The sequence below is a fragment of the Aquarana catesbeiana genome, linkage group LG03 (genome assembly GCF_042186555.1).
Source record: "Aquarana catesbeiana isolate 2022-GZ linkage group LG03, ASM4218655v1, whole genome shotgun sequence".
Lineage (NCBI taxonomy): Eukaryota > Metazoa > Chordata > Amphibia > Anura > Ranidae > Aquarana > Aquarana catesbeiana.
Window position 1 is genome coordinate 400,323,331 of NC_133326.1, and position 72,089 is coordinate 400,395,419.

Genomic DNA, 72,089 nt, shown 5'->3' on the forward strand with positions numbered 1-72,089 from the left:
AAATGGTTAGAGAGACTGTGTTTGAGAAAACCATTTTCAATATTTGTGAGGTGTTCGTTGATACGGGTGCAGAGGTTTCTTTTAGTACGTCCGATATACTGTAACCCGCACGGGCAAGTAATAAGGTATGTGACATAAATAGATTTACAGGTGATGAATTTGTCTATTTTGTAGTCTTTGCCCGTACTAAAGGATGTGAAGTGTTCTACTTTTCTCATATTATTCTTAGTTAATTTGCAGGCTTTACACTTCCTACAATAAAAGAACCCTTTGAGATCCAAAAAAGTGGGAACTCTCTAGTTTATTTCGTAAACATGGTGCACGCCGATATATGAACCTAGGGCGTTCTGGTAGTAAGCTAGACAAAGTCCTATCTCTTAGCAAAACTGGCCAGAGTTTTGAAAAAATTCTTTCAACACTTTTATAGTCCCTATTGAAACTAGTCAGAAAAGGAACATAATCCAGTTCACATTTCTCTTTAATATTATCTTTCAAGAGTTGATCCCTATCCATCCGCAAAATAAGTAATTGGGTGGCCCTGAAGTGGGGACAAAATACCCGTCAAAGCAGGTATCTGCTACCCCCAAAAAGGTGACAAATGTGGCACCGGAGGGGAGGAAGAGACAAATGAGTGTCAGTTCCACTTTTGGGTGAAACTCCACTTTTAGTCCCCAAAACAGCTGACTACTGTAGGTGTAGAAAGCTATATTAATGTGCTAGCAGAAATAGTTAGAAAAACTATAATGGTTTTTGACCACTTTTATTTTTCTTTCATAATGCTGTAGTAAGGAAAAACTAAACAGCATGTGAATAGCAGCCAAGATGCACCTCCTAGTTGAATTAAAGTTTACATAATATTTATTTGCATTATTTAATATTTATCTGACTAAACAATAATTTTTATTTTTTATTTTTTAATCCTTACTGGTTAGTCAGGTTGAAAAAAGACACAAATCCATCTAGTTTAACAAATATGAAAAAAGAAAAAAAAATATATATATACAATCCCATATACACAATCTTTCACCCACAGTTGATCCAGAGGAAGGTGAAAAACCCCAGCAAAGCATGATCCAATTTGCTACAGCAGAGGAAAAAATTCCTTCCTGCTCCCCCGAGAGGCAATCCCATTTTCCCTGGATCAACTTTACCTATAAATGATCCCCCCTTAATCTCAACAGAGAATAAATTCAGTTACTCTAATATTTCCTCCATGCCTCTTATCAGTTTGGTTGCCCTTCTCTGCACGTTCTCCAGTTCCCTGATATTATTTTTGAGAGCTGGTGTCCAAAACTGGACTGCATATTCCAGATGAGGTCTTACTGATGATTTGTATAGGGGCAAAATTATATCTCTCTCTCTGGAGTCCATACCTATCTTAATACAAGAAAGGACTTTGCTCGCTATTGAAACCACAGCTTTGCATTGCATGCTATTATTGAGCTTATGATCTACCAAAACCCCCAGATCCTTCTCCACTATGGATTCCCCCAGTTGTACTCCCCCTAGTATGTATAATGCATGCATATTCCTAGCCCCAAGTGCATACATTTACATTTATCAACATTAAACTTCATTTGCCACACAGTTGCACAATTAAACAATGCATTGAGTTTGGCTTGTATGTTGGAGATATCCTGTAAGGACCTTATTCCTCTCCATAGCTTGGTGTCATCTGCAAACAATGAAATGGTACTTTTAATCCCAGACCCAATATCATTTATAAAAGTATTTAAAAGTATTTAAAAGTAAGGGTTCCCCTCCAGTACTGCATACATGGACATCCCATTCAAGCACTTGGCCAGCTCACACATCTGTCAATCTCTGTTCACTCCCACCTGTCAAACTCAAAAACTTTTTTTCTCTCCTTCAGCCATGCCAGAAACCTAGTCCTGATTAGGATCAAAACTCGGTTGACCGTGAACACCTGCAGTATGGGTGACATAAGTGCAACAAGTATTCTTACTTTTTTTGTGTCCCCCTTGTATGCGACTGGCCCTGGGGAAGATGCAAACATAGCGTTTTTTTTTCTTTCTGGGAAATAACGTCCATACTGATACAGGATGGAACCTGAACTCAACTCACCTGAAGTAGAAAAGACAGAGGGAAAATAATGAGTGCTCATATGAACAGAGGCGTATCTAGTGAAAATGGCACCTATGGCAAGCACTGAAACTGTGCCCCTGTCAAAACAGAAAAGAAAACAGCTAACAAAACTACAAGTTAAGCACTTTAATCTTTCAATTAACTCAATTATGGATTGGACTAATTATGGACTACATAAAGTGCCCAAGTGCCGATGGGTCAGTCCGCCCCTGCTCATTAAACAGTGTACATTCAGTAAACGTTCATGTACTGCAAAGTTTGCAGTACATGAATTTTCATTGAATATGGACTGGCTTGTTGCACAAATCACTTTATTACACTTTATTTATGATATCTATTTATTTAATCCATATTGAGTGCTATAGTTTATTGGCTGCTTCTGCTTGGCACACATGCACAATCGCACATGCTGATGACTTTTTAAGTCATCAGCATGTGCGATTGTGTACATGTGCCAGGCCCAAGCATAGCAAGCAGCAATCAATTATAGTGCTCAATATGGATTCAATAAATATACATAGCCATAGATATCATAAATAAAATGTAATAAAGTGATTTGTGCAGTGCAACAGCAGGTACTACTTTTAAGTAGACTGCGGATGCCATTACAGGAAAAAAAACAGAGAGTGCAAATGCCACTACAGGAGATGACCAAACTATGAATGCGACTACAGAAGATGACCAGAGACTGGGGATGCGACTACAGGAGATGACCAGAGACTGCGGATGCGACTACAGGAGATGACCAGAGACTGGGGATGAGACTACAGGAGATGACCAGACTGCGAATGCGACTAGAGAAGATGACTAGAGACTGGGGATGCGACTACAGGAGATGACCAGAGACTGGAGATGCCAATACATGAGATGACCAGAGACTGCGGATGCGACTACAGGAGATGACCAGAGACTGGGGATGCGACTACAGGAGATAACCAGAGACTGTGAATGCGACTACAGAAGATGACCAGAGACTGTGGATGTGACTACAGGAGATAACCAGAGACTGCAGATGCGACTACAGGAGATGACCAGAGACTGCGGATGCGACTACAGGAGATGACCAGAGACTGGGGATGCTACTACAGGAAATAACCAGAGACTGCGGATGCGACTACATGAGATGACCATAGACTGTGGATGTGACTACAGGAGATGACCAGAGACTGCGGATGTAGGGCTGCCACCTTTTCTTCAAGCCAAATCCGAACACTTTTGCGTGACACAGGGCAATTTTTTATTTTCTTTTGCAGTAAACACTATAGGATTATAAAATACTTGGGACATCTTTGGGTGCCCCAAGGGGAGTAGTAATGTAGCTCACAGAGTGTGCCAGGGGGTGTGGCCAAATTGCTCTTGCTGACATCATCACCCCACCCTTCAGTGATGCCAAACCTGCTCCCAAACAGCCGCCAACAGCGGCAACAGATTTGTTTATGACTACCTTGGTTACTTGAGGAGCCACAGCCTGGTCTGAATAATGTGTCCGGGTTTCAGGTGGACTGAAACCTGGTCACATGATTCAAAACCCGAACTGTCCTGGTGAATCCTGGACAGGTGACAACCCTATGCAGATGCGACTACAGGAGATGACCAGAGACTGTGGATGCGACTACAGGAGATGACCAGAGACTGCGGATGCGACTACAGGAGATGACCAGAGACTGCAGATGGGACTACAGGTAATGACCAGAGACTGCGGATGCAACTACAGGAAATGACCAGAAAATGCAAATGTGACTACAGGAGATGACCAGAGACTGCGGATGCGACTACAGGAAATAACCAGAGACTGCAGATGCAACTGCATGAGATGATCAGAGACTGCAGATGCGACTACAGGAGATGACCAAAGACTGCAGATGCGACTACAGGAAATAACCAGAGACTGCAGATGCGATTACAGGAGATGACCAGAGATTGTGGATGTGACTACATGAGATGACCACAGACTGCAGATGCGACTACAGGTAATAACCAGAGACTGCGGATGCAACTACATGAGATGACCAGAGACTGCGGATGCGACTACAGGAAATAACCAGAGACTGCGGATGTGACTACAGTAGATGACCAGAGACTGCGGATGCGACTACAGGAGATGACCAGAGACTGCAGATGGGACTACAGGTAATGACCAGAGACTGCGGATGCAACTACAGGAAATTACCAGAAAATGCAAATGCGACTACAGGAGATGACCAGAGACTGCGGATGCGACTACAGGAAATAACCAGAGACTGCAGATGCAACAACATGAGATGACCAGAGACTGCAGATGCGACTACAGGAGATGATTAAAGACTGCAGATGCGACTACAGGAAATAACCAGAGACTGCAGATGCGATTACAGGAGATGACCAGAGATTGCGGATGTGACTACATGAGATGACCAGAGATTGCAGATGCGACTACAGGTAATAACCAGAGACTGCGGATGCAACTACATGAGATGACCAGAGACTGCGGCTGCGACTACAGGAAATAACCAGAGACTGCAGATGTGACTACAAGAGATGACCAGAGACTGCAGATGCCACTACAGGAAACAACCAGAGACTGCGGATGCGACTACAGTAGATGACCAGAGACTGCGGATGCGACTACAGGAGATGACCAGAGACTGCAGATGGGACTACAGGTAATGACCAGAGACTGTGGATGCAACTACAGGAAATTACCAGAAAATGCAAATGCGACTACAGGAGATGACCAGAGACTGCGGATGCGACTACAGGAAATAACCAGAGACTGCAGATGCAACAACATGAGATGACCAGAGACTGCAGATGAGACTACAGGAGATGACAAAAGACTGCAGATGCGACTACAGGAAATAACCAGAGACTGCAGATGTGACTACAGGTAATAACCAGAGACTGCGGATGCAACTACATGAGATGATCAGAGACTGCGGATGCGACTACAGGAAATAACCAGAGACTGCGGATGTGACTACAGTAGATGACCAGAGACTGCAGATGCGACTACAGGAGATGACAAAAGACTGCAGATGCGACTACAGGAAATAACCAGAGACTGCAGATGTGACTACAGGTAATAACCAGAGACTGCGGATGCAACTACATGAGATGATCAGAGACTGCGGATGCGACTACAGGAAATAACCAGAGACTGCGGATGTGACTACAGTAGATGACCAGAGACTGCGGATGTGGCTACAGGAAATGACCAGAGACTGCGGATGCGACTATATGAGATGACCAGAGACTGCGGATGCGACTACAGGAGATGACCAGAGACTGCAGATGCGACTACAGGAAAATACCAGAGACTGCAGATGCAACTACAGGAGATGACCAGAGACTGCGGATACTGTGGATACGACTACAGGAGATGACCAGAGACTGTGGATGTGACTGCAGAAGATGACCAGACTGCAGATGCAACTACAGGAGATGACCAGAGACTGCGGATGCGACTATAGGAGATGACCAGAGACTGCGGATGCTACTACAGGAAATAACCAGAGACTGCGGATGCGACTACAGGAGATGACCAGAGACCATGGATGCAACTACAGGAGATGACCAGAGACTGCGGATGCGACTACAGGAGATGACCAGAGACTGCAGATGTGACTACAGGAAATGAGCAGAGACTGCAGATGCGACTACAGAAATAACTGCGTAGTGGAAACCTACGAACGATTTCTTAAGCTCTGTAGCGGGAAACCAAACAAACGGGATGAGGAACATAACTAGAACAAAAGCTGGTTGGATGTGATATGATGACAAGGGGGTTGCAAATCCTACCTGTGACAGTGAGCGAGACTTGATCGGTAAACCACAAATAAGCATCCATAACTTAACTGTATCTTGAAACAACAGACTCACAAACACACAGTGAGCTGAAGAGTCGGTCTGGTGACGCAACAAATTGTGCACTGGAACCGACAAAGAGCAAGGGCGAGTGGTCAGCTTAAATACCCTCCAGGCCCCTCCCATAAATTCAGGCCACCATACTGGCATTCTAATATATATATTCTTCTAATATCATATATTGTATACATACATATGTTTATATCTTTTGTACAGCCCAGAAGAAGGGGGAATCCTTGGTCGCCAAAAATGTGTTGGGTTTGTTCTTATCCCCTGTACCCTTAACCACTTGCCGACTGCCTCACGCCGATGTACGTCGGCAGAATGGCACGGGCAGGCGGAATCACGTATCTGCCTCCCGCGGGTGGGGGTCCAATCGGAACCCCCCCCGGTGCCCGAGGCGGTCGGCTTTGGTCTGGGAGCGATGAGAGGTGAGGGGGAGACCATCCATTTGTGCCCCCCCTCTCGCGATCGCTCCCAGCCAATCAGAATCATTCCTCTGCTGCTCTATGCTAAACAGCAGCAAAGGAAATTATGTCATCTCTCCTGGGCTCTCCTCGGCTATTTTCCGTTCCTGCGCCGAGGAGAGAAGACTGCAATGTGAGTGCACCAACACTCACACAGACAGTAGAACATGCCAGGCACACATTACACCCCCAATCCCCCCCGATCCACCCAGATCACCCCCCAATCACCCCTCCCCCCCTGTCACACTGACACCAAGCAGTTTTTTTTCTGATTACTGCATGGTGTCAGTTTGTGACAGTTAGTGTGGTAGGGCAGTTAGTGTTAGCCCCCTTTAGGTCTAGGGTACCTCCCTCCCCCCCCCTAATAAAGTTTTAACCCCTTGATCACCCCCCGTTGCCAGTGTCGCTAAGCGAACATTTTTCTGATCGCTGTATTAGTGTCACTGGTGACGCTAGTTAGGGAGGTAAATATTTAGGGTCGCTATCAGAGTTTTATAGCGACAGGGACCCCCATATACTATCTAATAAATGTTTTAACCCCTTGATTGCCCCCTAGTTAACCCTTTCACCACTGATCACTGTATAACTGTTACGGGTGATGCTGGTTAGTTCGTTTATTTTTTATAGTGTCAGGGCACCCGCCATTTATTACCGAATAAAGGTTTAGCCCCCTGATCGCCCGGCAGTGATATGCGTCACCCCAGGCAGCGTCAGATTAGCGCCAGTACCACTAACACCCACGCACGCAGCATACACCTCCCTTAGTGGTATAGTATCTGAACGGATCAATATCTGATCCGATTAGATCTATACTAGCGTCCCCAGTAGTTTAGGGTTCCCAAAAACGCAGTGTTAGCGGAATCAGCCCAGATACCTGCTAGCACCTGCGTTTTGCCCTTCCGCCCGGCCCAGCCCAGCCCACTCAAGTGCAGTATCGATCGATCACTGTCACTTACAAAACACTAAACGTATAACTGCAGCGTTCGCAGAGTCATGCCTGATCCCTGTGATCGCTAACAGTTTTTTTGGTAGCGTTTTGGTGAACTGGCAAGCACCAGCCCCAAGCAGTGTCAGGTTAGCGCCAGTACCGCTAACACCCACGCACACACCGTACACCTCCCTTAGTGGTATAGTATCTGAACGGATCAATATCTGATCCGATCAGATCTATACTAGCGTCCCCAGCAGTTTAGGGTTCCCAAAAATGCAGTGTTAGCAGGATCAGCCCAGATACCTGCTAGCACCTGCGTTTTACCCCTCTGCCCAGCCCACCCAAGTGCAGTATCAATCGATCACTGTCACTTACAAAACACTAAACGCATAACTGCAGCGTTCGCAGAGTCAGGCCTGATCCCTGCGATCGCTAACAGTTTTTTTGGTAGCGTTTTGGTGAACTGGCAAGCACCAGCGGCCTAGTACACCCATAGTCATAGTCAAACCAGCACTGCAGTAACACTTGGTGACGTGGCGAGTCCCATAAGTGCAGTTCAATCTGGTGAGGTGGCAAGCACAAGTAGTGTCCCGCTGCCACCAAGAAGAAGACAAACAGGCCCATTGTGCCCATAATGCCCTTCCTGCTGCATTCGCCAATCCTAATATTTGGGAACCCACCGCTTCTGCAGCGCCCGTACTTCCCCCATTCACATCCCCAACCAAATGCAGTCGGCTGCATGAGAGGCATTTTTATGTCCTCCCGAGTACCCCTACCCGACGAACCCCCCCAAAAAAGATATTGTGTCTGCAGCAAGCGCGGATATAGGCGTGACACCTGCTATTATTGTCCCTCCTGTCCTGACAATCCTGGTATTTGCATTGGTGAATGTTTTGAATGCTACCATACACTAGTTGAGTATCAGCATTTTGGGAGACCGGAACCTGGAACCGGTTACAGTTATAAAAGTTACAGTTACACAAAAAAGTGTAAAAAAATATGTATATATATAAAATAAAAAAATTAGTTGTTGTTTCATTGTTCTCTCTCTCTCTATTCTCTCTCTATTGTTCTGCTCTTTTTTACTGTATTCTATTCTGCAATGTTTTATTGTTATTATGTTTTATCATGTTTGCTTTTCAGGTATGCAATTTTTTATACTTTACCGTTTACTGTGTTTTATTGTTAACCATTTTTTTGTCTTCAGGTACGCAATTCACGACTTTGAGTGGTTATACCAGAATGATGCCTGCAGGTTTAGGTATCATCTTGGTATCATTCTTTTCAGCCAGCGGTCGGCTTTCATGTAAAAGCAATCCTAGCAGCTAATTAGCCTCTAGACTGCTTTTACAAGCAGTGGGAGGGAATGCCCCCCCACCGTCTTCCGTGTTTTTCTCTGGCTCTCCTGTCTCAACAGGGAACCTGAGAATGCAGCCAGTGATTCAGCCAGCTGACCATAGAGCTGATCAGAGACCAGAGTGGCTCCAAACATCTCTATGGCCTAAGAAACCAGAAGCTACAAGCATTTTATGACTTAGATTTCGCCAAATGTAAACAGCGCCATTGGGAAATTGGGAAAGCATTTTATCACACCGATCTTGGTGTGGTCAGATGCTTTGAGGGCAGGGGAGAGATCTAGGGTCTAATAGACCCCAATTTTTTCAAAAAAGAGTACCTGTCACTACCTATTGCTATCATAGGGCATTTTTACATTCCCTGGGATAACAATAAAAATGATTAAAAAAAATGAAAGGAACAGTTTAAAAATAAGATAAAAAATAAAAAAAAAATAAAGGAAAAAAAAAAGCACCCCTGTCCCCCCCTGGTCTCGCGTCAAATGTAAACAGCAATTGCACCATGCATGTACCGTGAAGGTCAGATCGAAGGTAGTAATTTTAGCAGTAGACCTCCTCTGTAAATCTAAAGTGGTAACCTGTAAAGGCTTTTAAAGGCTTTTAAAAATGTATTTATTTTGTTGCCACTGCACGTTTGTGCGCAATTTTAAAGCATGTCATGTTTGGTATCCATGTACTCAGCCTAAGATCATCTTTTTTATTTCATCAAACATTTGGGCAATATAGTGTGTTTTAGTGCATTGAAATTTTAAAAAGTGTGTTTTTTCCCCAAAAAATGCATTTGAAAAATCGCTGCGCAAATACTGTGTGAAAAAAAATGAAACACCTACCATTTAATCTGTAGGGCATTTGCTTTAAAAAAAATATATAATGTTTGGGGGTTCAAAGTAATTTTCCTGCAGAAAAAAATAATTTTTTCATGTAAACAAAAAGTGTCAGAAAGGGCTTTGTCTTCAAGTGGTTAGAAGAGTGGGTGATGTGTGACATTGTTGTGCATAAAATGCCAGGGCAGTTCAAAACCCCCCAAATGACCCCATTTTGGAAAGTAGACACCCCAAGCTATTTGCTGAGAGGCATGTCAAGTCCATGGAATATTTTATGAAAAAGGTGATGTGTTGTGAAAAAATATATCCTCCACTACAGAAAAATGTTGCCGCTTACCAGAAATCGATAACAGCCACTCGCCCAGTGTGGTCCCCTGTTATAAGGGACCACCGATTTCTGGTAAGTGGCAGCATTTTTCTGTGGTGGAGGATATATTTTTCACTTTTCACTTTAGTGTGGAACACATCATCTTTGGACTTACATCAATATTGGATTTTTTATGGTTTATTTAATTTTTGCAATATGGATTCATTTTTTCCATATATGGATTGATTTTTGTGTTTTCTTCACTTCACTTAGCTAATGGACATTTTTTAATTGGATTCTTACAATATAATTTATTTACATTTCTTTATCCATTTTTATTCATAGCATCACTTATTTGCATTTGTAGTTTTGATGCACTATATTTGGTTTTACATATAGTTTGATGCACTCAATTTTGCACTTTGGTTTGTATCTGTTTAACCTTTTTTTTCGTGTCACTTATTGTGATTTTTGGCACCTAACATTGGAATTATATGTCATTTATCATTCCATCAATTAGCGCGACTTTTTGCTTTGTTTATTCCCCAAATATGTTTGTGTTTAGTAGAGATGAGTTGGGTTTGGATCCAAACTCAGTCTGAACTAGGGATGGGCTTTATGTTCGGGTCGAACATGAGTTCGACTTGAACATTGGCTCTTCGCCCGTTCGCCGAATAGCGAACAAATTGGGGTGTTTGCGGAAAATTTCGAAAAGCTGCGGAACACCCTTTTTAAAGTCTATGGGAGAATTCAAAAGTGCTAATTTTAAAGGTTAATATAAGTCATAAAAAGTGTTTGGGGACCACAGGGACATCCCTATGGCTTTACCGTAGCTTCAGAGGGGGCGGACCGAGTGGCCCCGCACCCTCTGACATTACGGGGAAGCCATAGGGATGTCCCTGTGCATCGGGGGGGTCACCCGGCAACGACACTGTGTGGCCCCGCCCACAGTTTTAAAAGAGCTGTCACCTGCGAAGACGCGTCATATGGTGTGTGCCTCCCATAGAGGCAGATCTTTTTTATTTATTTTTTTCGGTCCATTGGCGGAGGTGAATGGGTGAATGGACTATGTGGGACAGTTTTATTTATATTTTTTAATAAAGGACTTCTCCCACGGTGTGTGTTGTTTTTTTTTACCATCTTCACACTTTTTTTGTGAAATGGTACGGGTACAATGCACCCGTTACCATTTGAAACAGGGGGCCGGTATCTGGGGGTCACCTTGTTAAAGGGGGCTTCCAGATTTCGATAAGCCCCCCGCCCACAGACCCCCACAACCACCGGGCAAGGGTTGTGGGGATGAGGCTCTTCTCCCCATCAACATGGGGACGAGGTGCTTTGGGGGGCTACCCCAAAGCACCCTCCCAATGTTGAGGGCATGTGGCTTGGTACGGTTCAGGAGGGGGGGCTCTCTCATCCCCCCTCTTTTCCTGCGGCCTGCCAGGTTGTATGCTTGGATAAGGATCTGGTATGGAATTTTGGGGGGACCCCATGCCATTTTTTTTTTAATTTTGGCATGGGGTTCCCCTTAAAATCCATACCAGACCTGAAGGTTCTGGTATGGATTTTAAGGGGGACCCCCACACCATTTTTTTTTTATTTTGGCGTGGGGTTCCCCTTAATATCCATACCAAACCTGAAGGGCCTGGTATGGAATTTAGGGGGACCTCCACGCATTTTTTTTTTTTAATTTTGGTTCAGGGTTCCCCTGTGGGAGAATCCCATGCCATTTTTATCAATGAACTTTTATGGGTATTGCCAGACTGACAATTCATTATAGCCGTGAGTAGTTTTAAATGACTTTTTTTCCTTTAGAAATGTCATTTTGCTGTCAGACTGTTCTAAACACGGGAAACATGCGCCACTTTACAGGCATACTATAGACACCCCCCAGGTATGAAATTTAAATGAATATTACACTTTTATTGTTTCACTTTAAGCATTATTAAAATCACTGCTCCCAAAAAACAGCCGTTTTTAAAAAAATTTTTGCATTGATACATGTCCCCTGGGGCAGGACCCATGTCCCCAAACACTTTTTATGACAATAACTTGCATATAAGCCTTTAAAATGAGCACTTTTGATTATTCATGTTCGTGTCCCATAGACTTTAACGGTGTTTTCGAACCAATTTTTTGCCTGTTTACATGTGCTGGTGCGAACCGAACGGGGGGTGTTCGGCCCATCCCTAGTCTGAACCAAGTTCACCCAAAGCCACAGGAAGAGGTCACATGATTTCATCCTTGCCAATCCAGCTGAGCTGACCATATTAGGTCAACTATGTCACGAGTAGTGTTGGGTGAGCGGTTCGGCTCGAGCATGAGTTTGGGCTGAACATTGGCTGTTCGCCCCGTTCGGGGAGAACACTCAAGTTTTCAGGGTTTTCGGCAGGTGTTTGCCCTGCTGAAAGCCCTGCAATGCACTGCGTGCTGCACAGTGCTTTCTGCGCCTTGAAACTTTGCCCAATCAGGGTGCAGTAAAAGCTGGTTATTAAGAAGTGGGGCCGGCAAGCTGGCTCTGTCATCCTTAACAACCGATGAATTTAGGGTGTCTACTTTTTTCTGCTAGAAATTTATTTTTAATCAGCTGTCCACGGGGAAGCCCTTTGACAGCTGAATAAAAAAAAAACATTTGCCAGGAGAAAAATAGTAAAAAAAAACGACGTGGGGTTCCCCAGTCTATGAGAATCGAATGTTTGAAATCAAAAGTGCTAATTTTAAAGGCTAATATGCAAGTTAATGTCCTAAAAAGGGTTTGGGGACCCGGGTCCTGCCCCAGGGGATATGTATCAATGCAAAAAAAAGTTTTAAAAACGGACGTTTTATCAGGAGCAGTGATTTTATTGATGCTTAAAGTGAAAAAAAAAAGTGAAATATTCCTTTAAATATTGTACCTGGGGGTTGTCTATGGTATGCCTGTAAAGTGGCGCATCTTACCCGTGCTTAGAACAGTCCCTGCACAAAATTACATTTGTAAAGGAATAAAAGTCATTTAAAACTACTTGCGGCTTTAATGTAATGTCGGGTCCTGGCAATATGGATGAAAATCAGTGAGACAAACGGCATGGGTACCCCCCCAGTCCATTACCAGGCCTTTGGGTCTTGTATAGATATTAAGGGAAACCCCGCACCCAAATTAAAAAAAGGAAAGGTGTGGGGCCCCCAGCAATATACAGGCGGTGCAAGACAGGGACAGTAGGTTTGTTCTTAAGTAGAATCTGTTTGTAATTTTGAACTGGTACATTTTTAAAGTGTAGCTCCAGCCAAAAAATCTATTTTTAAGCTTTTTGGAAAACATAGGGAAGGGTTATCACCCCTGTAACATTTGTTTTGCTGTCTGTGCACCTCTTCAGAAGATTTCACCTCACTTTCTGTCCCAATGACAAATGTTTTTTGAAAATGTGGGGTTTTTAATGAAACAAGGATTGGTGATAAAGCATCAGTGGAGAGGAGACACGTTTTTCCCATATTAACTCTTACAGGAGAGAATTTCCCTTCCTAGGGGTAGATTTCATCTCACTTCCTGTTGTCTCCTTCCGTTTGCAAGTAGGAGTCATTTGTAAGTTGGATGTTTGAAAGTAGGGGCCTGCCCTATATACTCTGCAGAAATTGGGGCCTTAGGGGTTGGTGTTGCCACAACACTGTAAGCCCTCACAGTTACTCTTGGTGGGCGCAGGAACGGGCCCTGCTGTGAAATATTAGATCAAGAATTGTAATTACATGCCATTGTTGAACAGTGGTAGAAAAATTGGGCCTTTGGTGGTGGTGCTGGTGCCACAACACTGTAAGTCCTCACAGTTACTCTTGGTGGGCGCAGGAATGGGCCCTGCTGTGAAATATTTAATCAAGAATTGTAATTACATGTCCCTGTTGAACAGGGACAGAAAAATTGGGCCTTAGGCACTGGTGCCACCCCCTGCAACCCCTCACAGATGCTATAGTTGGCACGCAGGAATGAAACATGCTGCAAAGTTTTGCAGCAAAAATTGTAATTATACGCCACGTTAAACAGTGGCTGAAAAATTGGGCCTTGGGCCAGATACTCTAGTTAGAGCGCAGGAATGAGCCCTGCTGCAAAGTATTGCATCAAAAATTGTAATTACACGCCCCTGTTAAACAGGGGCAGAAAAATTGGGCCTTAGCCACTGCTGCCACAACACTGCAACTCCTCACAGATACTAAAGTTGGAGCGCAGGAATGAGCCCTGCTGCAAAGTATTGCATCAAAAATTGTAATTATACACCCTGTTAAACAGGGGCTGAAAAATTGGGCCTTAGGCACTGGTGCTGGTGCCACAACACTGCAACCCCTCACAGATATTCTAGTTGGAGCGCAGGAATGAGCCCTGCTGCAAAGTATTGCATCAAAAATTGTAATTACACGCCCCTGTTAAACAGGGGCAGAAAAATTGGGCCTTAGCCACTGCTGCCACAACACTGCAACCCCTCACAGATACTATAGTTGGAGCGCAGGAATGAGCCCTGCTGCAAAGTATTGCATCAAAAATTGTAATTATACACCCTGTTAAACAGGGGCTGAAAAATTGGGCCTTAGGCACTGGTGCTGGTGCCACAACACTGCAACCCCTTACAGATATTCTAGTTGGAGCGCAGGAATGAGCCCTGCTGCAAAGTATTGCATCAAAAATTGTAATTACACACCCCTGTTAAACAGGGGCAGAAAAATTGGGCCTTAGGCACTGGTGCTGGTGCCACAACACTGCAACCCCTCACAGATACTCTAGTTGGAGCGCAGGAATGAGCCCTGCTGCAAAGTATTGCATCAAAAATTGTAATTACACACCCCTGTCAAACAGGGGCAGAAAAATTGGGCCCTAGCCACTGCTGTCACAACACTGCAACCCCTCACAGATACCATAGTTGGAGCGCAGGAATGAGCCCTGCTGCAAAGTATTGCATCCATAATTGTAATTATACACCCCTGTTAAACAGGGGCTGAAAAATTGGGCCTTGGGCACTGGTGCTGGTGCTACAACACAGCAACCCCCCGCAGATACTATAGTTGGAGAGCAGGAATGAGCCCTGCTGCAAAGTATTGCATAAAAAATTGTAATTACACGCCCCTGTTAAACAGGGGCAGAAAAATTGGGCCTTAGCCACTGGTGGCGGTGCCCAGAACCAAGAAATATTCTTAACAGCTATCAGCATGAAAATTGAGGAGGAAGAGGATTGTCACTCAGCATAACAGGATAGTCACTCAGCATCAGCATAGGCAGTCTTGAAGGGATCTCACATTAAAAAAAAATGTATTTGGTTACATCAGCATCAGGTGCTTGGTAGCTGGTGATCCAAGATTCATTTTTATGAAGGTCAGCCAATCGACCGATTCGGTGGACAGGCACACCCTGTGATCGGTTACAAAGCCTCCAGCAGCACTGAATGTGCGTTCCGAAAGAACTTTGGATGCAGGACAGGCCAGTAGCTCAATTGCATACTGTGCAAACTCTGGCCAGTGATCCATCTTCAAGACCCAGTAACCCAGAAGATTTTTGGTGGTGAAGGTGTCCAAGTCCGATCTTGCCCCTAGGTATTCCTGCACCATGTAAAACAGACGCTGGCGATGGTTGCTGGAACCGATCATACCTTGGGGCTGCAGACTAAAAAATTGTCTGAACGCATTGGTCAGACGACCACCTTCTCCACTGCTCCTTCTGTGACTGACCGAAGCCTCAGCAACACGTTGTCCAGGAGGACCAGGAAATTGTAACCTCCCAAGCTCTGGAAACGCATTGCTCAAACCTTTCTGCAAGGCCTCCCGAAGATGTTTCATCCTCTGCTCCCTCTGCGACGGCAAGATAAGGTCCGCAACCTTACCCTTGTAACGTGGATCAAGGAGGGTTGCCAGCCAGTTATGATCCCTCCCCTTGATACCACGAATACGAGGATCCTTCCGCAGGCTTTGCAGGATCAGGGAGGCCATGCAGCGTAGGTTTGCTGAGGCATTCGGTCCAGAGTCCTCTGGGTCACTAAGGATGACATGATCCGCAGCCACCTCCTCCCAGCCACGTACAAGTCCATGGGTTTCTTCGGACTGTAAATGATCCCTTGAAGACTACTGCTGATGCTGAGTGCCAGGCTCCATCTCCATGCTGACACAATCTTCCTCCTCCTCCTCCTCTACCTGTGTGATCGGCGGGCATGCAGGACAATGTCTGGATAAAGGGGGCTTTGAGAGGTAAGGAAGGCCTCCTCTTCCTCCCTCTGTTCTGCCTCAAGTGCCCTTTCCATTATTCCACGCAGCGTGTGCTCCAACAGGTGGACAAGAGGGACAGTGTCACTGATGCATGCACTGTCACTGTTCACCAACCTCATGGCCTCCTCAAATGGTGACAGGACAGTGCATGCATCCCTGATCATAGCCGACTGGTGTAGGGAAAAAAACAAGCTCCCCTGACCCTGTCTTGGTGCCATAGTCGCACAGGTACTCATTGATGGCCCTCTGCTGCGTGTGCAGCCGCTGCAGCATGGCTAACGTTGAGTTCCACCTGCTGGGCATGTCACAGATTAGGCGGTTCTTAGGCAGGTTAAATTCCTTTTGGAGGTCAGCCAGCTGAGCACTGGCATTATATGACCCATAGAAATGCACACAGACTTTCTTGGCCTGCCTCAGGACATCCTGTAAGCTCGGGTACCTGCCCAAGAACCACTGCACCACCAAGTTAAGGACGTGAGCCAAACAGGGCACATGAGTTGTCCCTGTTGGAGGGCGGAGAGGAGGTTGGTGCCATTGTCGCAAATCTCCATTCCTGGCTTAAGCTGGCGTGGCATCAATGACCTCTGAATCTGCCCTGCAGAGCTGACAGAATCTCTGCCCCAGTGTGGCTCCTGTCCCCCAAGCACACCAGCTCAAGCACCGCATGGCATCTTTTTGCCTGCGTGCTTGCGTAGCCCCTTGAATGCCTACAGAGCACCGCTGGTTCTGAGGACAAATCAGCACAGGAAGAGGCCATGGAGAGAAGAGGAGGGGGTGGAGGAGAGAGGTGTGGCAGAATCAACACTAGTAGAATTTTAGAGGCGTGGTGGTGGAACAACCTCCAACACTACTGCACCCTGTCCTGCATCCTTCCCAGCTGCCAGAAGAGTCACCCAGTGCATGGTGAAAAATAGCTAACATCCCTGTCCATGTCTGCTGGACCATGAGTCAGTGGTAATATGCACCTTACGGCTGACCGCCCTGTCCAGCGAGGCCAAGACATTGCCTTCCACATGCCGGTAGAGAGCCGGAATCGCCTTCCGTGAGAAAAAGTGGCATTTGGGAACCTGCCACTGTGGAACCGCACATTGCACAAATTCACAGAAGGGGGCAGAGTCTACCAACTGAAAAGGTAGCAGTTGAAGTGCTAGCAATTTAGCCAAGCTAGCATTCAACCGCTGGGCATGTGATTGGCTGGGAGCGAACTTCTTTCGGCGGTGCAGCACCTGGGGCAAGGGAATTTGCATGGTACAATCTGATGTTGGTGTACCGATAGCAGATTGCCCGCAAGTACTTGGCTGTGACACACCTAATTCTACACCTTCATTCCTCTCAGTGCAGGTTTCAGAGAGGACTGAAGGTATAGTGGGGTTGAAGATTCCAGCTGATGAGGAGCAAGGAGAAGTCCGCTTTGTTCTTTGGTGTGGGCCTTTTAGGTACGCTTTCCAACTAACTGCATGGCAGGTCGACATATGTCCGGTCAAGCATATGGTGCCCAAGCGGGTGATGTTTTGGCCATGCAAGATATGTTTGAGACATATGTTGCAAATAGCAGTGGTGGGATCTAATGCACTTGTCTCAAAAAGGGACCACACCAAAGAACTTTTGGAATAATGCGCAGAGACAGCAGCGCCCTGCACATGCGGAGCTCTGCGGTGTGATGCAGTCAGTGTGCTGCACTTTAGCTAGCCCCTGGAGGGCATCCTGCCTTGTTGAAGATGTGCCCCCTCCTCCTCCTCCCCCTCCTCCCTCCCCCTCCTCCTCCTCCTCTCTCCTATCAGGCACCCACGTGGAGTCAGTGAATTCCTCATCATCCATGTCCTCCTCATCACTGGAGCAAAGCTGGCAGTATGCTGCAGCTGGGGGAACATGACTGCCAGATTGATGTCCTTCTTGGGCACCCCCTCTCTCACGTTACTGCCTTCCTCTAGCTGGGTACCATCATCGGAGCCTTCAAAACGCTGGGCATCCTCCTGGAGCATGTATCCAACACTGTGGTCAAACAGTTTGGGGGACTCCTCAGGAGGACATGGTGGGGCTAGGGAAGGAGTTGAGCCAAGGGAGCACACGTTGGCATCTGATTTGCCAGACAAAGTACCCTGAGCCTGGGTGAGAGAGGATGAGGAAGATAAGGACGGCTTGGTCATCCATTCTACCAAGTCTTCGGCATGTTGTGGCTCAACACTGCCAGCTGCCAAAAAAGAAAAGCGTGTCCCACGGCCACATGCTGATGAGGATGCACCATTTCCACGACCAGCACCTTTGCCTCTAGACACAGAGCCTGCTTGCCCTCTTTTATTGGCTTGTGACTGTCTGCCTCTTCTTGTTGGCCTTCCAGACTTACTAATGGCCAGCAGTGAGATGTAGCTGCACAAAGCTGGGATGTATATATATATACTGATTACACTGCAGCTAACAGAATCAAATGCCTGCCTGTAGTATTATTAGTATGAGAACACCAGCAATTGTCTTCAGGTAGCTTTAGATGCACACTGTGCAGATGACACAGTTCACTAACTGTAAATACTGCAGCTGCCTGCCTATGGTATTAATAGGATCAGAAGAACACGAGCAATTGTCTTCGGGTAGCTTTAGGTGCACACTGTACAGAGGACACAGTACACTAACTGTAAATACTTCAGCTGCCTGCCTGTTGTATAAATAGGATCAGAAGAACATCAGCAATTGTCTTCAGGTAACTTTTGTGCAGAGGACACAGTACACTAACTGTAAATACTGCAGCTGCCGGCCTGTTGTATTAATAGGATCAGAACAACAGCAATTGTCTTCAGGTAGCTTTAAATGCACACTGTGCAGAGGACACAGTACACTAACTGTATATACTGCAGCCGCCTGCCTGTGGTATTAATAGGATCAAAACACAAGCAATTGTCTTCAGGTAGCTTTAGGTGCACACTGTGCAGAGGACACAATACTCTAACTATAGATACAGCAGCTGCCTTCCTGTGGTATTAATAGGATCAGAACACCAACGATTGTCTTCAGGTAGCTTTAGGTGCACACTGTGCAGAGGACACAGTACACCTACTGTAAATACTGAAGCTGTCTGCCTGTGGTATTAATAGGATCAGAAAAACACCAGCAATTGTCTTCAATTAGCATTAGGTGCAAATTGTGAAGAGGACACAGTACACTAACTGTAAATACTGCAGCTGCCTGCCTGTGGTATTAATAGGATCAGAAGAACACCAGCAATTGTCTTCAGGTAGCTTTAGGTGCACACTGTGCAGGGGACACAGTCCACTAACTGTAAATACTGCAGCTGCCTGCCTGCTTTATTAATAGGATCAGAAGAACACCAGCATATGTCTTCAGGTAGCTTTTGTGCAGAGGACACAGTACACTAACTGTAAATACTGCAGCTGCCTGCCTGTGGTATTAATAGGATCAGAACACCAGCAATTGTCTTCAGGTTGCATTAGGTGCACACTGTGAAGAGCACACAGTACACTAACTGTAAATACTGCAGCTGCCTGCCTGTGGTATTAATAGGATCAGAAGAACACCAGCAATTGTCTTCAGGTAGCTTTAGGTGCACACTGTGCAGAGGACACAGTACACTAACTGCAAATACTGCAGCTTCCTGCCTGTTGTATTAATAGGATCAGAACAACAGCAATTGTCTTCAGGTAGGTTTAAATGCACACTGTGCAGAGGACACAGTACACTAACTATAAGTACTTCAGTTGCCTGCCTGTGGTATTAATAGGATCAGAACACCAACAATTGTCTTCAGGTAGCTTTAGGTGCACACTGTGCGGAGGACACAGTACACCTACTGTAAATACTGCAGCTGCCTGCCTGTGGTATTAATAGGATCAGAAAAACACCAGCAATTGTCTTCAATTAGCATTAGGTGCACACTGTGAAGAGGACACAGTACACTAACTTTAAATACTGCAGCTGCATTCCTCTGGTATTAATAGGATCAGAAGAACCCCAGCAATTGTCTTCAGGTAGCTTTAGGTGCACACTGTGCAGGGGACACAGTCCACTAACTGTAAATACTGAGCTGCCTGCCTGTTTTGTTAATAGGATCAGAAGAACACCAGCATATGTCTTCAGGTAGCTTTTGTACAGAGGACACAGTACACTAACTGTAAATACTGCAGCTGCCTTCCTGTAGTATTAATAGGATCAGAAGAACACCAGCAATTGTCTTCAGGTAGCTTTAGGTGCACACTGTGCAGAGGACACAGTACACTAACGACAAATACTGCAGCTTCCTGCCTGTGGTACTAATAGGTACAGACTAACACCAGCAATTGTCTTCAGCTAGCTTTATGTGCACACTGTGCAGAGGACACAGTATACTAACTGTAAATACTGCAGCAGCCTGTCTGTGGTATTAATAGGATCAGAAGAACACTGGCAATTGTCTTCAGCTAGCCTTAGGTGCACACTGTGCAGAGGACACAGTACACTAACTGTAAATGCTGCAGCTGCCTGCCTATGGTATTAATAGGATCAGAATAGAAGCAATTGTCTTCAGGTAGCTTTAGGTGCAGTCTGCGCAGAAGACACAGTACACTAACTGTAAATACTAAAGCTGACTGCCTGTGGTATTAATAGGATCAGAAGAACACCAGCAATTGTCTTCAGGTAGCTTTTGTGCAGAGGACACAATACACTAACTGTGAATACTGCAGCTGCCTGCCTGTGGTATTAATAGGATCAGAACACCAGCAATTGTCTTCAGGTAGCTTTAGGTGCACACTGTGCAGAGAACACAGTATACAAACTGTAAATACTGCAGGTGCCTGCCTGTGGTATTAATATGATCAGAACACCAGCAATTGTCTTCAGGTAGCTTTAGGTGAACACTGTGCAGAGGACACAGTACACTACCTGTAAATACTACAGCTGCCTGCCTGTGGTTATAATAGGATAAGAACAACACCAGCAATTGTCTTCAGGTAGCTTTAGGTGCACACTGTGCAGAGGACACAGTACACTAACTGTAAATACTGCAGCTGCCTGCCTGTGGTATTAATAGGATCAGAACACCAGTAATTGTATTCAGGTAGCTTTAGGTGCACACTGTGCAAAGGTAACAGTACACTAACTGTAAATACTGCAGCTGCCTGCCTGTGGTACTAATAGGATCACGCGAACACCAGCAATTGTCTTCAGGTAGCTTTAGGTGCACACTGTGCAGAGGACACAGTACACTAACTGTAAATACTGCAGCTGCCTGCCTGTTGTATTAATAGGATCAGAACAACAGCAATTGTCTTCAGGTAGCTTTAAATGCACACTGTGCAAAGGACACAGTACAATAACTGTATATATACTGCAGCTGCCTGCCTGTGGTATTAATAGGATCAGAACACCAACGATTGTCTTCAGGTAGCTTTAGGTGCACACTGTGCAGAGGACACAGTACACCTACTGTAAATACTGCAGCTGCCTGCCTTTGGTATTAATAGGATCAGAACACAAGCAATTGTCTTCAGGTAGCTTTAGGTGCACACTGTGCAGAAGACACAATACTCTAACTATAAATACTGCAGCTGCCTGCCTGTGGTATTAATAGGATCAGAACACCAACGATTGTCTTCAGGTAGCTTTAGGTGCACACTGTGCAGAGGACACAGTACACCTACTGTAAATACTGCAGCTGCCTGTCTTTGGTATTAATAGGATCAGAAAAACACCAGCAATTGTCTTCAATTAGCATTAGGTGCACATTGTGAAGAGGACACAGTACACTAACTGTAAATAACTTTAGGTACACACTGTGCAGAGAACACAGTACACAAACTGTAATTACTGCAGCTGTCTGCCTGTGGTATTAATAGGATCAGAACACCAGCAATTGTCTTCAGGTAGCTTTAGGTGAACACTGTGCAGAGGACACAATACACTACCTATAAATACCACAGCTGCCTACCTGTGGTATTTATAGGATCAGAACAACACCAGCAATTGTCTTCAGGTAGCTTAAGGTGCACACTGTGCAGAGGACACAGTACTCTAACTGTAAATACTGCAGCTGCCTGCCTGTGGTACTAATAGGATCAGAAGAACACCAGCAATTGTCTTCAGGTAGCTTTAGGTGCACACTGTGCAGAGGACACAGTACACTAACTGTAAATACTGCAGCTGCCTGCCTGTGGTATTAATCGGATCAGAACACCAGCAATTGTCTTCAGGTAGCTTTAGGTGCACACTGTGCAAAGGTCACAGTACACTAACTGTAAATACTGCAGCTGACTGCCTGTGGTACTGATAGGATCACACGAACACCAGCAATTGTCTTCAGGTAGCTTTAGGTGCACACTGTGCAGAGGACACAGTATACTAACTGTAAATACTGCAGCTGCCTGCCTGTGGTATTAATAGGATCAGAACACCAGCAATTGTCTTGAGGTAGCTTTAGGTGCACACTGTGCAGAGGACACAGTACACTAACTGTAAATACTGCAGCTGCCTGCCTGTGGTATTAATAGGATCAGAACACCAGCAATTGTCTTCAGGTAGCTTTAAGTGCACACTGTGCAGAGGACACAGTGCACTAACAGTTATAACTGCAGCTGCCTGCCTGTGATATTAATAGGATCAGAACACCAGCAATTGTCTTCAGGTAGCTATAAGTGCACACTGTGCAGAGGACACAGTACACTAACTGCAAATACTGCAGCTGCCTGCCTGTGGTATTAATAGGATCATCACACCAGCAATTGTCTTCAGGTAGCTTTAGGTGCACACTGTGCAGAGGACACAGTACACTAACTGTAAATACTGCAGCTGCCTACCTGTGGTATTAATAGGATCAGAACACCAACAATTGTCTTCAGGTAGCTTTAGGTGCATACTGTGCAGAGGACACAGTACACTAACTGCAAATACTGCAGCTTCCTGCCTGTGGTATTAATAGGATCAGAAGAACACTGGCAATTGTCTTCAGGTAGCTTTATGTGCATACTGTGCAGAGGACACAGTACACTAACTGTAAATACTGCATCTGCCTGCCTGTGGGATTAATAGGATCAGAAGAACACCAGCAATCGTCTTCAGGTAACTTTAGGTGCACACTGTGCAGAGGACAAAGTACACTAACTGTAAATACTGCAGCTGCCTACCTGTGGTATTAATAGGATCAGAACAACAGCAATTGTCTTCAGGTAGCTTTAGATGCACACTGTACAGAGGACACAGTACACTAACTGTAAATACTGCAGCTGCCTGTGGTACTAATAGGATCAGAAGAACACCAGCAATTGTCTTCAGGTAGCTTTAAGTGCACACTGTGCAGAGGACACAGTACACTAACTGTAAATACTGCAGCTGCCTGTCTGTGTTATTAATAGGATCAAAACACCAGCAATTGTCTTCAGGTAGCTTTAGGTGCACACTGTGCAGAGGACACAGTACACTAACTGTAAATACTGCAGCTGCCTGCCTGTGGTACTAATAGGATCAGACGAACACCAGCAATTTTCTTCAGGTAGCTTTAGGTGCACACTGTGCAGAGGACACAGTACACTAACTGTAAGTACTGTAAATACTGTAAAAACACCTGCCTGCCTGTCAGTATATTAGGAAGAGAATAACAGGAACGGATCTAGCTAAACTGAATAAAGTGTATATATATATATATATATATATATATATATATATATACATACACAACACCTAAGATGCATATATATATACACAATACACTGTGAGTTCAGCTAACTGATTCGCCTGCCTACTCTATCTATCAAATGACTCTATCTCTCTGTCTATCTCTCTCTGCCGCCGCAACACACTACACAAGGCCGTCATGCATGCGGCCTTATATAGTGTGGAACGTGTGCTAAAGCCACCTTGTCTTTGGACAATTACGGCTCTCTGTACAGATGGCGCTGTGATTGGCCAGGTATGCGGGTCATAGTGCATGCTTGGCCAATCATCAGCCAGCAATGCACTGCGATGCCGCAATGAATTATGGGCCTTGTCGCACCACTCGAATTTGGTGCAAATGGCTCATAACTTTCTCAATTCAATGAACAATCGAACAGGCAATGTTTGAGTCGAACATGGGTTTGACTCGAACTCGAAGCTCATCCCTAGTCAGGAATTAAGAAAAAATAATCAACATTATAATGTATTTTTTTCACTGTGAAAAAAGCCACCCAAAATATCATATCAAGCACATGCACACTCTTTAAACACTTAAACTGTTTAACTTCTTCAGATCCGTGCTATAGCCAAATGACGGCTACAGCATGGACCTGCTTTGCCAGGAGTCCTCCCTTGCCTATTGATGTCCTCCCGTTACTGAGCAGCCTGCATACCCCCTGCAGGGGGCACGTGGCGCGCTTTGTGATTAGCGAGTTTATGAGACTTGCTGGATCATAGATCGGAGTAAGGGTTCGATCCTGACCACTTACCATGTGATCAGCTGTCAGCCAATGACAGCTGATCATGTGATGTCAACAGAGCTGGTAATCAGCTATTTTTCTCCTTGCGCTGACAGCGCGAGGAGAAAAAAAAAAGCCGATCACTGGCGACTGTGAGAGGGACATCAGTCCCGATCACGGCGAGCTACCGCCAGCTCCTCAGTGCCCACCTGTGTCCCCTGACAGTGCCACCTAGCAGTAGGCAACAGTGCTGCCTACCAGTGCCCCCTTCAGTGTCCACAGTGCCACCCATCAGTGCCCAGAGTGCCACCTATCAGTGCCATCAATCAGTGCCTCAACAAAAGTGCTGCTCATCATTGCCACCTATCAGTGCCCATAAGTGTCACCTACCAGTGCCCATCAGTGCCACCTATCAGTGCCCATCAGTGCCATCTATCAGTGGTACCTATCAGTGCCCATCAGTGCCACCCACCACTGCCACCCTTCAGGGCCCATCAGTGCCATTTTATCAGTGGCCATCAGTGCCGCCTTATCTGTGCCCATCAGTACTGCCTTATCTGTCCCCAACAGTGCCGCCTTATCTGTGCCTATCAGTGCCGCCTTATCTGTGCCTATCAATGCCCATCAGTGCAGCCTATCAGTGCCCACCAGTGCCGCCTCATCAGCGCATATCAATGAAGGAGAAAAATTACTTGTTTGCAAAATTTTATAACAAACTATGAAGCATGATTTTTTTTCAAAATTTTCCATCTTTTTTTGTTTGTTTAGCAAAAAATAAAAATCCCAGCTGTGATCTAATCTCAGCTAAGTTATTCCGAATGTTCTCTAGTACTCCCATTGCTTTTACTGTTTCCCTCCTTCTACACTGACTTGCTTGATCTTTACCATATTAAATGGTCCTACCTGGGATTCTGACCTCTTTACCTTACCATCGTAAAACACAATATTGTTCCTCTCACAGTCTCTATGCCTGCACGCACGGATCACACTATACAATACAGCTGTAAACGTCACAGCCCAGATTTTTTTAAAACCGCAAATGCTGAATACTGAATAGACTATAGTTGGACCAATCCTATATACCATTATTGCCATTTAAAGAAGAAAGCTACCACTCCAGCAACTAACCTACAACACTTGGTTATTTTCATCTCTGATTTTTCCTTTCCTTATTTTTCTAGATACTCCCCCCTGCCTCATCCCCTCCCCTCTCTCTCTTATTATGAATATATGTGTGTATGTGTGTGTGTATGTGTATATGTATGTAACTGTACGTCTATGCAAATATATGCGGATAAGCATGTTTATAGGTATAGATGTACTTATGTATATATGGGTATGAGTACATAGATATATAGGTGTGTTTGTGTATGTGTGGGTACATGGATGCACATGTATACAATGTGGTTTAATATATACAGGCAGGGTCATTGACAATAACCAATATTACAACCCGAATGTTAATATCACGAAACGCTGGACCATACACTGACATACTGGCATATTCTAATAGATGGATACATCATATATCCCAATATAACCATAACGCTCGTCTGCTGTGAGGTTTGGACCCGGAGAACTTCACACAGACGTGTTTAAAAGCCCTCCTATTGAACCCATCTATTGCCTCATCTAACTGAATCCACTCACCCACTGCTCCAGCAAGCGGTGAACACTGCCAGCACTAGAGCGTATACACGCTACATGTTCCAACATAGTTTCATAAGTGAGACCAATACGCCCCCCATCCTTTTCCCAGATAGGAACAACAGCAAATTGGGAGGAATGGACAAACACATCTAATGCCATTCTTATGAGACATAAGTATACTTGATATTTCAATGTTAATTTTCCAAGTTTTTTCATATAATGTTTCCTAAGACGTATAGTTATAACCTGTTGTTACCTCTACTGAGTTTACTGTAAAGGTATGTTCCGTGCTTTTGTTTTCCCTAGATAACCTGAACTATATCCTCTAGCAATACATATATTGTGCCAAAGACAGTAGAATACTTTCTCATTCGCAGAAATTTAACCTGTCCCTTACAGGGACTACCATCCTATCCTTCTGTATAAGCTCACCTCATTCCTAGAACCTATCAAATGATTGTTCAATCACATGGTCTCCATGATACAACACAACCTGAGTTCTATAACTCCCTGTCCACCTCTTTACATACACAATTGCCTTCCTCTCTGTCGGCGGTTAGCAACCCCTCCTTAAACCTCACTACCTTCTGCCGACTCTGGTTACTCCCCAATCAGTGGCTATTAAGAACATTCATATTTTCACTGCCCACCACTGAACCTCTCCGGTCATACCTGGATACGTTTGTATAGTATCCATGGATTAGCGAGCAGGTTCTTGCTTTCCCTCCAGAAAAACTCTCATGAACAATGCCATCACACTTCGCATAAATGAACGCCTTGCTTTATACTTCCAAGAGAACGATTCAACAGACATATTGCCTATGATGAGATGGGAGGCACATAAAAGTACTATATGTGGAGAACTCATTGCGATATCGAGCAATAGAAGAAAAGAAAAGCATGCTCACATAGCAAAATTGACCTCTCATATACAAGAACTAGAACGTGCGCAAAAAAACATCCCAAGCATTAGGGACACTCCTAGACCTGACCCAAGCAAGACATGATCTTCTAGAATCACTAAACAAACAAACAAAGAGAAACTACATACTGTCCCAAAAAGTGTTTTACGAGTATGGCAACAAGTCCGGTAAGCTCCTGGCAAGAGCTCTTCGAGCAAAGAAAGCATCCATGACCATCCACTCCCTCACTGACGTGAAGGGTCATAAAATAGCGTCAAACAACCAATTAGCAGACCAGTTTGTTCAATATTATACCCGACTCTACAACTTACACCCCACTAGCCACAAACAGACGATCCCCGCAGACTACAAGTAATCAGAGATTTCCTCAGACAGTACAGCCCAGAACCCCTATCCGATGAGATAGCTAACAACCTAGAGCTTCCAATTTCACCCATAGAATTAAACACAGTTCTTAAGCAACTGAAACCTGGGAAGAGCCCCGGACCAGACGGCTTGACGACGGGATACTTTAAAACATTCATGGACACTCTTAAACCTCACTTCCTGACTGCATTCAACTCCCTTTCTTCCGAAAACCCCCCTCCACGGGACCTTCTGACAGCACACATCACAGTGATTCCTAAGCCAAATAAAGACCCGTCACTAGTGACTAATTACCACCCAATCTCATTGCTAAATGTTGACCTCAAAATATTTGCCAAGATTCTACCTAATCGTCTCCTGCCTTTACTGCCTGACCTCATCTCATTAGATCAGGTTGGCTTTATACCTGGAAGAGAGGCAAGAGACAACACAATCAAGGCTATTAACATACATAAATGGATGACCTCCTTCCAAAAGCAAGGGTTCTTCCTCTCCCTGGATGCGGAGAAGGCATTCGACAGGGTGGCATGGGACTACATGTCCGAAGTGCTAAAAATGATTGGTTTGGGAAATCGCATGATACAGTTCATTATGGCCCTTTACACCTTCCCAACCGCAAGGGTACGGGTTAATGGTTGTCTGTCGAATGCCTTCTCCATATCCAATGGGACCCACCAAGGATGTCCGCTTTCACCCTTAATATTTGTCCTTACTTTAGAACCACTACTCCAGCGCCTTAGATCCAATTCAAACATTAACCACTTGACCACTGGGCACTTAAACCCCCTTCCTAACCAGACCAATTTTCAGCTTTTGGTGCTCTCACATTTTGAATGACAATTACTCAGTCATGCAACACTGTACCCATATGAAATTTTTGTCCTTTTTTTCACACAAATAGAGCTTTATTTTGGTGGTATTTAATCACCACTGGGTTCTTTATTTTTTGCGCTATAAAAGAAAAAAGACCGAAAATTCTGTAAAAAAATAAATTTTTCTTCATTTCTGTTATAAAATTTTGCAAATTAGTAATTTTTCTTCATATATTTTGGCCAAAATTTATACCGCTACATATCTTTGGTAAAAATAACCCAAATCGGTGGATATTATTTGGTCTTTGTGAAAGTTATAGAGTCCAAAAGCTATGGTGCGAATATCTGAAAATTGATCACACCTGAAGTACTGACGGCCTATCTAATTTCTTGAGACCCTAACATGCCAGAAAAGTACAAATACCCCCCAAATGACCCCTTTTTGGAAAGAAGACATTCCAAGGTATTTAGAAAGATGCATGGTGAGTTTTTTGAAGTTGTCATTTTTTCCCACAATTCTTTGCAAATCAAGTTTTTTTTTTTTTTACTTTTTTTTTTTCACAAAATTGTCATATTAGCAGGTTATTTCTTACACTCCACATATGCATACCACAAATTACACCCCAAAACACATTCTGCTATTACTCCCGAGTACGACGATACCACATGTGTGAGACTTTTACACAGCGTGGCCACATACAGAGGCCCAACATGCAGGGGAGCACCTTCAGGCATTCTGGAGTGCCCAGGCCAATTCTGACATTTCTCTCCTACATGTAAAAATCATCATTTATTAGCTAGAAAATTACATAGAACCCCAAAACATTATATATGTTTTTTTTAGCAAAGACCCTAGAGAATACAACGGCGGTCGTTGCAACTTTTTATCTCACACGGTATTTGCGCAGCAATTTTTTTAACGCTTTTTTTTGGAAAAAAAAACTGTTTTGTGCTTTACAAAAACCAAAACAGTAAATTTAGCCCAATGTTTTTGCATAATGTGAAAGATAAAGTTACGCCGAGTAAATAGATACCCAACATGTCACCTTTCAAAATTGCATGCGCTTGTGGAATGGCGCCAAACTTTGCTACTCAAAAATCCCCATAGGTGACGCTTTAAAATTTTTTACTGGTTACATGTTTTGAGTTACAGAGGAGGTCTAGGGCCAAAATTTTTGCGCTCGCTCTACCAATCGCAGTGATACCTCACATGTGTGGTTTGAACACCGTTTTCATATGTGGGCGGGACTTATATATGCGTTCGCTTCTGCATGCAAGCACACAGGGACAGGGGTGCTTTAAATTTTTTTTTTTTTTTTTTATTGTTCATTTTACTTTATTTATTTTTGTTTGATGCTTTTTTACAAAAAAAAAAATTTTGACCACTTTTATTCCTATTACAAGGAATGTAAACATCCCTTGTAATTGGAATATGGCATGACAGGTCCTCTTTACAATGAGATATGGGGTCAATAAGACCCCACATCTCACCTCTAGGCTGGGAAGCCTGAAATTAAAAAAAAAAAAAAAAAAAAACGATCCTGGCTTCGATCGTAGCGGTGAGTCCATAGAAGCAGCGGAGTGCGGCGGGAGGGGGGACATCCCCTCTCGCCTCCCGTAAGAACGATCAAGCAGTGGAACAGCCGCTATGATCATTCTTATGGTGTAGGGAATCGCCGGCTGAAAAAGCTGATATCTGAATGATGCCTGTAGCTGCAGGCTTTATACAGATATCCCCGCACAAAGTCAAGGACGTTGTATGACAGTCGGCGGGTGGGAAGTGGTTAAAACGTATTTTTTTTTTTAACACAAAGTTGTCCATTTATACAATATTTCTAACACATAGCATGTACATGCCAAAAATGACACCCCAAAATAGATTCTCCTGCTCCTCCTGAGTACGGCGATATTGCGGAGTATTGCGGAGTATTGCGGGGTATTGCGGAGTATTGTGGAGTATTGCGGGGTATTGCAGTGTACTGCGGGGTATTGCAGAGTATTGCGGGGTGTTGCAGAGTACTGCGGGGTATTGCAGAGTATTGCCGGGTATTGCAGTGTACTGCGGGGTATTGCAGAGTATTGCGGGGTATTGCAGAGTACTGCGGGGCATTGCAGAGTACTGCGGGGTATTGCAGAGTATTGCGGGGTATTGCAGAGTACTGCGGGGTATTGCAGAGTATTGCGGGGTATTGCAGAGTATTGCAGAGTACTGCGGGGTATTGCAGAGTATTGCAGAGTATTGCAGAGTATTGCGGGGTATTGCAGAGTACTGTGGGGTATTGCAGAGTATTGTGGGGTATTGCAGAGTATTGTGGGGTATTGCAGAGTAATGTGGGGGTATTGCAGAGTATTGCGGGGTATTGCAGAGTATTGCGGGGTATTGCAGAGTACTGCGGGGTATTGCAGAGTATTGCGGGGTATTGCAGAGTATTGCAGAGTACTGCGAGGTATTGCAGAGTATTGCAGAGTATTGCGGGGTATTGCAGAGTACTGTGGGGTATTGCAGAGTATTGTGGGGTATTGCAGAGTATTGTGGGGTATTGCAGAGTAATGTGGGGGTATTGCAGAGTAATGTGGGGGTATTGCAGAGTAATATTGGGGTATTGCAGAGTAAGGTGGGGCATAGCAGAGTATTGCAGAGTAGTGGGGATGGCTGAGCATGGATGGATGGATGGTTGGATGTCTCTGTGCAGCGCTGTGGGCACTACACAACCAGCCCACAGCGCTGCAGCCATCCATCCATCTCCCTCTCCTCCACAGTGTACCAATCGGTACACAGGAGGGGAGGAGAGGAACCGGCGTCATCAGACGCCGCCGGTCTGTTTACATGTGTACATGTCAAATGACGGCGCGATCACATGGTAAATGGCCGCGATCAGCGGCCATTTACCGGGATCCGTGATGCGCCGGGTCCTGAGGACCCGGCGGTCACGGATGTGTTCGGGTGCGCGCCCCGGGGGCGCGCGAGAGGGGAATTCTGAGAGGACGTCATATGACGTCCTCCCAGAGTTAAGCAACCGCCCTGCAGCTGTCATTCGGCTATGGGCCGGTTGTTAAGTGGTTAAAGGAGTGACCATTTTGAGTAATACCTACAAACTCGCCGCCTTTGCAGACGACATCTTCCTCTTCTTGACTGACCCACACATTACCCTACCCAACTTACTTAAAGATTTTACTACATTTAACACCTTATCGAACCTACAAATCAACTTCACAAAATCAGAAGCCTTAAATATTTCCTTACAAAAAGAATCTCTCGCACTTTGCCAATCTAACTTCCCCTTCAAATGGAATCGTGATGCAATTACCTATCTAGGGATTAATCTTCCATCCCGGTTGTCCGAACTGTATTCCAAAAACTATCTCCCAATTCTCCAACGCATACAGAAAGACCTAAAGGCCTGGTTGACAGGTCTCTTCTCATGGTTTGGCAGGGCATCCATAATAAAAATGAATATTCTCCCGAAACTGTTATACGTGATGCAAACGGTCCCCATACATCTTCCACAAACATTCTACGCCTCTTATCGTAAAGCCTGTAGTGACTTTCTCTGGGGTAAAGGCCATCCCAGACTAAGTTTCGAAAGACTAACCCTACACAAACTAAAAGGTGGTATTGGGCTCCCAGACATAGCTAAATATCACATAGCTTGCCAACTATCGAGAATAGTCGACTGGAATGTCCACAGTCACACGAAAGCCTGGACTAAAATTGAAAACAAATTCTCCTCCATTCCAATCAGACTGCTACCCTGGATTACCTCGAGCTCTACCCCTCAGGTCTGCAAGCGACACCCCTTAATAGGCACCACATTGCAAACCTTTCAGAAGGCATGCCGAAAACAACACATCTCCTCCATGCAAGGACCAATGACGCCCATCCGAAACAATCCAGACTTCCCTGCGGGCCTTTCGGACACGTTCCTCGCAGACTTTTGGCCACATACCACTGTTCGTGCCTAACACTTCTTCTCTAGACACACCTTCTTGTCCCTTTCCAACTTAAACACACAAAAATCTGGACAACCATTCCCGCAATGGATATACTTCCAAATTAGACACTTCCTCAACCATGCTCACAAACGCTCCGATTTTTCCAGACCACTCACGCCATTTGAAATCCTGTGTACCAAGACCGAACCTCAAAGACATGTGATCTCAGTAATTTATTCCCTCCTATTTTCTGATCGCAACCCTAAATCCAACATAGCAACTCGCAACTGGGAGAGAGATCTTGCAATTGACCTATCAGAGGAAGATTGGGAAAACATTTACACCTACATTCATAAGGGTTCAATTAATGTGTCGGCACAAGAAAACGGCTTTAAAGTCCTCTCGAGGTGGTATAAAACTCCTTCCAGACTACATAAAATCTCCCCCACCATACCCTCCAACTGTTGGAGATGCTCTGAGGGAGATGGCTCTTTACTCCACATTTGGTGGTCATGTCCATACATCCAGCCTTTCTGGAAGGAAGTCCAACGCATCATTATTAACATAACCACCTACCAGATCAATCTTACCCCTGCACAAATGCTTCTACACCATTCCTCTATCCCCAAAAAAGAATATCACCATTCCCTAATGCTACATCTATTAAATGCCGCAAAAATGTGCATCCCTCCCCTCTGGAAATCCTCCAAACCCCCATCCATTGTTGATTGGTTCAAGCGTATAGCTAAAGTAGCAGAAATGGAGAAGTTAATACATCAATCCAAAGGCACGCCCACTAAATTCCGAAATACCTGGTCTTGCTGGCAACATTTCCAAACAACAGACGAATACACCTGTCTAATGTCCTAGGAGCACACATTGGCCCGTTAGGCACAGAGAGAGACAGGAGAGATGATGTCCAGATTATTTCTATACCGTTCGCTTCCCCTTCATCCCACCCTCCTCTTCATCTTTACTATTAACACACATTTGATAGGCCTACTATATACTCCTGGAGATTGCCATACCACCTTCCACTCCCAACCCTCTCCTCTCCCACATTGGAACCCCATTCATCCATTCTCATACCATAACCTAACTATTATCTAAACCTACCAGATCAACCATCCCAAGGGATTGCTAGTGGTCCAGTGACCGCAATCCTGATAGTAACTGTTACTTCACATGAAAATAGGCTATTGTCCACTGACAATTTCACAAAATAACACTTGAACCCCATATGAACATCCCCTAGATGAACTCTTAACAAGCTTAAGGGAATACCTCACTGTATCTCGGAAATGACAACACACATTTCTAATGGGGTATCCGTTCTGAAGTATCCTCCATTTAGTTATTACTGGGCTAGTCGCCCGCGTTCAGTTTTGTTAATTGTTTTAGGCTTATGATTTCTTTGACTTTTAAAATACTCCACTATTAATGTATATTATATAATGAGCAAATAAGATCAATGTATCTAATATTCTGTTCCAAAACACTGTTTTTCTCCTTATGCATTCTTAATATGTATCACTATTGTGTACTTCAACGTGTATTTCAACCTGTATTTACAATAAACATTGACTTGGAAAAAAAAAAAAATCATTAAATAAGATATTGCACTTACATCCAAACAAATAATACAGGCATTGTATATGGTATGATCACAGAGAAAAGTAGAACGCAGTAGATGGAGCCAGCATGATACGTTCTGAAGTGTTCCATCCACTCAGACTCCATCTGGGGTCTAGGCATGTGCAGCTGTTGTAAGAATAAAAAAAAAACCCAAGTGTCACTTTTCATGCAAATATTCTCGAAATCTACATCAAATAAAAATTGGCACAGTAAATTAATTAAATAAAATTTTGGGCAATTGAGGTGTGAAGTAGGATGAAGAGGATGATGATGCAAGACAGTTACACATTCTACTATGCATCAAACTGTATGCACTGCAACATAATAGTTTATTTGACATTGATGCACAAAACTAGGATGTCATGTGCAAACAGTGCAACAATTCACATTCCTCAACAACTTCCAATCTTAGTTTATTTGGCCCAGTGTGTCTGTGATTTAATTTAACCACTTGACAACTGGGCACTTAAACCCCCTCGTGAGCAGACCAATTTTCAGATTTCAGTGTTCTCACACTCTGAATGACAATTACTCAGTCATGCAATACTGTACCCAAATGAATTTTTTGTCCTTTTTTCATACAAATAGAGCTTTCTTTTGGTGGTATTTCATCACCTCTGGGTTTTTTATTTTTTGTGCTATAAATGAAAAAAGACCGAAAATTTTGAAAAAAACGCATTTTTCTTAGTTTCGGTGATAACATTTTGCAAATTATTCATGTTTCTTCATAAATTTTGGCCACAATTTATACTGCTACATATCTTTGGTAAAAATAATCCAAATTAGTGGATATTATTTGGTCTGTGTGAAAGTTATAGAGTCTACAAGTTGTGGTGCAAATCATAAAAAATTGATCACACCGCATGTACTGGTGGTCTCATTTCTTGCGACCCGAACAAACCAGGAAAGTACAAATACCCCACAAATTACCCCTTTTTTGAAAGTAGACATTACAAGGTATTTAGAAAGATGCATGGTGAGGCGTTTGATGTTGTCATTTTTTCCCACAATTCTTTGCAAAATGAAGATTATTTTTTCCCACAAAACTGTCATTGTAATAGGTTATTTCTCTCACATGGCATGTGTATACCACAAATGACACCCCAAAACACATTCTGCTACTCCTCCTAAGTATGGCGATACCACATGTGTGGGACTTTTTCACAGCCTGGCCACATAGAGAGGCCCAAAATGCAGGGACCACCATCAGGTGTTCTAGGAGCATAAATGACACCTCTAACTTGTTGACTACCTATTACACTTTTGAAGGCCCTGCAGCACCAGGACAATGGAAACACCCACAAAATGACCCCATTTTGGAAAGTTAACACCAAACTTATAATCTATGAGGCATAATGAGTCTTTTGAACGGTTCATTTTTTCCAGAAGTTTTTGGAAAATGTGGAAAAAAATGAAAACACATTTTTTTTACACAAAGTTGTCCATTTATAAGCTATTTCCAACACATAGCATGTATATAGCAAAAATGACACCCCAAAATACATTCTGCTACTCCTCCTGAGTATTATGATACCACATATGTGTGACTTTTTCACTGCCTGGCCACATACAGAGGCCCAACATGCAGGGAGCACCATCAGGTGTTCTAGGAGCATAAATTACACATCTCATTTCTCAACCACCTATTACACTTTTGAAAGCCCTGGAACATCAGGACAATGGAAACACCCACAAAATGACCCCATTTTGGAAAGCTAACACCCCAACATATAATCTATGAGGCATAATGAGTCTTTTGAAAGGTTCATTTTTTTCCAGAAGTTTTTGGAAAATGTGGAAAAAAAATGAAAACGCATTTTTTTTACACAAAGTTGTCAATTTCTAAGATATTTCCAACACATAGCATGTACATAGCAAAAATGACACCCCAAAATACATTCTTCTACTCCTCCTGAGTATTATGATACCACATATGTGTGACTTTTTCACTGCCTGGCCACATACAGAGGCCCAACATTCAGGGAGCACCGTCAGGTGTTCTAGGAGCATAAATTACACATCTCATTTCTCAACCACCTATTACACTTTTGAAAGCCCTGGAACATCAGGACAATGGAAACACCCACAAAATGACCCCATTTTGGAAAGCTAACACCCCAACGTATAATCTATGAGTCTTAATGAGTCTTTTGAACGGTTCATTTTTTTCCAGAAGTTTTTGGAAAATGTGGAAAAAAAATGAAAACGCATTTTTTTTACACAAAGTTGTCAATTTCTAAGATATTTCCAACACATAGCATGTACATAGCAAAAATGACACCCCAAAATACATTCTGCTACTCCTCCTGACTACGACGATACCACGTGTGTGGGACTTTTACACACCCTGAGCAAATACAAACGCCCAGCATTGAAATAACACCTTCAAGGGTTTTAGGAGCATAAATTACACATCTCATTTCTCAAACACCTATTACAGTTTTGAAGGCCCTGGAGCACCAGGACAATGGAAACACCCACAAAATGACCTCATTTTGGAAAACTAACACCCCAACGTATAATATAATGAGTCTTTTGAACGGTTCATTTTTTTCCAGAAGTTTTTGGAAAATGAGGGAAAAAAATGAAAACGCATTTTTTTTTTTACACAAAGTTGTCCATTTATAAGATAGTTCCAACACATATTATGTATATAGCAAAAATTACACCCCAAAATACATTCTGCTACTCCTCCTGAGTATGGCGATACCACATGTGTGAGACTTTTACACAGCCTGGCCACATACAAGGAACACCGTCAGGTGTTCTAGGGACACATAGCATGCACATACCAAGAATTACACTTCAAAATACATTCTGCTGAGCAAAGGGTAAAAAAAGATTACCTGTGGTTTTAGTAGCACAGTTGTCCACAGGAGGATAGCACTGGTCCAGGTAGCAGTCGGGGACTTGGTCAGCAAAAGCGAATGCATTTGTCCAGGCAACAGGCAGGAACACTGTCCATCATCAGTACAGGCAGCAGGAAGGGATACTGTCCATATACAGTCTAGGGTCAGTGCAGGCAGAGATTGTCAGCAGTGCCAAAATATTGATCCTGGTAGTAGGCAGGACCATGGTCCATCCATGTGGTATGGTCAGTTCATGTGACAGGCAGAGGCATGATGGCATAGGTCCTACAGGCAGCAGGCAGAAGTAGGGCCTCGTTCAGGACAGAATGGGGACAGGGATAGAGGCTTCTCCCATCCAAATCTCTTTGAAGCCTCTGAGTCTCCATACCCTAATCTAGGAATGAAAAAACAAAAAAATGTTTTCTTCATCCAGAAAAACTATTCTAGAGCCCCTCACATATGTGAGACCCCTGTGTTATGAATCCCACTAGTCCAGTGGCAGGGTACAAGATCAGTCCAAGAGGCAGGCAAAAACGATGGTCAAACAGTCCAGGTTCAGTTCCAGATCAGGCAGAGGTATATACAGAATCAGTAGGCAGAAGCATGGTCGAATAACAAGCCAGGGTCAGTTACAGAGCAAGTATAGGCATAAGGGGTGTGAAGGTAAATGGCAGGAAGTGAGGGTTATGTTTGCCATACTTCACTAATAATTTAGTGAAGTATGTTAACGGTGGAAACAGTCAACTATGCAGAGGCCTGGTTGGGAAAGACATTGGGGACAATAAAAAGTGGTGTCTCTTCTCACTCCTCCTTTGGTGCACACCCGGCATTTTTTCTGCTGTTTTTGGCCTGTTTGTCTGGGAGGGATTTTTTCGGTAAAGTGGCGCTCGGAGAGTCTGCTAATCACATCGGATCGAATGGTTTCTGGTGGGCCGTTTGGGAATACAAGGGCAGTGGTGATTTCCTCCTGGTAGCCACGGAAGGATTTGGGGCTTTCAGTGGATTTGTGATGAATAACGTAGCTGTTGTATATGGCCAAATTAAACAAATAAATGGAAACTTTTTTATACCACTGTATGTTCGTCTTGTGGCAAGGTAGGGTTCGAGCATTTGGTCATTGAAGTCGGCACCCCCCATGAACATGTTGTATTTGTGGATACATGTTGGCTTTTGGATTCGGCCATTCCTCTTGGTGATCTCCACGAAGGTATTATTGTGGATCGATGAAAGAACGTATACATCCCTTCTGTCCCTCCACTTCACAGACAGAATTTCCTCATTCCGTAAGCTCGCCGTCTCCCCTCTTCTTTAGCTTCTTGTTAATGAGACTTTGAGGAAAGCCCTTCCGGTTCTTCCTTACGGTGCCACATGCTGGAGTATTCTTTCTGTGAAGGTTGCAGAACAGGGGCAAACTAGTATAAAAATTGTCCACATGCAAATGGTAGCCTTTCTCCAGGAGTGGGTTTATGAGTTCCCAAATGACTTTCCCACTCGATCCAATGTATTCTAGGCAATTAGGGGGATGTAGCTGGGTGTCCTCACCCTTGATATACCATGAAGGCATAGGTATACCCTGTAACTCGGTTGCACAATTTATACATCTTCACCCCATAGCGGGCCCTTTTGGTGGAAATAAATTGTTTTATGCCCAGCCTGCCTGTAAATTTGACAAGGGACTCGTCCACGCATATGTGTTGGTCTGGGGTAAACAACTGGGGAACATATCAGAAAAATAATTTAGTAGTGGCCAAATTTTATAATGCTTGTCAAAATTTGGGTCATTTCGGGGAGGGTACTGGGTATTATCATTGTAGTGTAGGAATCATGAGATATCTGGTCCTGGGCATTACTGAGGAAAAGATGGGCATGTGGTGGATGGGGAGGGTAGACCAATACGAACGTAAAACATTTTTTTTGGTTAGTGCCATACAGAATGTGAGGCCCAAAAAAATGTTAAACTCCTCCACTGTTAGGGCTCTCCACTCGTAGGGACGGGCATAATAGGATGTTGGGTTACTTGCTATAAATTGTTGGGCATATAGGTTGCACTGGGCCACAACTGATGCAAGCATGTCCTCAGTAAAAATAAGGTTGAAAAAATTGATTGGTGAAAAATTTTCTGTGTCCACCTGGACTCCTGGCTGGGCAGTGAAAGGGAGAATGATAGCTTCTCCTGAATTAGGAGGAAGCCATAAGGGGTTCTGAAAGGGAATAGGGAAGGCTGGCATGGGACCTAACCCTTTGGGACTGAGGTGACACTCCACTGGTACGTGGCCTTTGCCGAGGTACTGCGGTGCTGGTGGATGGCACTGCAGTGCTGGTGGATGGCATTGCAGTGCTGGTGGATGGCACTGCTTCCTCACCAGTATGCCTTTGTCTGGTGGGCAGACTCTCATCCTCCTCCTCTGAGGCTGTCAGTGTACCACTGGAAATGACAGGTTCATAGTCCACATCAGACTCAGAATCTGAATATGAGGAATCCGAAGCAGGGAGCTACCCGTTGTAATATTGTATGCCTCCTCGGCTGAAAGTAATCTTTGTGACATTCTTAGTGATCACAAATGACATTGATATGTGGCGCTGATGACACGTGACACTGGCAGATTGCACTGATGACAGATGGCACTGATACGTGGCACTGATGACACGTGACATTGATGTGTCAGGTGACACTGACAGGTGACACTGATGTGGCAGGTGACACTGACAAGTGACACTGATGTGGCAGGTGACACTGATGTGGCAGGTGACACTGACAAGTGGCACTGATGACAGGTGGCACTGATGACAGATGGTACTGACGACAAATGGCACTGACAGATGGCACTGATACGTGACACTGATGACACGTGATACTGGCAGATGGCACTGGTGACAGATGGCACTGATACGTGGCACTGATGACATGTGACACTGGCAGATGGCACTGATACGTGGCACTGATGTGGCACTGATGACACGTGGCACTGATGTGACACTGATGACATGTGGCACTGATTAAACCTGGCACTGATGCGGCAGGTGACACTGTTGTGGCAGGTGACACTGACAGGTAGCACTGATGTGGCAGGTGACACTGACATATGGCACTGACGACAGATGGCACTGAGATGGCACTGATGACAGATGGCACTGGGATGGCACTGATAGATGGCACTGATGACAAATGGCACTGTGACACTAACAGTGATGAGCACTGTGGCACTGTTTGGGCACTGTATGGGCACTGTATAGGCACTGATGTGTGTTTTCACTGGTAAAATGTATCTTCACAAAGCTGTTGGCACTCACGCTGCAGCACAGATCCTCTCTCTCCTTACACGCTGTCTCTGTGTGAGGAGAGAGAGCCAGCAATGAGAGATGATCTCATATGTTTACACTTGAGATCATCTCTCATTAAAAGCTCTGATCGTGCTGTAAACGGCTGTTGTGATTGGCCATTTACAGCGATCTGTGACTGGCTGTGTCCAAGGGACACGGCCAGCACAGAATTTCCCCGATGTGTGCCCGCGGGATTGCGCATCGCGGAAGTAAACAGGAGGACTTCCAGGGACACCCTCCCAGCAATTGGAGTCCGCGCTGTAGCCGTCTTTCGGCTATAGCGTGGACGCCTAGTGGTTAAATATGTTGTTTACAGCAATGACCACCATCATCGAAATGCTCCTCGAAACACTCTAAAGTCTCTCCCTATTCTGCTATACTACTGTAAAACACACTGTTATGCCCCGTACACACGATCGGACTTTTCAACAACAAAACCGTGGATTTTTGTTCGAAGGATGTTGGCTCCAACTTGTCTTGCATACACACGGTCACACAAATGTTGGCCAACAATTATGAACATGGGAACGTGGTGACATACAAGACGTACGATGAGCCAGGAAAAAGGAAGTTCAATAACCAGTGCGGCTCCTTCTGCTTGATTCTGATCATGCGTGAACTTTTGTACACGTGATCGGAAATTTCAACAACAAAGTTTTGTTGCTGGAAAATTTGAGAACCTGCTAGCCAACATTTGTTGGCGGAAAGTCCGCCAACAAATGTTCGATGGAGCATACACATGGTCGGACTTTCAGCCAACAAGCTCACAACCAACATTTGTTGTCGGAAATTCAGATTGTGTGTACGGGGCATTAGTGTGTCTGTGACACAATGTAAAAATAGATAGATGTTTTCGGCCATAAGCATCAGCATCTACCTCTCCATGGGAACACTTTAAATTCTCTTTGTGACCTGTTAGTGTGTCTGTTACTCATTGTAAACACAAATAACCAGAAACATCAAACTATTAGGGATGGGCCGAACGGACCCCTGTTCGGTTCGCACCAGAACTTTTGAACATCGCAAAAGTTCGGACCCATTAAAGTCAATGGGACCCGAACATCAAAAATCAAAAGTGCCCATTTTGAAGGCTTATATTCAAGTAATTGGGCATACAGTGGTTATAGGCGTCTGGGTCCTGCCCTGGGGGACATGTATCAATAAAAAAAGAAATTGTGAAAAACTTTATTTCTAAACGAGCAGTGATTTTTTGATTTTTAAAGTGAAATCATAAAAATGAAAAAATCCTTTCAATATAGTGTCTAGGGGGTCCCCTTAGTCTACCTGTAAAGTGGAAGTCTAGAATCTGCTGCAGCAGTAATTGCATTTATAAAGCCCAAAAAAATGACATTTTCCCTGCAAGCAGCCTTCATTTTGCTCAGCAACAGCTGGGGAGCCAGTGTGTATGATGAGGCCACAATGTAGTGCACTTGGAACAAAATTAAAGATTTTTTGGATACATTCTGGTGTCACTTTGACTTTGGATAGAAGTAACGGGTGCGTAAAAATTGGTCTTTGAGCATCGGTGGTGCCTTCCCACCGTAACCCTATAGAGCAGGGATATGCAATTACAGACCTCCAGCTGTTGCAAAACTACAAGTCCCATCATGCCTCTGCTCTGGGTGTCATGTTTGTGGTTGTCAGAGTCTTGCTGGGGCTCATGGGATTTGTAGTTCTGCAACAGCTGGAGGTCTGCTAATTGCATATCCCTGCTATAGAGGTATTCTTGATAAAAGCAAGAATTGGCCCTTGCTGTAAAAAATTGCATCATCATTATCACTGGAGACAACTAGGCAATGCGCTGCGGCTGGGGGAAGATGAATTCCAATTTTTCTACCAGTGTTCTCCCCTCTCTCTAGGCTCATGTTCCTGTCATCCTTAACCTCAGAACCTCCAGTAGTGGCTGGGCATAATCAAGGAGCTAGTGGCTTATGCTGCGGTCAAATAACTCAGCTGACTTCTCCATGGCTGATGTTGGGGCTATGGCAGGAATAGATGTGGACAAGGAGGCAGGTTTATCCACTCTGGCAACTTCAGGGGACTGCACACTTGTCTCTGCTTGTGTGACAGAGGATGAGGAGGATGAGGAAGGTTTAGTAAGCCAGTCCACCACCTCCCTTGCATGCTGTGGCTGGATAGCATGGGCAAACTCACTAAACAGAGGAAATGATGCCCTGCCTGAGGACTGACCACCACGTCCACCTTTGCCTTTCTCGTTTTCTCGTTTTTCGTTTTTCTTTTTTCGTTTTTCATTTTTTCCGTTTTTTGTTTTTTTTCCACCTCATCTTTCTCTCATTTCACTCTTATCTTCATTTATATATTTCTATTTAATTTTCTTTTATTTCTTTTTATTCCCATTTATTCTTTTCTATTTTTTCTTTGTTATTAATTTTTATTTTTATTCTCTTTCTTCTTTTTTTCTTTTTTCCATTTATTTTTATTATTATTATTTATTTATTTTTTCTATTTATATTTTTTTCTTTTTTTATTTAATCGTTCTCTTTAATCGTTTTTCCACTTCTCATCTGCACTTCAGCAACATCCTTTCTGAGTATCATTTCTCCTTGCTCCCTGTCTGTCACTTTTGCTTCATCTGTTTAAACTCTTCGCTTCCATTTCCTTCTCTTCTCTCTTCCCACTCTCTCTCCTCTATTTTGTTCCCACTTCTTGCATTCTCACTTCACCTTACTTACTCACCTCCCATGATTTGACACATCCCAGCTTAGGGGCGGGGTCCGCCGACGTCACTCATTTCCATGACATTGGCGGCCCCAGCACAGCAGCATCCTTTGTTGCTCAGCTACGACCAGCCCATCGTGCAAGCGCAGTCGGCGACCGCTGTTATCACATGCTGGTATGCCAGGGACTTCAGTGTCTCCTGTTGCCCCAGTTACCGCTGCATGACGCAATCGCGTCCTGTGTTTATTATTGGAATCTCGCCCCACAGCATCTGATCCCTGCACTAGCGCCGATCCGTTGCAGGATCGTGCACTGCAGCCTGATGTTCCCCAACAGCTGTTCCATCCCCACAATGGTTTGCAGCATTATCGAGGAGGTACATGATGACAGTTTTACAATACTTTTCTCTGTACCCTCCTTTGTCAGCTCTTTGAAAACTTTTTTTAAACATTTGTTAGTGTCTTTTTGGCGGGATTTATGACGTCATAATAGTCTGGGGGTGGGAGGAGTCTTTGGTTTTTTTCCTTTTCTCTTTTTCTGATTGGTTGATGTTTCTTTATATATTTTTCACTGTTTTTTTCACATTGATCACATGCCTGACGAAGGGGTCCTGCGTGACTCCGAAACGTTGCACTCTCCTTGTGTTTTGATCATGCAATAAATTACACGTTTGGACGCTATCTACGCCATTCCATGGTGTGCTGGCAAATATTTTCATTGCACCTTTGCCTGTGGACACATTTGTTGCTGGCCCCTTTACATTGCCAAGGGAACGTCTGCCTCTCCTTGTTGTCCTCCCAGACATTATTGGGAGGGAGGGGGCAATGCTTATAAGCAAATGTAAAGAAGAAGTGGAAATCTGTACGTAGATGCACTTTAATCAATGTAAAGTGGTATTTGGTGCACTTTAATTTGAGTACTCACACTACACAGGCACACTCCATGCATACACTATAATATACGGCAATATCATGTGCTAAAGGTATAGTGATGCACAGAACTATATGGCATTAAACTTGCATTAACGCACACAGAAGTAAATGGTGTTAAACTTGCAGCAACGCACAAAACTATATGGCGTTAAAATGGCAAGAATGCACACAGAACTATATGGCATTAAACTGGCAGTAATGCAATCAAATAGACGGTGTTCAACCGTTACTACACTGACTCTATCTGAACTGTCCCTACTCTAGCTATACACTAATGTCAAGATTACTGACACAGTCTCACTACACTACACTGAAACTATCTGAGCTGTCCCTACTCTACACTAATGTATGTATGAATGACACGGCCTCACTACACTACAGTGAAACTATCTGAGCTGTCCCTACACTAGCTGCACACTATGCAAAGCTGAATGATGGTCCTCCTCACTACACTCACACTATCCCTCGACTGACACTAAACAAATATTCTACACTGGCAATTGAAGCAAAATAGCACAGTATAGCACACTAACTAACAGCACTGAACAGAGCCCTGTTCTATCTCTTTCCAAGCCAAAATCACACTGAAAATGGCTGCCATTGAATGAATACTTTTATACTGTGGGATGGAAATGAGCCATGATTGGATAAAGTCATGATGGCAGTGTCCAGTCATGACTCTGACAGTGCTCTGTGCCCTTATTGGCTAAAGCTTTCACTGCTTCAGCCAATCAGGGCTTGCAATGCACTGTTCAGCACCGCAATGCATTGTGGTCAGTTAAGCGACCCGTTTGTTTGGCTGTTCGCCGAACATCTGAACAACAAAAGTTTGCTTGGGCCAAACCGTTCGCCCATCCCTACTAACTATCTCCAGAAGCAATCTACTACCTCTCCCTAATCTGTTATACCATTGTACAAAACACTGTTACTGAGTCTGTGACTTGGTATAAATACAGATAGACCTTTTCAGCAATCAGAACCAGCATTAGCATTAGCACCAGATATCCCCGCACTCTGATTTTTTTTTTTTTAGCTTTTTCTCCTATTGGGAACCCTGGCTTTTATAGGGAGGGGGCTGACACATAAAAATAAAAAAATAAATAAAAAAGCACAACTGGTCCTTCTAAGCCACCTGACTATGGTTCATAGGCCAGGAAGTGCACTATTGGTAATTGCTTGCCATGGGTACAAAAATAAATTTGCCATTTTCTCAAACTCATGGTTTTCTGAAGCTCATCCCAACATTAATTTGGTCCATTCCCAATTCATTGAACTTCTGGTTTGGAGAATCTACAGTAAATCAAATGGTATGCAATCAATCTTTGGATACAGAATTAGGGCAATGATCAGATACAGGGCTGGCCCAAGACATTGTGCTGCCTGGGTCCAAAAATGAAATTTATCAGGAAGTCAGATTTACATGCAACAGCACCTTGTCTATATGCAAAATGATATGACATACCATTATATTCAATTCCAAACCACAAATTCCAGTATTATTTTGTTTTATATAGCTTTATTTATATAAATAGCTTAAATAGTTTAAATATATTGCAAAACAGTTTGTCATGAACAACAGACAATAACAACAACAATATTGCACTCAATTATATCAATGGACTCAAATAAGTGCTTTGCATGCCTTCTTGGCTGCAAATATACCGTATATACTCAAGTATAAGCCGAGTTTTTCAGCCCATTTTTTAAGCTGAAAAACCCACCCTCGACTTATACTCGAGTGAATGTCAGCTGAAGAAAAAACATTCAAAATGGAGGCAAAAAAGGGGCGGGGACATTCGGCTGGGTGACGCTCATGGATCGGCCCAACACCCCTGTGAATTTGCCCTCCCTCCCATGCTGTGTCAGTGTGTGCAGCTGCACAACAATGTCCCGGCTCCTAGACCTCCTCTTGTGATTGACGGCACAGTGATCCAATACTAGGAATCATTGTGCCGTGTGTCACCACTGTGACATACATAAGATAAAGTGAATCCACCACCCATCAGAATGGCATCTCATATCCCTGACATGACCCCTGCTTTACCAGTAGGTCATATCACACAGTTTTCCCTCTCTGGGGATGAAGCAAAGACCGTCAGGTGTTCTAGGGACATAAATTACACATTTTATTTCCTGACAACCCATTTTAGAAAGTAAATACCTCAACGTATATTCAGTGAGGCATAATTATTAGTCTTTTGAACGTGTCATTTTTTCCAAAAGTTTTTGGAAAATGTGGAAAGGGACACATTTTTGCGGCACTGACGGGTGCTGATGAGGATCCACTAATAGGTGGCACTGATGAGCACTGTGGGACACTGATGAGCACTGTAGTGGCACTAAAGAGCTGTGTAGTGTCACCATAGGCCACTGATGAGCACTGTAGTGGCACTGATGGCACTGTAGGGGCACTGATGGCACTGTAGAGGCACTGATATCACTGTGATGTCACTGATGGGGCACTGTATTGACAAAGATAGCACTGTGATGGCACTGATGGGGCACTGTAATGGCACTGATGGGGCACTGTCTTGGCACTGATGCGGCACTGTCTTGGCACTGATGGGGCACTGTAGTGGCACTGGTGGGGTACTGTATTGACACTGATGTGGCGTTGTTGGCACTGTGATGGTACTGATGGGGCACTGTGTTTTAACTGATGGGGCACTGTGATTGCACTGATGGGGCACTGTATTAACACTGATAGGGTACTTTGAAGGCACTGATGAGGCACTGTGATGACACCGATGAGGCACTGTGATGACACTGATGGGGCACTGTGATGACACTGATGGGGCACTGTATTTGCACTGATAGGGCACTTTGATGGCACTGATGGGGCACTGTGATGGCACTGATGGAGCACTGTTTTGACACTGATTAGGCACTGTGATGACACTGATGGGGCACTGTGATGACACTGATGGTGCACTGTGATGGCACTGATGGGGCACTGTGATGTAACTGATGACACTGTTATTGCACTGATGGGGCACTGTATCGACACCGATGGGGCACTGTGATGGCACTGATGGGGCACTGTATTGACACTGATGGGGCACTGTGATGGCACCGATGGGGCATTTTGATTGCACTAATGGGGCACTGTGGGCACTGTGATTACACTGATGGGGCACTGATGACGCTGTGACTGCACTGATGGGGCGCTGTGGTTGCACTGATGGCACTGTGATTGCACTGATGGGGCACTTATGGCACTGTGATTGCACTGATGGGGCACTGTGATTGCACTGATGGGGTACTGATGTCACTGTGATTGCAATGATGGGGCACTGTATTGACACTGATGGAACATGGTGTATCTGGATTTTGTAAAAGCATTTGACACAGTTCCCCATAAACATTTACTGTACAAAATAAGGTCCGTTGGCATGGATTGAAAACTGGCTACAAGGGTGAGTTCAGAGGGTGATGATAAATGGGGAGTACTCAGGGGTCAGGGGTGGGTAGTGGGGTCCTCCAGGATTCTGTGCTGGGACCAATCCTATTTAATTTATTCATAAACAACCTGGAGGATGGGGTAAACAGTTCAATCTCTGTATTTGCGGACTATACTAAGCTAAGCAGGGCAATAACTTCTCCGCAGGATATGGAAACCTTGCAAAAAGATCTGAACAAATTAATGGGGTGGGCAACTACATGGCAAATGAGGTTCAATGTAGAAAAATTTAAAATAATGCATTTGGGTGGCAAAAATATGAATGCAATCTATACACTGGGGGGGGGGAACCTCTGGGGGAATCTAGGATGGAAAAGGACCTGGGGATCCTAGTAGATGATAGGCTCAGCAATGGCATGCAATGCCAAACTGCTGCTAACAAAGCAAACAGAATATTGGCATGCATTGAAAAAAGGATCAACTCCAGAGATAAAACAATAATTCTCCCGCTCTACAAGACTCTGGTCCGGCCGCACCCTAGAATATGCTGTCCAGTTCTGGGCACCAGTCCTCAGGAAGGATGTACTGGAAATGGAGCGAGTACAGAGAAGGGCAAAAAAGCTAATAAAGTGTCTAGAGGATATTATTTATGAGGAAAGGTTGCGAGCACTGAACTTATTCTCTCTGGAGAAGAGACGCTTGAGAGGGGATATGATTTCAATATACAAATACTATACTGGTGACCCCAAGACTGTACTGTAAGAGCAGCAAGGATGTGGAATTCCCTTCCACATGCGGTGGTCTCAGCGGGGGGGGCATTGATAGTTTCATGAAACTATTAGATAAGTATCTGAACGACCACAACATACAGGCATATACAATGTAATACTGGCATACAATCACACACATAGGTTGGACTTGATGGACTTGTGTCTTTTTTCAACCTCACCTACTATGTAACTATGAGATATCAACTATGACGGCCCATCTCCTGGAACGAAGTGAGCCTCTTGGGTTTGAATACTGATAAGCTTATTATGTAACTTTACCTTATAACACTGAGCACTAAACTGCTCATCTTCTATCTCCTTTCTTCTTCCCCCCTACCTTTTCCCCCCTCACCTACTCTTTCCTCCTTTTTTATTCTTTTTTTTCTCTTTTATGCTCTCTCCTTTGGGAGTACACAAGGGGTCAGTACTACACATGCTAGTATACATCTAGTACTGTAATCCTACCTTTAATGTTGATGTCAACTACCAATTTTATTTGTCTCTTGAGTTACTGTACATCACTTTTATTGCTTTTCTCAATAAAGAAATTTTAAACCAAAAAAAAAGTGCTGCTTTAAGAAAACACTTGGGGGTGCCACAACGTGATGCGGCTTCCCAGACATGTAAAGGCATGGTGACAAAGCACATGTGGTTTCCATGCAGTTGCTCTTAAAAAAGGTTCAGGGGGTCTATTTTCTGCAGAAAATGCAGGTACAGTAGCCCTTTAAATTGAATGGGCTGCTGTCCCCTGCCAAAGCAGCATGCAGAACTGTGGAGATGTGAACCTAGTCTTGGACCCTGTGCTGTTTCGTTGGGGGACTGATTAACTTATACCCCAATTTTTGCATATCTCCCACATTAGTTTGGGTGGGATGGAGGGGGCAGTTCTTTATAGCCAATGCACAGCACTTGATGAGGGACTTAAACATACATACAGCAACCAATTAAGCCAGTCAGCCAGCCAGACATTCACATTACCTAGATTTACTATGTCCACGTCACCCCTTAAAAACTTTGTTCCAGTAGAAGTTTAGAACTCACTAGCTGGTAAAGTGGTGCCTGAGCCTCTTATTTTGTCTTGCACCACTGGTGATAAACGGATAATTGTGCTGTGCTATGCAGCTGCTGTGTGTGCCTTCCCACTGGGAAACCTGCTCCGCTCCCTAACCCATGTCCCACTCTGGCTCCACCCCACAAGCCATGCCCACCCCACACGGCTCCACAACCAATGCCTCATCCTGCTCAAACGCTCCCCGTGCTGTATGCTGGAGGCAGAGATGATGCTGGTGGTATTTTGTTTTTGGCTGTTCCCGCCTGGCTGGCGGCCACAACACTGAGCCAGCAATTTACCGATTCTTCTTACACACTGCACTTCTGGGACATAGAGGTGGCGGCAGTGCCGCCACTGCTCAAACCCAGCAGGACCCATGGTAGGGCCAGCTCTGATCAGATAGTACTAATCTATCACTTCTAATAAAAATAAGATTTTTACGTCATACTTACATGTAAAATCCTTTTCTTTGACTACATCATGGGACACAGAGTCAGGCTAATATTCATTACCTGCTGGGTTATACTTCATTATTAGGTGAATGGACACTGGTAGACCAAAGGTCTTCAGACAGGAAGTGATCCCCCATGTAACCCCCCCATACAGGAAGTACTTTAGTTTTGTAGCAAGCACTAAATCCTCAAAAAAAGAGGGGCGGGATCTCTGTGTCCCACGATGTACTCAAAGAAAAGGATTTTACAGGTAATTATGAGGTAAAAATCCTATTTTCTTTTTCATATATCATGGGACACAGAGTCAGGCTAATATTCATTACCTGCTGGGACATCCCAGAGAAATAGCCTTGAGCCTTGGGAGACACTCTGCCAAATAATAGCCATCAGAACTTATACGACAGCCCGCAGTACTCTGCGGCCGAAAGCCGAATCCTCGGCTGCTCGTTCATCCACTTGATAAAATTTTGGGAACATATGCACTGAAGACCAGGTAGCAGCCTTACAAATCTGAGTCTGCTGCCTGCCCCTTCTTGGGTCCTTTTGGTAAAACAAAAAAAAGAGTCTGATCCTCAGATCTCTGCAGATCTAGACAAAAAAACCTCCAAAGAATGCAGTCGTCTCTCTTCCGCCGAACGGGGCTGAGAGAGAAAAGAAGGCAAAATAATATCCTGATTTAAATGAAAAGCTGACACTACTTTTGGCAAAAAGGATGGAACAGGTCCTAACACGACTCTGTCATTGTGAAGGATCAAGTACGGTTCCCTGCATGAAAGGGCCACCAACTCTGAGACCCTTCTAGCCAAGGTGATAGCCATCAGAAAGGCTAGCTTGCGTGACAGCAGGTCTAATGGAATTTCCTTAATAGGTTCAAATAGTTGTTTCTGTAACACAGACAGCACCAAGTTCAAGTCCCAGGGACACATAGGTGACTTAATGGGGGGGAAGCAAGCGAGTTACCCCTTGCATAAAGGTTCGGATCAGTGAATGGGAGGCTAAAGGCCTTTGGAAGAATACTGATAGGGCCGAAACTTGACCTCTGATTGTACTCAAATCCAATTTGATTTCCACAGCTGACTGTAGAAAAGAAAGAATTCCCCCAATCACATATTTCCGAGGATGCCATTTTCTGGCTTTACATCAAGCAATATAAGTCTTCCAGACCTTATGAAAAATTTTCCTAGTGACAGCTTTTCTAGCATTCGCTAGAGTAGACACCCCTGGTCCCAAGATGCCACGGTCCTTTAACACCCTGGCTTAAATAGCCATGCCGTCAAATTTAGAGACTGTAATTTGGGGTGAAATATAGGACCTTGAGACAGTAGATCTGGTCAACGTGGAAGCATCCATGGCCCGTCTATTGTCAGTCTCACAATCTCCAGGAACTAGGGCCTTCTGGGTCAGGCTGGTGCCACCAGAATGACTGGAACCCCCTCTCTCCGAATCCTGTGCAACAAATGTGGAAGGAGAGGGATCGGAGGGAAAGCATACATCAGAGAGTACTGGCTCCATGGAACTATCAGAGCATCTGCTCTAATTGCCAGAGGATCTCTTGTTCGAGACACAAACTGCTGTAGCTTGTTGTTGAACCTGGATGCCAGTAGGTCGACCTCTGGCCATCTCCAACGTTGGCAAATTTCTTGGAACACCTCTGGGTGTAGGGACCAGGGTGTAGGGACCATTCCCCTGGGCAGATCTGCTGGTGGCTGAGATAATCTACCTTCCAATTCTCTATTCCCCGGATATGGCTTGCCAATATGTTAGGTAATTTGGACAGGGTAAAATCCCCAATCCTCACTAAATTTAATAGGTACGATGCCCGGCAGGTGTGGAGAGGCGACTCTTTGTACATCTTGCTGCTTGTATGCGTTCCTTGATCATCCGATCGAGGGTGAATACTGCTGTGCAAAATGTAAGCACATTGTTACCCTGGAAGCCCAGGTTCTGAATCTAGGGAAGCAACTGTCAGCACTGAGAGGTCCCTCCATACTAAAGGAGAGCCAGGAACGTACACGGCAGGTGCCGGCAGGGGCCAGCACAGAGGCGGGTGGAGACAAAGAGGTGCTGGCACTAGCAAAGAGTAGATGGGTGACAGTCAGGAGGGGTAGAGGGGGCAGTGCCAGGGAGGCCGTTCCAGGACTGGAGCATCCCAATAAGTACGCTACTTTGAGTGACATTGGTGAAACCAGTCAGGAACCAGCACTGCTGGAGCTGAGGGACTCTCCTAGCTGCCGGGGGAAGAACTCCTCCAGTGAGAGCAGGGGGGCAGCAAAGGGAAAGGAAAGACAGATTCTGGTGGTAGGGGACTCAATTCTTAGAAGGACAGAGAGGGCAATCTGTAACCAAGACCTGAAGTGCCGAACAGTATGTTGTCTACCGGGCGTTCAGGTTCGGCACATCACGGATCTTGTGGACAGATTACTGGGAGGGGCTGGGGAAGACCCAGCTGTCATGGTGCACGTTGCAGTCAGAGGCAGATGGAGTGTCCTAAAGAACGATTTTAGGGATTTAGGAGCTAAATTGAGGAAAAGGACCTCCAAGGTAGTATTCTCAGGAATACTACCGGTACATCGAGCCACACCAGAAAGGAAGAGGGAGATTAGGGAAGTAAACAAGTGGCTGAAGAGCTGGTGTAGTAAGGAGGGGTTTGGGTTCCTGGAGGACTGGGCTGACTTCTCAGTCGGTAACCGGTACTATAGAAGGGACGGACTGCACCTAAATTAGGAGGGTGCAGATCTGCTGGGAAGGAAGATGAGTTAGAGGGGTTTTTAAACTAGGCGATGGGGGGAGGGTCCAGAGGCAGAGATAGCCAGCGCGGAAGATATTCCAGAGGGTAGTATTGGGGGCATTAGTGGTAGGTTAACCAAAGCACAAAAACACAAGGTGAGTATAGTAGTAAGTCCTAGTTGCAATCTCGAAACACCCAATACGAAGACAATATGCGACCGGTCTAAACTATGTGGCATGTTCACCAATGCCAGGAGCATGGTGGACAAGATAGGTGAACTAGAGATACTGTTGTACGAGGAGGATTTGGATTTTGTGGGAATTTCAGAGACCTGGTTCAACAGCTCTCACGATTGGCTGGCAAACATTCAAGGGTATACCCTATACCGCAAGGATAGAGAGGGTAAAAAAGGGGGAGGGGTATGCCTATATATCAAGAATAATGTACAAGTGAATGTGAGAGATGACATCACTGAGGGAGCTAGAGAGGAGGTGGAATCCTTATGGGTAGAGCTCCAAAGGGATGAAGCTAAGGCGAAAACAATACTGGGAGTATGCTATAGGCCCCCTAACCTGAGGGAGGAAGTGGAGACGGATCTCCTATCACAAATTGGAGTAGCAGCAAGGATGGGGAGTGTTATCATAATGGGGGATTTTAATTATCCAGACATAGACTGGGCGGAGGGAACCGCACATTCATTTAAGGCTCGCCAGTTCCTTAATGTCCTGCAGGACAATTTTATGGGTCAAATGGTAGACGCACCAACTAGAAATAAAACATTACTGGATCTATTGATTACCAACAATACAGACCTGATCACGGATGTGGAAATGCGGGGCAATTTAGGTAACAGCGATCACAGGTCAATTAGTTTCAGTATAAATCACACAAATAGGAAACATACAGGGAATACAAAGACACTGAATTTCAAAAGAGCCAACTTCCCTAAACTACAAACCTTGCTAAAAGGCATAAACTGGGATAAAATATTAGGAACAAAGAATACGGAGGAGAGATGGGTTTGCTTTAAGAGCATATTAAATAAGGGCATTAGCCAATGTATCCCATTGGGTAATAAATTTAAAAGAGCGAACAAAAGTCCTGGATGGCTTAACTCCAATGTAAAAATGCATATAAAAGCAAAGGAGAAGGCCTTCAAAAAATACAAGGTTGAGGGATCATCCTCAGCATTCAGACTTTATAAAGAATGCAACAGGAAATGTAAGGGTGCAATTAGGACAGCTAAGATAGAACATGAAAGACACATAGTGGAGGAGAGCAAAAAAAATCCCAAGAAATTCTTTAAGTATGTAAACAGTAAAAAAGGGAGGACAGACCATATTGGCACCATAAAGAATGAGGAAGGACATCTGGTTACAAAGGATGGGGAGATGGCGAAGGTATTGAATTTATTCTTCTCCTCAGTCTTCACGTGTGAATCGGGGGGCTTCAGTAACCATAACTGCAGTGTTTATCCTCATGACACAACACAGGAAGCACCTCCATGGTTAACAGAGGACGGAATTAAAATTAGACTTGAGAAACTTAACATTAATAAATCACCGGGACCAGATGGCTTGCATCCGAGGGTACTTAGGGAACTCAGTCAAGTGATTGCCAGACCGTTGTTCCTAATTTTTACAGATAGTCTACTGACTGGAATGGTACCAGCTGATTGGAGAAAAGCCAATGTAGCACCTATATTTAAAAAGGGCCCAAAATACATCCCTGGGAATTACAGACCAGTTAGCCTAACATCAATAGTATGTAAACTCTTGGAGGGGATGATAAGGGACTATATACAGGATTTTAGTAATACGAACGGTATCATTAGCAGTAATCAGCATGGATTCATGAAGAATCGTTCTTGCCAAACCAATCTATTAACCTTCTATGAGGAGGTGAGTTGCCATCTAGATAAAGGAAGGCCCGTAGACGTGGTGTATCTGGATTTTGCAAAAGCATTTGACACAGTTCCCCATAAACGTTTACTGTACAAAATAAGGTCCGTTGATATGGACCATAGGGTGAGTACATGGATTGAAAACTGGCTACAAGGGCGAGTTCAGAGGGTGGTGATAAATGGGGAGTACTCGGAATGGTCAGGAGTGGGTAGTGGGGTTCCCCTGGGTTCTGTGCTGGGACCAATCCTATTTAATTTGTTCATAAACGATCTGGAGGATGGGATAAACAGTTCAATCTCTGTATTTGCAGATGATACTAAGCTAAGCAGGGCAATAACTTCTCCGCAGGACATGGAAACCTTGCAAAAAGACCTGAACAAATTAATGGGGTGGGCGACTACATGGCAAATGAGGTTCAATGTAGAAAAATGTAAAATAATGCATTTGGGTGGCAAAAATATGAATGCAATCTATACAGTGGGGGGAGAACCTCTGGGGGAATCTAGGATGGAAAAGGACCTGGGGGTCCTAGTAGATGATAGGCTCAGCAATGGCAGGCAATGCCAAGCTGCTGCTAACAAAGCAAACAGAATATTGGCATGCATTAAAAGGGGGATCAACTCCAGAGATAAAACGATAATTCTCCCGCTCTACAAGACTCTGGTCAGGCTGCACCTAGAGTATGCGGTCCAGTTCTGGGCACCAGTCCCTTAGGAAGGATGTACTGGAAATGGAGCAAGTACAAAGAAGGGCAACAAAGCTAATAAAGGGTCTGGAGGATCTTAGTTATGAGGAAAGGTTGCGAGCACTGAACTTATTCTCTCTGGAGAAGAGACGCTTGAGAGGGGATATGATTTCAATTTACAAATACCGGACTGGTGACCCCACAATAGGGATAAAACTTTTTCGCAGAAGAGAGTTTAACAAGACTCGTGGCCACTCATTAAAATTAGAAGAAAAGAGGTTTAACCTTAAACTACGTAGAGGGTTCTTTACTGTAAGAGCGGCAAGGATGTGGAATTCCCTTCCACAGGCGGTGGTCTCAGCGGGGAGCATTGATAGCTTCAAGAAACTATTAGATAAGCACCTGAATGACCACAACATACAGGGATATACAATGCAATACTGACACATAATCACACACATAGGTTGGACTTGATGGACTTGTGTCTTTTTTCAACCTCACCTACTATGTAATATAATTGGCACATGTTCCTCTGCCCAGGCTAGTATATAGTTCACCTCCTTCAGAGCTGAATGACCCCTGGTACCGCCTTGGAGATTTATATAGGCCACTACCATGGCATTTTTGGACTGAACCCTGATGGGGCAGTCCTGAAGCTCCACTGTCCAGGACCGTAGGGCCAGACGTACCTCCCGTAGTTCTAGGACATTGATGGGCAGGGTCTGCTCAGTCCCTGAGCTGTGAGCCCATCTAGGGTTGCTCCCCAGCCTGAGAGACTGGCATCTGTAGTCAGTATTCTCCAAGTTACCGAGAGAAAGGATTTTCCCTTTCGCAGGTTCTGATCCTGCAACCACCAGTTTAGGCTTAAGCATGCCTGAGGAGATAAGCACATATCCAGGGCTTTTCTTCCTCTGTTCTAAGCCAACAAGATGTCTTGCTGTAAGTGCCTGGAATGGAACTGGGCATAGGGCACTGCCTCGAAGGAGGATACCATCCTCCCTAGAAGACTCATACAGAGCCAAATGGAGAGTTGTCTGGTTCTCCTTATCTGATGCACATGATCTTCCAGGGCACAGATCCTTAATGGTGGCAAGCATACTCTTGCTTGGACCGTGTTTAGGATCAGATCTAAATACCTTAGACTTTGAGCTGGTCTCAAGGCTGACTTTTCGGTATTTATGATCCAGCCTAAGCTTTTCAAATACCGCACTGTGTATATTATGCTCTGTTCTAGAGCCTGTACTGAGTGATCTCTGAGCAGGAGGTCGTCCAGATACCCGAGCACCAGGATCCCGTGGGCCCTTAAAAGACCTAGTACTGGTGCTAGGACCTTTGTGAACACCCAGGGAGCTGTAGCAAGCCCGAAGGGTAGAGCCACAAACTGAAAATGATGTTCCTCTACTGCAAAACGTAGGAACCTCTGATGAGGCTGAAAGATAGGTACATGTAAATACGTGTCCTTTATATCGATGGTGGCTAGAAAGTCTCCCCTCTGGAGTGAGGTCACTACTGAGCGGACAGACTCCATCTGAAAGGACTGTATCATTAGATACTTGTTCAGGGGCCTTAGGTCCAAAATGTTTAATTTATGAACCATAAACAGGTTTGAGTAAAACCCTGTGCCCCTTTCGAATACAGGAACCTTTACAATTACTCCTTGATGGACTAGATAATGTAGTGCCTGAAGCAATAAGTTTCTTTTTGGAGAGAACGCTGGATCTTAGAAACCTCTGAGGGGGAACCCCCGCAACTCCAGCTTGTAACCGCAAGATATAATTAAGGTGACCCACTCGTCCTGAATTGTTGTTTTCCAAATGTCCACAAAGTGCAGCAGCCTTCCCCCCATCTGAAGGAGTGGGGGCGTCCCCTCAAAAGGAGGGCTTGGTGCTGGGTTTAGAAGAATTTTGGACCCAGGGCCTTTTCTTGCCCTGGCCTTTCGGCTTGCCCCTGGCCCTAGCACCCTGTTGACGGTGGGAACCTCCCTGACGCTGAGAGATTTGAGGAAGAAGTCCCTGATTTTTTAAACGAGGGATGTCTGGTGCTTTTCTTCACAGGAAGTAGAGAACTCTTCCCTCCGAAAATCTTTTAGATATATTTGTCCAAGTGATCAACGAATAAACGTTCGCCCAGTAAACAGGAAACCTGCAAGAGTAGCTACACAGCTGAGAGGAGCTTGCTTTACTGCAGAGTAGGGATGAGCTTCGAGTTCGAGTCAAACTCATGTTTGACTCGAACATTGGCTGTTCGCAAGTTCGCTGAACAGCGAACAATTTTGGGTGTTCGCGGCAAATTCGAATGCCGCGGAACACCCTTTAAAAGTCTATGGGAGAAATCAAAAGTGCTAATTTTAAAGGCTTATATGCAAGTTATTGTCATAAAAAGTGTTTGGGGACCTGGGTCCTGCCCCAGGGGACATGGATCAATGCAAAAAAAGTTTTAAAAATGGCCGTTTTTTCAGGAGCAGTGATTTTAATAATGCTTAAAGTCAAACAATAAAAGTGTAGTATCCCTTTAAATTTCATAGCTGGGGGGTGTCTATAGTATGCCTGTAAAGGGGCACATGTTTCCTGTGTTTAGAACAGTCTGATAGCAAAATGACATTTCAAAGGAAAAAAGTCATTTAAAACTACTCACGGCTATTGCATTGCCGGTCCGACAATACACATAGAAGTTCATTGATAAAAACGGCATGGGAATTCCCCACAGGGGAACCCCGTACCAAAAAAAAAAAAAAATGACGTGGGGGTCCCCCTAAATTTCATACCAGGCCCTTCAGGTCTGGTATGGATATTAAGGGGAACCCTGGCCAAAATTTAAAAAAAAAATGACGTGGGGGTCCCCCTAAATTCCATACCAGACCCTTCAGGTCTGGTATGGATTTTAAGGGGAACCCCGCGCCAAAATTTAAAAAAAAAACGGCGTGGGGTTCCCCCAAAAATCCATACCAGACCCTTATCCGAGCACGCAACCTGGCAGGCCGCAGGAAAAGAGGGGGGACGAGAGAGCGGCCCCCTCCCTCCTGAACCGTACCAGGCCACATGCCCTCAACATTGGGAGGGTGCTTTGGGGTAGCCCCCCAAAACACCTTGTCCCCATGTTGATGAGGACAAGGGCCTCATCCCCACAACCCTGGCCGGTGGTTGTGGGGGTCTGCAGGCGGGGGGCTTATCGGAATCTGGAAGCCCCCTTTAACAAGGGGACCCCCAGATCCCGCCCCCCCCTGTGTGAAATGGTAAGGGGGTACAAAAGTACCCCTACCATTTCACTAAAAAACTGTCAAAAATGTTAAAATGACAAGAGACAGTTTTTGACAATTCCTTTATTTAAATGCTTCTTCTTTCTTCTATCTTCCTTCATCTTCTTCTTCTGGTTCTTCTGGCTCTTCTGGTTCTTCCTCCGGTGTTCTCGTCCAGCATCTCCTCCGTGGCATCTTCTATCTTCTCTAATCATTGGATGGCGACTCAGATTGCCCAGAAGCCTCTGTTTATTCAGGGGATACAGCACTAGGGATATGACTAGGTTCATCAGGAACTACTGACGACATAGGTGTGCCCTTCCCTGTGGTGTTAGTCCCACTCCTCTTTTTGGAAGACATTTAATAGCCACCAAGAGTACTTGGGTGTAGTATTAAAACACCTCAGAAGGGAGACTCTTTAATAGGGCTTACCAAGCCCCTATGCAACAGTTCTGCTAAGCACCTTTAGCCTGCCAAGCAACACCTGGTGATTCACGTGACCCAGGTAAAGAAGAATGAACCACTGTAAGTGTCTATTCAGAGCCTGCTCTGTGTCCCTCTGGAAGCACCACATGCTTGGCCTACACAGCTTAAAAAGGCTGTGTGAGCGCCAGAACCTTCTGTGCGTGCGTATGCATGCAAGTGCGTGGTCCCGGCAAATGGGCATGACTGTATTCGCATACGAAACAAATTTCTACGGCACATGTATGGGAAGCCGTGTGTGCCATGGGCGCCAAACAAACAAACTGCTGATCCCAGCAGCTCTCTTGCGCTGTAGTGTCCAGGATCCAGCGCCACATTACAGGCAAAACCTTGTAGGTTCTTGAGTCTTCTTTGCGAGGCTCAGGTACCATTTATCTAAGCATAAAAGCCTGTGTCAAATGGATCCGATCGGTCAATCCCTTGATTCATTTTGGAACCATTTGTGGGGCTATAGACCTGGAGCTCAGAGAGCTCAAACAAACCGTGCCATCCACCTCGCAGACACTAGTAAAAAACTAAAGTACTTTCTGTATGGGAGGGGTTATATAGGGGATCACTTCCTGTCTGAAGACTACGGATGAGCCCGATGTTCGAGTCAAACGTAAGTTCGACTCGAACATTGGGCGCTCACCCGTTCGCCGAACAGCGAACAATATGCAGTGTTCGCGGCAAATTCGAAAGCTGCCGGAACACTGTTAAAGTCTATGGGACACTAACATGAAAAATCAAAAGTGCTAATTTTAAATGCTTATATGCAAGTTATTGTCATAAAAAGTGTTTGGGGACCTGGTTCTTGTCCCAGGGGACATATGTATCAATGCAATTTTTTTTTTTTTCAAAAACAGACGTTTTTTCATGAGCAGTGATTTTTTTTAATGCTTAAAGTGAAACAATAAAAATGAAATATTCCTTTAAATATCATGCCTGGGGGGTGTCTATAGTATGCCTGTAAAGTGGCGCATTTTTCCCGTGTTTAGAACAGTACCACAGCAAAATGACATTTCTAAAGGAAAAATAAACTGATCGCGGCTTTTATGAATTGTCAGGTCTCGGCAATACAGATGCAGATAATTGAAGAAAAAAGCATGGGATCCCCCCCACCTCCATTACCAGGCCCTTTGGGTCTGGTATGAATATTAAGGGGAACCCTGAACCCCAAATTTTTAAAAAAATTGTGTGGGGGTCCCCCTAAAATCCATACCAGGCCCTTCGGGTTTGATATGGAAATTAAGGGGAACCCTGCGCCAAATTTTTAAAAAAATGGTGTAGGGGTCCCCCCCAAATTCCATACCAGGCCCTTCAGGTCTGGTATGGATTTTAAGTGGAACCCTGAGCCAACATTTTTTAAAAAATGGCGTGGGGTCCCCCCCAAAATCCATACCAGACCCTTACCCAAGCATGCAACCTGGCAGGCCACAGGAAAAGAGAGGGGACAAGAGAGTGCCCCCCCTCCTGAACCGTACCAGGACACATGCCCTCAACATGGGGAGGGTATTTTGGGGTAACCCACATCAGAGGGGGCAGGGCCACCCAGCGATGTAAACAGGTGACACCGCACCCCTCTGATGCTACAGGGAAGCCATAGGGAAGTCCCTGTGGCGTCAGAGGGGGCGGGGTCACCCAGTTATGTCACCGGGTGGCCCCACCCTCAGTTATATAAGAGTGGGATTGATAATAAATTTGGCCATGCCGGGGCGTGACCTGCAGTGGACTGTAATGGAGGCTTGAAGACAGAGCTCCGTGCCGCTGACAGGATCTGGAGCAACCACAGGCAACGATCCAAACCCCGATCCGGTCACATGGAGGGGGAAAGACAGCTGAACCATCCCGGGCATGTCTAGAAGGCGGAATAAGCCGCCAGCACCTCACTGCCTTACGGTCTATTATCCTCACGCAGCCATGAACGAGGCCCAAGATGGCACCGGCGCCAGGAGCATTACCTCAGGGATGTCCAGCTCTGCACACACTGAGGCACAGCGAGCAGTTCCCCTACAGGAGGATCATCCAGCCCAGCCACCTAAGAACAATAACAGGGAATAAATGGATACCCTGCCATCGCCAGATGTCTCATCCTCTCAACACAGCGCAGATAGAGGTAAGAGACTGGCATCTTCCCCAGCCATTTACCCCAGCAAGGAGCCACAGTATAAAAAGCATCAGTGGGCTGACAGAGACAATGACACAGCACACACCCCAGCTCTAGCGGCCATCCCTGCATCAGACAACCCTGTGACAGAATCTATGCTCAAAGCCATGCTCCTGACATTACAAAAAGATCTGCACAGGGAATTGCAACTTTCTGTCTCTCAGATGCATGACAGGGTAGACAGCCTTGAGGGGAGAACGAATATGCTTGACGAAAACATGCATGATCATGTCATAGCACACAATGAATTGCTTGACGCACATGACCATCATGCATTTGAAATACACCACATAAATCTGAAATTGGCGGATTTAGAGGACCGTTCCAGGAGGAACACTATAAAATTCAGAGGTGTCCCCGAATCTGTTAAACGGAATGAAATCACTCCCTATCTACAACAGCTGTTCTCACGCCTGCTACCTCACCTAAACGCACTGGACATCACATTAGATAGAGCGCACAGAATCGCCAAACCAGCACACCTCCCCCCGACATTCCAAGGGACATACTAGCGAGAATGCACTACTTTCATATTAACCACTTCAATACCGGGCCAATTCTGACATTTCTCTCCTACATGTAAAAATCATCATTTTTTTGCTAGAAAATTACATAGAACCCCCAAACATTATATATGTTTTTTTAGCAAAGACCCTAGAGAATACAATGGCGGTTGTTGAAACTTTTTATCTCACACAGTATTTGCGCAGGAATTTTTCGAACCCGTTTTTTTGGGGAAAAAAACAGTTTTGTGTTTAAAAAAAAAAACAAAACAGTAAAGTTAGCCCAATGTTTTTGCATTTTGTGAAAGATGAAGTTACGCCGAGTAAATAGATACCTAACATGTCATGCTTCAAAATTGCACACGCTCGTGGAATGGCGCCAATGTTCGGTACTTAAAAATCCCCATAGGCAACGCTTGAATTTTTTTTACTGGTTACATGTTTTGAGTTACAGAGGAGGTATAGGGCCAAAATTATTGCTCTCGCTCCAACGTTCGTGGTGATATCTCACATGTATGGTTTGAACACCGTTTTCATATGTGGGCGGGACTTATGTATGCGTTCGCTTCTGCGTGCGAGCACACGGGGACAGCGGCGCTTTGAAATTTTTTTTTTTTTTTTATTGTTAATTATATTTTATTTTTTTTATTTTGACACTTTTTTGAAAAAAAAAAATTGATCACTTTTATTCCTATTACAAGGAATGTAAACATCCCTTGTAATAGCAATATGACATGTCAGGTGCTCTTAATAGTGAGATATGGGGTCAATAAGACCCCATATCTCACCACTAGGCTGGGAAGCCTGAAATAAAAAAATAAAATAAAATGATCCCCGCTTCCCAGCTGAAGTGGCGCCGTTTTTTTGAATGGAGAGGCCGGGCGTGACGTCATAACATCGCGCCCGACCTCCGACGATCATAGAGACTCCGGGGACCATCTGGTCCACCGGAAATCTCTATGATCTGCATCTGGCACCGGCGGATCCACTCTCCGCCTCACCGATCGTAACGGTGAGTCGGAGCAAGCACCTGAGGGCGGCGGGAGGGGACGTCCCCCCCTCCCACCTCCCATAGGAACGATCAAGCGGCGGAACGGCCGCTATGATCGTTCCAATGGTGTAGAGTTTCACCGGCTGAAACTGGCAATATTTAAATGATGTCTGTAACTACAGGCATCATTTAGATATACCCGCCCAAAGCCCAGGACGTCATATGACGTCCGTGGGCTGGAAGTGGTTAAGGAACAAATACTACAGGTGGCCAAATCCACTAAACCACTACCAGCATCGTACACGAATGTCCTCCTGTTTAGTGACCTCTCCAAAGCCACAATGGAGATGAGAAGAGCATTCAACCCATAACCTCCCTGTTACAGGAAAAGTAAACCACTTATAAGTGGGGTTTTCCAACCAAGCTCCTGGTAATATACCAGCAACAAGTAATTCCCATCCTTACTCCCAAAGATGGGTACAAAAAATTGACCAAGTGGGGATATCTTCCCATATCTGCCACCGAGACCGTAAACAGGGGCTGCCACCCGCACCCTCCGCTATTCTGGAACCGGATGCATGATCAAGGTGATACCTTCAACAACATGAAGGCCTTTGGTCATCCGTATTAACAGGATCCCATATGGGTGCAGTCATAGAGTCAAATCCACTCCCTCAGGTTATTGTGTGCCACGCACACTGATATTGTTGTTATAGCTGTTAATTTTCTGTTCTTGATTTTTTTATTTACTTTTTATCACTAAATATCTATTTTTCTTAACAATTGAACTGCCTACTACCACACTGTGATACCTTTGACAGTCCCGCATAGCTCCAACAGGTATATCCAGTGTAGTTCTGCATATAGAAGACATACTTTGCGTACTTACATACTCTGTTATTTCCCTCATACATAGCTGGGTCAGGTACAGTGTGTGTGGAATCTCGCTCCTTTCATCACCATCCCAGGGCATTCTCCACTATCATGGCCGTCAAAATCACCTCATTAAATGTCAAAGGCCTAAACTCCCCTTTAGGCGCAACCTTCTATGGAAAGAGGCGCTATCCCATCGTGCTGACATATTTTACGTACAAGAAACGCATTTCGCCAAAGACAACTCCCCAAAATGCTTGCACAAACGATACCCACACTGCTTTTTTGCCAGTGCCCCCACCAAAAAAAGGGGAGTAATGATCGCAATTAGCTCATCCGTCTCCTTTCAGTTACATCATTGTGAGGCTGATGAAGACGGTAGGTACCTGATTCTCTCTACAACAATTGAGAACCAACGCCTCACCCTAGCGAATCTCTACGCCCCTAACACAGGTCAAAAGAAATTTTACAATACCCCGATCTCCAAAATGTACCCGTATAGGTCCAACCCAGTGGTACTCTGTGGGGACTTCAACAAAATCATTGACAACTCCCTAGACACATCCAACCCAACTAAACGAATGCCCTCCGCCTTGTCCTCTCTTCTACACAATGAAGACCTCTATGACCCCTGGAGACGTACCCACGATATGGAGTGAGATTACAACTTTTTCTCCAACCCCCAGCAGTCTTACTCTTGGATCAACATGTTTCTAACAGATACATTTCACCTTCAATCGATCACTGAAGCGCGCATAGGCACAATCACTTGGTCTGACCATGCGCCAATATCCATCACATTATTCAATTGCAAAAAAACTACACAATATTTGGAGACTAAACACATCCCTCCTTACCAACCCAACATTTGAAGGAGAGATTCAATCTGAGATTGATACCTACTTTGATAACAACCTACATTCTATTGATGACCAATCTATTTTTTTGGCATGCGCATAAAGCTTTCTCACATGGTCTTTTTATAAAATATGGAGCACAAGCTAAAAAACAACATGCAGCCACCACTGAAAAATTGTTACAACAAATTAGAGCACTAGAACATGCCAATAAACGAACACCATCCAACAAACTCTCCCTAGTCCTCAAAAATCTAAGATACAGTACCAACTCAGTGAACACCTACACAAGAAATATGATTATTATATAAAATGCCTTAGGCTCCAATAATACTCCTCGGCTAACAAATCAGGCACGTTCTTAGCCAAACAACTGCAAAAACATTGAGCTAACAGCAAGATACAGTTCCTGACCAATTCCCAAGGTAAAAGGGTTAATAATCCCCTAGATATAGCAAATGAGTTCAGTGCATTTTACGCCAAATTCTACAACCCTAATGACTCAGACCAAGAAACCAATCCAAAAATAGAAGATATTGATGCGTTTCTCTTGTCTATTCACCTTCCCTCTAAATCCACCAAGCAACTAGAATCCATTTCTATGCCCTTCTCTCCCGCGGAAGTTTGTAAAGCCATAAAACAATTGCTCCTCCACAAGGTACCAGGCCCCGATGGATTCCCAAATGAGTACTATAAACACTTCTCTGACTTGATCACCCCACACCTATGCAACCACTTTTAACCAGTATACCTTTACAGGCAAAATCCCAAAGGAAGCCCTAGAAGCCCTAATAGTCACCTTACCCAAACCAGGCAAACCTCCTGATAACCCAGCCAATTACCGCCCGATCTCACTCTTGAATACTGACTGAATAACTTTATGTGAAACTACTAGCTCAATGCCTATCCAGAATTATCCCCCAAATAATACATCCTGACCAAGTAGGATTTGTACCCGGCAGACAAGCATCATTGATTTAATACAGTGGGTAGAACACAGTCAAACGCCTTCTCTCTTGCTTTCACTGGATGCAGAGAAGGCGTTTGACAGGGTGCATTGGAAATACATGGAAAAAGTCAAGTACAAGTTTGGACTGACAGGGAACATCCTCACGGCTATACTCAACCTTTACTCCTCCCCCAGTGCCGAGTCTGGACATCAGGGATAACATCAGACCCCTTTCTTATCACTAATGGCACAAGGCAAGGGTGCCCACTTTCCCCCTTGATTTTTGCCATGGTAATGGAACCACTTGCACAAATCATCAGATCCACACCAGCAATTTCGGGCATCAAAATAGGAGATGTTGAACATAAATTTTTACGCGGATGATGTTATCATCACCCTAACAAATCCCCAATCTTCCCTTCCCAGTGACCAAAAAACCCTAGAACAATTCAGTTCAGTCTCTCTTTACAAAATAAACCACAGTAAATCCACAATGCTGAACCTGGGGATAGACCCTCAAACAACACGACATATATATAGAAGGAAACACCTTTCACGTGGTCCAAGAGCTCATGACTCCCGTACTTAGGGATTCACCTAACCTTCCCGAGCAAGTCACTGATCACAATGAACTATGCCGCACTACAAGAGAAGCTTCTGTGCATCTCCAAAGATATGAGTAACTATACTGTCTCTTGGGCTGGTAGAATAGCTCAAGCCAAAATGTATCTACTGCCTCATATTCTGTATATGTTTCATACACTCCCTTTACCTCTGCTACCCAAACAAATAGCGCAATTACAAGGAATAATCAACGCGCATATTTGGCAACATAAGCAACCCAGACTCAAAAAGCACATTCTTTTATCCCCTATACAAAATGGAGGGATGGGAGCCCCCAACGTCCAAGCATACTACAAAGCAGTGGTACTGGATCAATTACGAGAATGGTGGTCGTCTACCTCAAACAAAACATGGACCCAAATTGAATCCGTAGCTCTTAATGCGAGCCCGAAACACACTCTGATGGCTATGGGACTCACCTTGAAAGCACAACGTCACTTTCTACAACCCGTAACTGCAGCGTTATGAGTGTAGTCGGCCATTACACAGAAACCCAAAGGCAGAAAGGCAAAGGCATACCCAAATCTATCCTCTCCAAACTCCACATCCAAGCATTGGAATTGATCTCACCTAACTTTCCCCTCAAAACCTGGATGCAAAAAGGGCTCACCAACCTGAGGCAATTCATGTCCATCTCAGGGCCCCACCCATTCTCTCAACTGCAACAAATATTTTACCTACCAATACATTTTTTTCATATCTACAACTCAGATCTATCCTCTCCTGCTGGATATCATAGAAGACAACTCCCCACTAGATGGCATTTTAAAACTCTACGACACCCCTACTCCAGCAGTAAAAGGTACCGCGTGGATATATAAACTCTTGACAACGACCTCTGCAGACCACACCTCTTCATCCATCAACTTCTGGTCAACCTTCACTAACTCTTCACCACAGCCCTCACTATGACACAAAGCTTTGACCCTTCCTCTTCAAGCATCATGCTGTATCTCCCATTGGGAATCAACGCAAAAACTGTTCCATAAGTGGAACTTCATCCCAGACAGATTGGCTAAAATTTACCCATCTACCTCGTCTCAATGTTGGAGAAACTGCATGGGAAAGGGTACCCTGCAGCACATATGTTGGGACTGCCCTAACATCCAAAGATACTGGAAAGAAGTCTCTGCCCTCATCTCAACGCTATGCAGAATCTCTTTACCAGTAACCCCACTAGACCTTCTTTTGGGTCTCAACATCCCCAATTGGCCAAAAAGTGTCAGAGTCTTGGCAACTCACATTCTAATCGCAGCTCGTTTAGCACTAGCGAGAAAATGGAAATCACCACAGCCTCCCACCAGATCAGATCTTATCACTCTGTTGAACAATCACTTCAAAATGGAGGCCTCCTTCGCCAAAGCCAATGTAACTACTGCATCGTTTTGCCTCAACTGGGAACCATGGATCAATGACCCAAGGAATACGGTACTACAATAATCAACACCTCTTCATAAAACTGGAACCCTCTGGTACTACCAATCTTCGACTCCACATGTTGTTACTTCCCCTTACACCTAACACACACATAATGTATGCGCCCCCCAACTATATAACCGCTTCAAATGGGTACCCTTCTGCCAGGTGCTCATCAAGAAAGGACTCATTACTGCATAATGTGCATTTACCAAGCAGGTTTACAAGTTTCCTTTGCTACTAAGTTTTAAGTTCTGCAGGTCTAGGATATTATAGGTTATACCAGTTGTCTGGATGTTGACAGCTGATGGTTGATAGGGCTGCCTCCCGTCCCATGGCACAGTGAGTGCCCAGATTGGGGTGCCGGGGAGTGGAGGTAGCACTGACCCCATCAGAAAAACACCTAATTCATTGAAATTTAACACAAAGTTGTTATGTATTCATTGTTACAATTGATACAGATTGATAATGTACGCTATGTTACTCACTAAGCAATGTAGTATAATATCTATCTCAACCTTCTGTACAGATACCTTGTGAAAACTTCAATAAACGTATTGTTTAAAAAAAAAATAAAAAATAACGCAATGCTGTATCTCAAAAAATGGCATGGTCATTAGGGGGGGTAAATCCTTCTGGGGCTGAAGTGGTTAAATACTTCTCGGGAGCCTCTTGAGATACCTAGGACAGCACATACCTGGATGGGATGGATTGCATTTTCTTTTCAACTACTTTTCTAACTTTTACCTATTTCTATCAGGCCTCATGGCCCTTAGAGATGATAGCACGTGGAGTATACGACAAACTTAAGTCTGTGCTTGTTGGGTGCAAACCATGCCAACCGTGCCAACAAAGCTATTTCATATACTTAGACATCTATAGATGAAGCATACTCTGTCTTTAACCTACCACTCACCTATTGTGATGGAAGGACCCAATCAGGTGATATTGCTGTAATACAGTGAAACCTTGGTTTATGAGTAATCCAGTTTACGAACGTTTTGAAAGATGAGCAACTTTTAAAAAATAAATTTGCCTTGATCTGTGAGCTCTGTCTTGATATAAGAGCATTTTTTTGTTTGTTTTTTATGTAAAAAAAAAAGAATTACACTCACAATGTGAAGGAGTCTGCTGCTCATCCATAGAAAGCTGCTGTGTATATGTACAGTGAAGCATGTACTGGTGTACAGCATACAGTACGGCTTTGTATGTGGCCAGAGATTTGCGGGCGGTGGTGGCTTCCAGCGCTTCCTGGAGACACTCAGACACTCCCAGCAGGAGCGGGCGTACCCGAAAGTGATGTCAACAGTTTCCGAGTTCCCGAGCGCTGTGAGCTGAACCTGTGGCCACATACAGCGTTGTACTGCACACCAGCAGCTTTACTGAATATACAGTACTGTATACAGAGTGGCTTTAAATAGATGATTACCAACCTCTGGCCACATACAGAGCTGTGTACACCAGCGGCTTTACTCATCATACAGTATACACAGCGGCTTTAATATTGTCACTGAGCACATTCTTTTTTTTTTACCTTAAAACTTTTGCAACACAGAGGTACAGTACAGTATTCCTACTACTGTACAGTACTGTATTTTGAAGTGCAGTTTTATTTGTTTTATGTTTACAGTACACTTTATACTGTATTTTTTTGTGCCGTAATTGTTTTTTAAAGGAATAAATGGTTGTGGAACGAATCATCGGAGTTTCTATTATTTCCTATGGGGAAATTTGCTTTGCTATAAGAGTGCTTTGGATTAAAAGCATGCTTCTGGAACGAATTATACTTGCAAACCAAGGTTTCACTGTATATTGTTGCCCTCCTTATATATGTAACAATAACAAAAATGTGGAGTAGGATTTAGTTCACGTTTGAATATCCTATATCTTCCAAATTTATGTTTCCTGTGTTGCACTATGGGAGTACCATACTTATTATATTTTTTTGTGTTCCTTTTTTTACTTATTTGTGTACAGCAAATGTCAAATGTTACCATATGTAATATTGTTTACATACATACTCAAATTGAAATACATAATAAAAATCATTGGAAGAGAAAATAGAGGAAAATAAACATGATTGTTTGGGAAAAAAAAAATGGCTGTGCCTCCATCCAGAACAGGGTCTCTGTGAACAGAGGAGGTTCTCCTCCTAGGAAATTAATCAGTAAACTAATTAAAGTAATTAGGAGAAGAGGAACTGCCAGCAACTAGGAACTACCTGCAACCAGCATATAATATAAGCCATACGAATATAGATGCACACCAGTATACAAATAATAAATGTTTTATATAATAAAAGATTACTAACAGTAAACACATCCAATGTATAAACAGGTAATATCAACAAAGAGCCCAACAGGAGTCCTGGTGAAATTATATGTATATAACAATCATGATGCAGTGTATGTCTTGATACCGGAGACCTGAAGACAAGATCAGCAATAACAGGGAGATTTTTCAAACTTTGTCCAACCAGCCTGGAAAGCAGTTTCTCACCAGCAGAAATTGCAGTGTGGCACTGGAATTCAGAGCCAGCTTATCTACTTTGTCTCTAAGGCCTGATTCACACCTATGCAGTTTTAGTGCTTTTTGCATTTTTGCAGATTTAGACTACAGTCCATTTAACATGGTTTCCTATGGCACACGTTCTGTAGTGCAAATCTGCAAAATGCAAAAAGCACAAAAAATGCATAGGTGTGAATCAGGCCTTAGTCCCCATTAGTCTCTAATCTGTCATGCAACTGGACCCCTAACTATCCATTGGCCACCAGTTGCCTAACTATAGTCTAACTCTAACTCTAGTCTATGCCGGTTATTGAGCCCTGAGCTAAAACTAGATATAGAATCCCAGACCAGAAAGGTCAGGGCCTAGTAACTCTTGCTGCTGGTGTTTAATTACTACAATTAGCAAGGTTTTCCAACAAAAACATAACATTGCTTCACCCATGTAATTCCAAACCTCTCCACCACTGACTGGCACAATAAAGGAATAAAGTGGATTGCAGATCTCTACCACAATGACACCCTTATACCATTCACCACACTCCAAAAACAATTCAATTTATCACCCGCTGATTACTATTAATACAATCAAGTCTCTCATCTCCTCAGAACCATCAAAACACCACATATGTCTCTCAGAGGGGATATGGTGGTTTTACACTACTAACCTTACACCCCTTAAGGGCATTCCCCCTCTTTTATAATCTCTTCCAACAAAAACTTAGCTTCACCAAATCCCACCCCTATGTTTTATTTTACATATACTTACTTTTCTATATATATATTGTTTTTAAAATATACTCAGCTATTGATACTCAGTGAATATCATTCCCCAGTACAGACCCTCTTTGGACCAATAGTCTCCCGCTTTCAGGTTGTTGTAATTGCGGTGACTATTTGGTTCCAATATGTGTAACCTACTCACTGTTGAATAAGCAACTATCTGTGCCTTTTGAGAATACCTCTCTACTATATATAGCTGAATGTATGTCTTCATACTGTTGTACTACTTGTACTTTATATACTGTACTATGAAAAAATTTCAATTAAAAAAAATTGAAAAAAATACAACATTGCTCAAATCTGACCAACATTTTCCGCTCTACTTATGAGGAAACATAAGAAGGACAAGAGGAAATAGACTGTACACTTTGCAAGTGCAGTTGCACTCCAGAGCTTAGGAATTGAGGCCAAGCTTCATTTTTCAAAGTATACCCAGTCACATGTAAGAAAAAAAATGTGCAATTGCTTGCACATGATTGGATGATGGAAGTCAGCAGATTTTCCCCTCATTTACTATGCTCTGGAACAACTGCACTTTGTCCAGTGCAACTGCCTTTAGTAAATCGAACCCAATGTCTGGTACATCATCAGTCCAGGCACTGACAAAGTCTCACACACGTGGGTCTTGCCATATTCAGAAGAAGTATCAGGATGTGTTTGGGGTTTTACATCAGGATTGATCAATTTTAAAATATATATACCATAATTTGTAGACTCTATAATTTTCACACACTAGCTAATATACATTGATTTGTGTTATTCTTACCAAAGAAATGTAGCAGAATACACTTTGGCCTAAATGTATAGAGAAAGATCCCTTATTTGCAAAATTGTATAACAAAATCTAAGAAAATGTGTCTGCTTGCTAGAGGAGCTCCGGAGGACCCGCAGACTTAAGCCCGTAATTCTGCATCTCAGCTCCTGATAATGAGCAGGCAGAACAACAGGACACTACACACCCGATCCCGCTGTTTGGCGACGGTTTCCCAGGGCAGGAACATATCAGAAATATTCCGGAATCAGTCACTGTCCAGGAGCAACGTGGCCGGAGCTAAGATGGCGCCGACACACACAGAGGAGGACTACAGTGAAGACTCACAGTCTGCTGCGGAGCACAACGGTAGGGGACCCTCACACTCTAATCACCCCCTCACTTATGCAGACATGTCCATATTTGCAGCAGACATTAAGTCCACATTCTCAGCAGCAATAACTGACCTCAAATCTAACTTGCTGGTGCTCAACGAGAAAATGGCCTCGACTGAGGCTGCTGGAAAACAGAGTGAGGAAGCTATCTGCATGCTTGAAAAGGTTACTTCTTCACACTCTAATCATTTCATAGAAATGAATAGACACTTGGAGGACCTTGATAATAGGGGGAGAAGGAGTAATATACGGGTAAGAGGGATCCCAGAGACTGTAGACAATTATCAAATCACCCCTGCCCTTCAAAGAGTATTAAATAGTCTGTTGGAATGGCCTGAGGATACTGCCATAGAATTTGTGAGAGCACATAGGGCCCTGAGAGCAAGAGGTCCAGACAACATGCCTCCACGTGATATTATATGTTGCTTACAGAGTTTTGAATTTAAGGAAGATATTATGCAAAAGGCGCGCCGCAATGATCAAATTGTGTTTAATGGAGAGGTGATAATGCTCTTCCAGGACTTGTCTCAAATAACTTTGAAAAATTGCAGGGCTCTGCGACCCCTCCTAGACAAGCTCCGTGAGAAAGACCTACGCTATACGTGGCGCTTTCCGTTCACCCTACTTGTGACGCACAATGGCAGACAATACTCTTTACGCTCCCAGAGGACTTCCCAGAGTTTTGCGACTCCTTACAACTAGGTCCGGTTGAACTCCTGGACTGGTACCGAGAATTTCTTCTCCCTCCTCCTTTGAACAGAAGTCCCCGCTGCTCACCGTTTGCTTCCCCTGATAAGCACCAATCTAAGAAGATGAAGCAGGGTAGACAAGGAAGCTCACTTTCCGGCACCCCCAAAGTGCACAGATGGCGAATTCTGGATGATGCCTAGAAGATGATATGTATATCTCTCCACCTTCTACTTAAATGACATAACTACCATGTTTATTGTGGGGTACACTGGGTGCTCTTTACAGCAACTGGTTTCCTGGTCACTTGATCGTTTTTTCTTGTTTTTTTTATTTTTCTCCTACAAATTTATTCAATTTTGATCAAACAATGGGATACACTA